General features: G+C 38.2%; 1 protein-coding gene across 2 annotated transcripts; it reads right to left on the bottom strand.

Annotated features, from left to right (window-relative positions):
* Positions 1-7,733: 7,733 nt before the first annotated feature.
* Positions 7,734-53,136, bottom strand: LOC149247943 (protein LATERAL BRANCHING OXIDOREDUCTASE 1-like). Of its 2 annotated transcripts, XM_089458310.1 has the most exons (5): positions 53,016-53,136; positions 52,559-52,843; positions 52,015-52,259; positions 8,431-8,758; positions 7,734-8,320 (listed from the first exon to the last, which is right to left on the bottom strand). In XM_089458310.1, the coding sequence occupies exons 2-5, from the start codon at positions 52,817-52,819 to the stop codon at positions 8,060-8,062; spliced, it is 1,095 nt and encodes a 364-aa protein (XP_089314436.1). In that variant the 5' UTR covers positions 52,820-52,843; positions 53,016-53,136; the 3' UTR covers positions 7,734-8,059. The 2 variants fall into 2 exon arrangements, with proteins under 2 accessions (XP_089314436.1, XP_089314435.1); XM_089458309.1 differs by lacking the exon at positions 53,016-53,136 and having other exon boundaries at positions 52,559-52,955.
* Between the last annotated feature and the right edge of the window lie 14,321 nt (positions 53,137-67,457).

Below are 67,457 nucleotides of genomic sequence, written 5' to 3'. Positions count from 1 at the left end.
TGTGCTTGTGAACAAGACAAGTGGCTGAGTTGTATGAGCAGGCGGGCTTGAAGAATAATCTTGGTCACAGAAGTTAACTGTGTAACCTTTGAAATGCATGACACAATGTTTATAAAGAGAAAAATGGAGTGGGAGGGTGGCGTCAAATGTTTGAAAGTTCATTAATTATCCAACGGGTTAATTAACAGACATTTGGTTATAAATGTGTGGAAGCGGAAATGAATGGGCAACGAATAGGCGAGAGATGATTGGACGGGAGATATGAAGTGAAATGTGATGTGGAGGTGACGTGGGGCGGCGGTAAACGACTATGAAGGATACCATGTATGGGGGTAAGATGGAGTGGTTTGTGGTTTTTGGATTTTTAGTCCTAAAATACTAAAAGGTACTTTTTGTGGTTTATGTAGGCGGTATTAAAGACTTCCCATTTCGGGCCCACCCTCCTCCCTGCCGATAAACTTCGGACATCGAATGAGGGCCGAAAGGAAGTGTGGGCCGTATGATTTCGAAGGAGTGTGCAGGATGAGAGGTGAGGTGGAGAGAGTTTAACGTGTGAGTGGGGAATGAATAGTGGGGTCATGATATGATAGGCAGACGCAACGGCTGTGGGTCTGGGTGTTTTAATGAATGGAGTGATAGCATATGAATGAAATAAAATAAAGTCAAAGCTTTGGTTATTCGATCTCCTGTCATCAATATGTTTCCTAATGTTTTGATCTTTAGGAAATAACCATTTCAACATCTCAAACTTTCACATTTCTACCTACCCTTCTATTCCTAACATTTTTACTCATCCTTTCAGAGTGCATTTTAACTAGCAACCCAATATTTTCTTTTTATGAACAATCTATCTCTATACCTTATTCCCTCTATTGGCTCAGATCAAACTGTTGAGCCAATTTATTTTCTACCTATGAGAATTAATTTATAACAAATCCAATTATGATGCAACTGTATAATTGGATAAAATAACATAGTGTGGCATCTAAACAAACTGCACACAACTTATTATTTTTCAAATTGAATTTAGAACAAAGTAGTGGCATTTAGATTTGCAACACTTTCAGAGTTGATTTATTTTTCTTTTCTGTCTAACCTAACATTTTATTTTGCCTTCATTTTTTTAGGGCATCTGCCCTAACATTTTCTTTGATATGGACATATTTATCAAAATATGTTCCTAACATTTTTTATTCAATATTTTTTTGGTCCACATCCTATCTTAACATTTTTTAAATATATTTTCATTTTTTTGTCTAATTTTTTCTAGCTTATCAAAACCAAAAAATGCTACAACAAAGGGAATATTGAAACATTCAACAAAGTGAATATATTGGTTTTAAAAAGCTAGAAAAATAAAATTAAAAACAAACAATAGAGGGATTTAGACCATACCTCTTCAACTCTCTAATGGTGGTTGAATAGCCTTCAATTCCCTTCCAAGCTCTCTAAAATGGTAGCCCTCAACCTCCCTTCCATGCTCTAATGAATCTACTCCTCAATAACTAACAAAATACCCGCTAAAAACCATAACAAAGATGAATTAAATGAGAAATAGAATGAGTGTAAAAGGAGTGAGTGGGTGTTTTAATCCATGAAGTAATCATATCCATGCTTAATTCAAGCTTTTGGAACCTTTTCTTGGGTTCCACAAGCAAAAAAGGAGGTCAAATTTTCCCTCTTAAACGTGTTGAGGGAGCATTTTTAAGCTCCCAATAGTGTTGTGGGAGATCTCAAGGAGAAACTCTCCTTTATTACTCTCTAGACACTCCCTAAACAAGTAGGAAAGGCTTTTTAATGGGAATGAACAGGCTCCCTATGGGAGCACACTTTAGGAGAAAAGCATTGTTTGGGGAGCAAGGGATGGGTGGAGGGAAGCACCCCTTACAACTTGTCTTCCAACCACCATAAAATATAAAAGTAATAGACCATTAAAATTTGTATTTTACGTAAGCTAATTCTCCATTGCATAACTTTAGCAATCTTAAGCCTGGGGATACCCTTCTTGTATCGAAGGATAGCAAACCTAAAGTGAGAAGAGGAGTTGTTGTGGTTATAGATGGTAGCCCTCTTAAGTTATCTTCAAGGTTGCACCCGTTATTATGACTTTGTAGATGAATTGCAACTTTGAGCGATAACAAACTCAACAACCATGGATGGATGAAGCCTCCCACTTTATCCAATGGTTCATGTGTTGGTTATATTTTTCTTGTGTATAACTTTACTTAGGTATAGATGTATGAGTGTGATTTCACCATTTTCAATGTCTTGTACATGAGTGAGGTGATTCCCTTATTAGCCCCTCCATCTAGGATCATTATTTTCCTACGCTAGGATTTTTTGGGCTTTCACTTAGGCATTCTCTTTCTAGTTGGATCAACCTCAACATTTGTTCTTAAATGTGATCCTTTGGTCAATTAGAGATGCCTTTTGAAGGTCCCTAATAGCGTTGGATTCATTTCATAGTGTACAGAAAATCTTACTTGATCAAATTTGATATCCCACTTTTCCTCCTTGGTCATTGCCTCTAATGCATGGGATCATTAGTACGAGCCCCGATAGCCTCATTTTTTTCGCATGTAGATTTCATTGTTAGCCATAATTGTAGTAGATTTTCTAGATATTGGTTGTGTTGGAGTTGTTAAACTCCAACACAATTCATATCTAGAAGGTTTACCAACCCCATTTTTGGTAAAAAAAATCATGAATTCTTTGTAAAACTCATGCTTCTTTAGTCAAGGATGCAAATAAGTGCCTATGAATTGAGAATCATTCCCAATGGTTATCCTATTATTTCCTTCACACCCCTATGTCATTCACTTTCCTATAAATACCCTTGATTTCATCATCCTATAGCTCTCTCTTCAACTCCTCTAAAGCACTAAAACCCCATCAAATTTACATCACAAAGAAACGTAATCTCCTTTTTAAGCTATTGGGCTTCTTTGGTCAATTGTATCCTCCAACTCACCACCAAAAAGAGGCTTCCCCTCATAGGTATACATTCTACTTTTTCTTGGCTTCCAAGTATTGTTGGGTTAGTTGTCTCTAATCTTAGATTTTTTTATTTTGTCCCAATTGTTTCCTCCGGTCATCCTCAATCACACATCAAGGGAGGTCACCAAGAAAACAATTACAAGGATGCCTAATAACTAAGGACAACCTTCATCATTTGTACCTTATAATATTTGGTATTTTATTTGTTTGGTTGATTGAGTAGAGTAGGCATTGGATTTGGTTTGTAGATGGTTTCCAAGTGTTTTTATAGGGAAGCTCTAACACTTTGAAGTATTGTGGGAGGTTTAATGCTTCTTGGATCTTCATACAAGTACTTAGTGCATCTTCTTACTCTAGGGTTGCTTTTAATTTCATTTTGATAGCTAGAACACATAGTTTAATGAGGTGGAAAACTAGATTTACTTTCTAGAACTCCATGTCTTTTCTAGCTATTGAAAGGCATAAGAAAAACTCACCAAAATTACCCTAAAATCAACCTGCACCTACATGGTAACTAAAATCATATTTAAAACTTAGTGGCTCCCTTTTCCCTCTTTCCTATTCGTCTCATATATTCTCCATTGTCCTCAATAATAGAGTGGTGACTCACTCCTTCCATCCCTCTTTTGGTGGTAGTTTTTCCTTGAATTACTAGTAACCTAATGTTGAAGCATAATATTTGGAAGAAGCCCATTACACATAGAAAACTTATTTCTAGTACCTAACCACCTAGTCCCTAGGAAACCCGTTTCATTTCCTTTGAACCCTACTTGGTTATTTATTAAAATGTTGACATTTCTTGAGAACATAAGTCATGTCACATAAACAATACCAATGAAAAGCTAAAAGAACAATTATGAAATAGAAAAACATTACTATAAGTTTGTAACCGTAAACCTAAGTGCTAAGATAGTTTTATAAAACCATGAAGACATCATTGTCATTACAAAATTTGAACATAAGTCATGTCACATAAAAAATACCAATGAAAAGCTAAAAGAACAATTATGAAAAAGAAAAACATTACTATAAGTTTGTAACCCTAAACCTGAGCGCTAAAATAATTTTATAAAACCATGAAGACATCATTGTCATTACAAAATTTGTGAAAGCATACAAGAATTTTGCATTGAAATTTGAGAGAATCTGCAAATTCATGAGTGTGACCATGCTAATTGTTTATTCTAGTTTTTTCAATTTCAGATTTCTATTTTTTCGTCATATTTCTATTTTCTCCTCTATTATGCTCTAGTTATCTTTTATCAATATTCTTGAATTTTAATGCCTTGACCTTTTTTTATTACTTCTTTAAAAAACTTAATTAGATTTCTAAATTAATCATAATGTTAAAAAAATATCGATCTTCTAAATTACTTTTCATAAACTTAATTTCTCAAATACTCAATACTATGAACACTCTACACTCTTCTGTCTATTATAAGAGGCACATGCAAATATCTATTATTAAACTGTGAAGATAATATAAAACAATAAAAAATGTCATAAACGTAGTTATTCAAATAATCAATACTGTGAACACTCTTCTTTCCATTGTAGAAATCACATGCAAATGTCCCATATTAAACATATTATAAAGGGAAAAAAAGTTATTTCATTTTTTCATAGATAAGTACTTTCAAGTTTTTTTGGCATATAATTAAAAAAAAACCAGAATTATTACTTATACTAAGCCTCACAGTTTTTCAATCCTCGTACTATATGCATTTTGCGTTCTCAATTTTGGTAACATAGGTTTGTCTATTGTGGCAGTATCATGGTGCTTCACTCTAACCACTGCGCTATAGTTGGACTCCTATGCATTACAACTGAATGTTTAAAAATCTCTGTTTGATGTCTTTTGCTCACCCACCTACTATCTGTTTGATGTCTTTTCCTCCCCTACCTACCTAGTGGATCTTTTGTCACTGATACCAGACAGAAAATCTATACTCCTGACAGATCAACAAGCTTATGTAGATGTCAGTAATATGTAGTTTCTTTTGGCTCTACAGTTTTCTTCAAATATATTAAGTTGGTCAAGATCTAGGGGCCGATAAAAAGGTTAGAAGCTGGTGAGATTCTATGACCACCAGGTGATCTCGGTATGGGCATCCCGGAATCTGGCGGATAGCAGTGGGGTCATAGCAGTGGGGTCAACCAATAAGTCGCAATTGATCTGGGTGATATTGAATTATGAGATATTTTCAAAATCTGCAATTAAATTAAGTTCACTTCTGTTGAATTATAAGATATTTTAAAAAACTGTCATGGAAATAAATTCAGCATCTCGAGACAGGTTCTATTTGAGGATGAGTAGTATTGTAATGTTCTGTATTTATACTGCTTCAGCCTCTTCTATCCCCCACGACCAAAATGAATGCTTTTGATGGTTTCCAGTATTATATGCATGTATATGGGATTTCATAAAAAGTAAGCAACAACAGGATATATGATCAATGGGGAATAATGAGGATGGGAGAACAAAAATGTTTTAAATAATTGGCACAGATGTAATCTTATTGTGTATGTGCTTCGGGATATGCTGCTGGATATGTTAGGATGAATTAATTCAATATTAATTACTTTAAGGTAGAAGAGGCAGAGTGTTTTAGGTTGGTAAATTTATAATTTCAAGAATGTGATCTAATAGCTGGGTGGGTAGGTTTAGTTTTTATAGGTTTTATGGTCTGATTCTTGGTCGGAGTATGTATGCTTGAGAACTGGCCGGACTATGTATACTTGAGAACTGTTCCAGATATGATTTCCTAAATGGGAAAAAATGCTCTGGGCATAATTTCCTCGGCTAATTTCCTCGGCTAGGAAAAAATAAAAAATGCTAGTGCCCTTCACACGAGAATGTGTTTGAATTTTCTCTCCGAAATGTCCGTTTCAACGTGGGCATAATTTCCTCAGCTAGAAAAAAATAAAATTTGCTAGTGGCCTTCATACGAGAATGTGTTTGAATTTTCTCTCTGAAATGTCCGTTTCAACGTGTTTGTACAGATTCAAGATTATGAACTCTCTAATCTATTCTTGAGGTTTTATCTATGATCTTCCTGTGTAAGTTTTCCAGTAAAATGTCAAATAGTTGACAGTAGGGTAACCAAAAGTTACACCTTCAATTTGTGTGACAAGTGCCTTGATTATGGTAAATCTGACGAGCGCCTTCAATATGGCAAATCTGAGACCATCTTGCACCTTTTTTTGGGAATGCTCCTTCTCCCGATAGTGTTAAAAACGAGTTCAACACAAAATTCTCCCTTTTGCTTCAAGGAAATATTTACTGCCAGGCAGTCTTACTCGGAGATTGTAAGTCCTTCGTAAGTCATTACACTGGCCTTTGGCATTGCATTTGCAGTTGGGTGCTTTATTCTATGGAGATTGCACCCTAAGAAAGTTAGTTGTAAGTTCTGTTGATTCTTTTTCAAAAATTGGCCTTTGATGAAGTGTCCAAGACAAAGCCAAGGGATTTTATTCATCCATGATGCTGAGAATGCATGTTAATTTGCATATTCAGCCCTTCTTGCAGCATCGATTGCATTAACCTAGCCAACATTTTACTTCGTAATTTTATGATTTCCTCTACAATATTTGATTATTGATGTTTCTTCCAGGAAAAAATTCCTTCTGGTAGGTATGGACATTTTTCTTCCTCGGAGAATATAAGGTTACATTGTTTGCAGTTGGGTTGACTATAGGTTGGCATTGCTAATGTTGTTAATTTCAGTTGGTAACATTAAAGTTCTATCAAATTTTGGTTATCTAACCAGAGTGGAAGCTTGCACCTTTTTCCTACCAAAAGGGTTGTCAAACCAAAAAGGTTGTCGAAGCAGCCCGACTGAATCTAGCTGGATTTCAAGAAACTTAAGTGCATTGAGCTGAAAGCCTTGGCGAATATGGACAGAGACAATAAATCATGGTTATTGATATTTCTGGAGCTATAGCTCTATTAATATAGTGGGGTAATATATGTTAATTCTTGGACTTAAGCAAGTACAAAATCTAGAGGTTGGCATATACTGTCCCAGTGCACTAATAAAACTATAAATCCAAAAATATTAGTTGCTATAAATTACCACCCACACATTGAATGAACCTAATTATTGTTTCCCAATAAAAACATGAATAATTAATCTGAACACTATAAAATAAACATAAAATGAACCGAAATTATGCTCCCATTGAAATATGAACGATTGATCTGAATTATTATAATGAATGGACCTAAACATCATGCTCCCAGACCGTTTGGTTTTTGCCCAAGTAACATTGCACACACCCAAAATCATGGTGAGGTACACCATGACTAAATAAAATATTCTGAATAACCTTCTTAAGAGTGGTGTGAGATAAATTCTCTTTAGCTTTACGATAGAAGATGTTAAAATTAACTTAATTATAGGTTTAGAAATCTTTTGGAAGTTTAATGGACAAGATATACTAGAGCTAAGTAAAACAGTTGATTTTGGTACCATTCATCACATCTCCAAATATTTTGAAATCTACAATGCAGTAAGCAGAGCCAATAAAAATAAATAAACATATCGCCCAAGTAAAAAAATTATTTTCTGGGTAAGAGATAACCAGGAGAAATATGCTTGAATATGTATGATGAGAGGCCATGGGTAAATTCTCGCTCTCCTCCCGGGAAGTAAATTTCTCTAACTCTACAACCTAAGAATGCATTTATTTAATATGAAATGTATGTGAAATACAAACCAAGTTTAAAATATGAATAAATATAAATGTCAACTTATTGTTGTTATTTTATTCGTAGTTGCTTGCCATGTATGGAAGATAAAATCCAAATGTCAAGCTCCATATAGCAGAGATAAAAATTCATACGGCAGAGAACTCTGAAACGCTAGGTATGCACAAGAGCAAGCTGTATGAACATGGCATGATAGCAACATGACTAAGGTACCTATTGGCTATGGTGATGCTTATTGGTTATTCAAGTTCATATAAACGAAAAAGAAAACACAGCACAAGCATTTGACACTTTTGCACGCTTTGTCATCTGCCTTTGGGCACACATTAAGGACATGCCATCCTTAGCGGCTTAAGTTGAAGTGGAGTCAAGTTTAACAAAGTCCAGCACACTCTTCTCACGAAGTTTGTCGACTAGAAGATGACGTAGAAACTGTGCATGGCTTATTGTTTTATATAACGGAGGATGTTGTGACTGGTCCACGAGTTCTTGTGCAGGACCAATTTCTGCAGAATATGATGGACTGTAAAAGGCAGCAATGGATAGTCGTTCCCTCTCAGCGTTTGTTATTACCCTGTGCATAACACTTTTGTATTTTCCATTGCTCATGATCTGCACATACATTCCAATAAGAAGACATATAGTACTAAACAAAACTTTGATATGATAAATTTTTAGGAATGCACGGAAATCATGTCCAATAAAAAAATAACCATAGTTACCTCCACTATGTCTCCAATGTTGACGATAAATGCATTGGGTATTGGCTTTACAGAAATCCATGAGTCTTCCTTCTTGATGTTTAAACCTTCTGTATCATAATCTTGCACTAGCAAGGTGATTCCTCCAGCATCGGAATGGGGATGGAGACCAAGAACAAGTTCAGGCTGCGGACAGGGCGGGTAATAGTTCATCCGCAAAGACAGTGTAATGTCTTCGCCAAAATTTTCATTGAAGTAGTGGGGCTTTAGATTCAAGTTTTGGGCTATTAATGTGAGTAGTCTAGTGGCAACTTTCTTGATCTCCAATGAGTAGGCATCGGCCATTTCCCTGCTTGAACAAACACAATATGTAAATTTGTTAGTCAGCATTATTGGAATTAAATGCTCCCATCATGATCTGAAATATAAATGCATGGATCATCTTTATAAACAAATTTTCTCTGTTCGGCAGGATTAGAGTACCAGCGAAATTTTCAATTCCTATTTCAAAGTTTTCAACGAGTTTACCATTTGCAACTAATATCACAAAGATAATTTTTTCTGGTTAAACAAAACAATTATCACCTTTCAGCCTAAACCTTGAAACCATTCAACCTGAAAGGAAGTTAAAAAAGTCTTGACAAACATAATTTCTGCATGTAGCATTTGTAACACCAACTATTTTGTTAGGGTTCAAGAGAAATAAATATAACAATCAAAAAATACACATTCAAAACCATGTACATCATGATTATCTGGAAAACCCCAATTGGGGAAAAACCAACCAACAATATATATATTATTGTCCTTGGCTAAAACACAGCCAAGCCGGCCAACAATCTGAGCTTTCACCCCTCAACCATGGCTACCTACAATGGAGAATACACACGCCTTTTAAGGGCTTCAACTACATGTAATACCATGGGCTCAATACCATGAGTCACCAATACTAGGTGCCCAAAACCACAGCTCTAACCATAAGTGTTGACATAACCTCAATTTATTTAACAATGCCCCCTTTAAACTTGACTTTGGGTTTTCCTTGGTCAAATCTAGCGAAATCTGCCAAGTGAGCGAGTGACCACTCACCTCCAGGCCTTACCCAATCAATGTTAGGGTATTTGATAATCTCACAAGCTGTCCTAGTTCAGAATGCTTCATCATACCACCACATGCATCCCCATATCACCCAAGCGGATATTCAGACTTACCAGTGATTTATTTACCAGGTCTTACAGTCGTATACCTATTTATATGAAAATTTCCATTTTATTTTTATTTTGTTGCTATCTTGACCCACACACAACTTGAACTGCTGCAAGTTTAACCATGCATTTCACCCTGTAAAACTCCTATCTCACTATTTAACCCTTCTCTTATAACTGAATTTTTATTTAAAATTTCTGTTACTATTTTAGAATAAAATTTTTTTCTTTTACCATAAAAGCCCTTCAACGAATTTTTTTGGAGAAAAAAAAGAATTACACTTTCTTGATTTTCTGAAAACAATGCTCTGCTCATGCAACACTTCATGCAGAACAGATAGCCCCTCACACACAAGCGTACTCCTCTTCAAATGCAAAAGGACGCAGATGGCCTGCCTCTTCCTCAAACGCATAGAGTGTTGTCTCACTCTGTCACGTTATAATTTTCTTTTACACAAGCAGATTCACACTCAGATAATGAGTTCTCTCCCTCACGCAAGTCTGCCAGCGTAGAACTCGCTGGGCACTTTCCTTCACACAGAGACACCTTCACGCTGAGAATGCAGCCTTCATGGTGAACGCAGAGACACATAGCCTTTACGCTGAGAATGCAGGGTTTGGCACAGTTTTCTCGACTTCCTCCCTTTCATGCAACCTCTCGAGAGCACTCCTGGGCTCCAAACTTAATTCACTGGATTTGATTTAAACTTTCAAAATTTAATTTAAATTTCCAAAAAGTATTCTCAGGGCTTGGCAAAGGCAAACTTCATTTTTTTCTTGCTCCTCATCGAACCATCACTCAACGGACATTGCTGGTTTGTGCAACGAGCTATTGTTTCAACCAACGCCACCACTATCTCGACGGGAACATTTCGTCGATGAGAACATTTTGAACAACTATCCAAGGCCCTTGCCAACCAGAGCTCTGATACCATTTGTTAGGGTTCAAGAGAAATAAATATAACAATCAAAAAATACACATTCAAAACCATGTACACCATGATTATCTGGAAAACCCCAATTGGGGAAAAGCCAACCAACAATAGATTTATTATTTTCCTTGGCTAAAACACAGCCAAGCCGGCCAACAACCTGAAATTTCACCGCTCAACCATGGCTACCTACAATGGAGAATACATAAGCCTTTTAAGCGCTTCAACTACATGTAATACCATGGGCTCAATACCATGAGTCACCAATACTAGGTGCCCAAAACCACAACTGTTAACCATAACTATTGACATAACCTCAACTCCACCATTAGGTCAAGTTTATGTAACATATTTGAGATTTCTAGTCAGCTTCACCAACCTTGGGGGATTGAGGCCGTTTAAGCAGGAATTGGCTTTGCTTGTGTAAAGACAAATTCAGTTTTTTCTTTCTGTAAAGATGTTGAATTTCTATCTATTGGGTCACAGACTCATATGTTAACGTTTCTGGCTTTTTTAGGACATGAATTTCCTGGTAACCTTGCTGTTAGGTTGATGTAACTCTTTCTTGCATGATTTAATCTATATTTCATTTTTGAAAAGAGAAATAGCATTGTCATCAATGGATAGAAAAATACATCGGTACAGCCATAACAGGAAATATCATAGGATTTTAAATCTCAAGCCTTGCTAAGAGTACACAAGTATCTGCAACATATAAAATATGCAGAAGACATTGTCATGTTAAAAAGTAAGGATTCAGCTTTCTCTATCATAACCAAATAAAATAGATAAAAGAATAATTTAACACTACATAAAAGCCGTTAACAACTTGACTCTATGTGATCTCTAGATTTTCATCCTCTTCTTGTCTCATTTACCACTGGTCCATTTTTCCTTATGGGTCCATTATTTTGTAGCAATTTTTACATTTCCATAGAGATATTTCCTTCATTTATTTCTATGTTCCAATGGACTCTCGTTCAAACCCCATAAACCACATCGCTGCAAGACCTTTAATGTGGATGAAAATAAGTTTCTCTTCCATCAAAAGCCATATCCACAACACAACTTCAATTTAAACAAGAATGCCTTGCATACTCATGCATTTTTTCAATAAACAGCAATAGAACATCTGGAAGGCTTGTTATGATTTTTTTTCCCGTACATCATCATGAATGAGTAGCACAGTAGGGAAGGAAATAGGATCATCGCTGGTATGTCTATTCATAGTGATTGATATGATTGATTCTATTCATAGTTAATTGTTCAATGCTCTTGAAGAAAATATCTTTGTTCTTCGCAAGTAAGAATGGGGAGGGTAACACCATACACCATTTTTTCCACCCTATTGGTGCAAACAGCTCAGATCTGCGGTCAGACACACGTTGTTTCCAGCTTAATCTATCAAATGGCAGCAACTAAGACACTTTTTTATCAGGAAATACAACCCAGCAGTATAGACACTACCTCTATCATACAAAGAACCTTTGATCTCTCTATTGAAAGCAAACTAAATCATTACATCACGAGGGCAACTATTGGCACGCTGGCAAAAAGAAAAGGTGTCAAGCCTGTCATCTATGCCCTCTTGCGTGCAAACACTCTGACGAGTCTATTCTGTTGGTGAAATAGAAGAAAAATAGGAAAGAATTACACACATTCAGTTATATATTGACCAAGAAAATACCATAACTAACTGGAAACCAAACACACACATAGACATAGGATTTACGTGGAAAAACCTTGATAGGGTGTCAAGGAAACATCCACGGGGCAAGGGATTGGAATTTATTATTCAACAATGATTCTCCTCACTTACATTTCATGGGCATTCACTAGTTTTATATCATCGACCTTCGTTACATAACTGACAATTCGGTATAACACTGACTAATTACTTTTTACCCAAAACTACTAATTCGTTGTCAAACTAACAAACTCCACCTTGACAACAATTTTCCTAATCCCTTGCCCATGCCCATTCATCATCTTTTCTGCAAGCCAAGAGAATCTAAACACCACCGCAACTTCTCTATTGTAACTGGCTTTGTGAACATGTCTGCACAATTCTCTCGCGTATGGACCTTTTGAAGAGCTACTTTTCCGCCATCGATCACATGTCTCAGAAAATGATACCTTACATCAATATGCTTGGTTCTGTTGTGATAAGGAGGATTTGTAGCAAGTGAATAGCGCTTTGACTGTCACAAAGTACATTCACTTTCTCCTGCGTCCTCCCAATCTCATCGAGCAGACCCTTTAACCAGATTGCTTCTTTACTGCCATCTAAAGTAGCTATATATTCAGCTTCGGTACTGGACAACGCAACTGTTTCTTGAAGCTTTGACATCCAACTAATTGCTCCACCTGCAAGAGTAAAGACATAACCTGTAGTAGATCTTCTTTTGTCCAAATCACCTGCATAGTCAGCATCTACATATCCGCAGACTGATCCTTCACTACCATTAAATACGATGCAATGGTCACTTGTGCCTCTTAGATATCGAAGCACCCATTTCACTGCTTGCCAATGTTCTTTACCTGGATTTTCCATGAACCTGCTGACAACCCCAACTACATGTGAAATGTCAGGTCTTGTAGATACCATCGCATACATTAAGTTGCCTACAACATTTGCATATGGTACATGACATGAGACATATACTGCTTTTCTTCATCAGCTCTAGGACTCAAAACCGAAGAAAGCTTAAAATGGGAAGCTAGTGGAACATTAACAGGTTTCACATTATTCATAGAGAACTTTTCAAGTACTTTCTCCACATACTTCTGCTGTGATAACCAAAGCTTACCATTTTTCTTGTCTCTGTGTATCTCCATGCCCTAGATATGTTTTGCTGCTCCAAGATCCTTCATATCAAATGTCCTAGAGAGTTGAGCCTTTAACCTGTTGATCTCTTCCATGCTTTTGCTTGCAATAAGCATATCGTCAACATACAAAACTAGGATAATGAATATGCCATTGAAACTTTTGAAGTACACACAATGATCATACTCACTTCTTATAAAGTTCTGGCTCACCATGAAGGAATCAAACTTCTTGTACCATTGTCTGGGAGACTACCTCAGACCATATAATGATTTCCTGAGCTTGCAAACTAATCTTCTGCTGCAACCTCGTACAAAACCTTCTAGTTGTTCCATATATATCTCTTCGTTCAAATCACCATGTAGAAAAGTTGTTTTAACATCTAACTGTTCTAACTCAAGATTAAGCAACGCAGTTAGTGCCAGCACAGTACGTATAGAAACAAGTTTTACAACTGGAGAAAAAATCTTATGAAATTCTATACCTTCAACCTGAGAATACCCTTTTGCTACCAGTCTCGCCTTATACCTTTCGATACTTCCATCAACTTTCCGTTTCAGCTTGAAGACCCATTTGCATCCAAAAACACTTCTCCCTTCAGGAAGCTCTACAAGATCCCAGGTATTGTTCTTGGCTAAGGAGTCCATTTCTTCTTCCATAGCCATTTTCCATTTCTCGCTATCTGTATCATCTACTGCTTCCTGATAACAAGAAGGTTCCCCATCTTCAGTAATCAAAGAAAAAGATGAAGCAGAATCTTCATACCTTTTGGGAGTTTTCCTTTCCCTTGTAGACCTTCTTAGAGCGACTGGTTGCTGAACTGGTTCAGAAACTTGCACTGGTTCAGAAGCTTTAACGGCTTCCTTTGTGTCGCTAACACCTTTTTCTCCAGAAGTCTCTCCTTCCTTTCGACTGTCACCGAAAGGTCTAGCCTCCAACTGAACTCGTTGATTCGGCGATACCTGTTCCTGTTCAATTCTTTCAACATTTGATTTTAACAGAGAGGATTCATCAAATGTTACATCTCTACTAATGACTATCTTCCGCAATGTAGGATCCCACAACCTATATCCTTTCACTGCATAGTCATACCCAACAAAGACATAACATTTCGACTTTGGATCTAATTTTGAACGCTGATTTTTCGGAATGAGAGAATAAGCATCACAACCAAATATCCTCAAATGTGAATAGTCACAAGACTGACCTGTCCAAACTTCTTCAAGAATTTTACAATCAATTGCTACTGAAGGTGATCTGTTAACTAAATAACAAGCAGTAGATACTGCTTCTGCCCACAACTCCTTTTGCAAGTTAGCATTGTTGATCATGCTTGTGGCTCTTTCCATAAGAGTCCAATTCATACGCTCAACAACACCATTTTGCTGAGAAGTATAAACAATAGTTTTGTGTCTAAAAATTCCCTCATCCTTACAGTATTGTTCAAATTCAACTGAAGTGAACTCACCACCATTGTCAGTTCTTAGACATTTAATAGATTTGCCATTTCTTTTCTCTACCATTACTTTAAATTGTTTAAAGACATTTAATACATCAGCTTTCCTTTTTAGCATATAGACCCAAAATTTACAGGAGTAATCATCAATAAACGTTAAAAAATACAATGCACCTCCATATGACACAACAGGGGATGGTCCCCACAGATCAGAATGAATATAGTCTAAAACATATTTACTATTATGATTTCCAACTTTAAATCTTTGTTTACACTGTTTTCCATACACACAATGTTTACAGAAATCTAACTTCAAGGATTTCAAACTGGGAAGAGATTTACATTTCATCAGTATCTAAAGACCTTTCTCGCTCATATGACCCAATCGCTGATGCCATAAACAAGTACCTACTTCTTCCTTTTTTGACGCTACCGCTGCTTCACTGACCTGAGTACTTCCTTTTAACCTGTAAAGATTTCTGACTTTTTCTGCCTTCATAACCACAAGGGCTGCCTTAAAGACTTTCAAGACGCCATCCTGACCTGTAAACTTATATCCATCTGAATCCATCACTCCCAAAGAGATTAAAATTTCCTTCAAATCAGGTACATGTCTAACACTAGTTAATGTTCTAACTGTATTATCATACAACTTAATCCTGATATCTCCCATCCCAACAGTATGACATGACACATTGTTACCCATAAACACAGAACTACCATTTACATTTTTATACGAAGTAAACCAATTTCTACGTGGGCACATGTGATGCGAAGCACCAGAGTCTAACAACCAGCTATCTAAACCCTAAGAGACATTACATTCAGGTGAAGTTTCATCTATCATACATAATTCTTCAGCAGATAAAACTTCGTTTATCATACCTGAATCGACATGATTTTCTTCCTTCTTCAGGTTTTCAGATTCCTTTCGTTTCCAACAGTCCTTCTTCAAGTGTCCAATTTTACCGCAGTTCCAACATTTTGCCTTACACTGCTTTCCCTTCGATTTCGATCTGGAAGACCCCCTTGGTTTTTCTCCTCTTTCCTTTGAGCGTCCTCTAGCTACCATGGCTTCTGATGCAGCGGTTTCAGTGCTGGATTTCCTTCGTACTTCTTCAGACAGGAGAGCTCCCACAACTGATTCAAAATTCAAAGAATCAGCAGTGCTCAAGCTGATTGAAGTTACGAAGTGATCCCATGATTCAGGCAGAGAACGCAGTAAGGTTATGGCTTTATCTTCTTCCTGTGTTTTGACTACCATATCTGTTAATTAACATATTAGTGTATTAAAAACATTCAAATGTTCTGCAACGTTTGAACCTTCTTTCATTCGAAGACTGTATAACTGTCTTTTCTGTTGAGATTGCAACAAGATGATGGAGCTTAGTGAAAAGAGTCGTCTTCACTAAGTGGGCCTGCAGGCTATTTTTGGCGCAAGTCTATTTTTAGACTATGTCTATTTTTAGACATATGGATCATGTCTATGGATTGCAGATTGCTGTTTATGGATGATTGATCAAGTTGGGAAAAAATAGATGGACTTCTATTTTTGATGAAAGTGTGAGTGATCACAGTGTGAGTGATCAAAGTCAAAAATAGAAAAGTCAAATATTATTATCTCACAATAATATTTGGACTATAAACTTAATCTTATTCTCTTGGAGCACTTCAGTTTGAGCTACAGAAGTGGCACATGCAGCTGTCAGAAAGAAATACGCTTTTCTTATGAGTCAGTTGAGTTGTTGCATGCATGACTTCAGTTAGAACTCAATCAGTTGAGTTTGGTGGAGTTGATTGTGGAGTTGATGGAGTTGTGTTCAGTTTAGCTTTGTTAAACTGGTTGTATTTAGTCTAACTGGCAAATAGACTAGAGATGAGTTGGGTGAATTAGTTATTAATTAATTCACAAGTTATTAACTCATAATACAACTAATGAATACATCAATTAACTCAGTTGCATGTCAGTGCATGTTCAGTTCAACAGGGACAGGTGGTAGAGAATCAGATTGCTATCAGTTGTGACTATAGTTGTGCACTAGATCTTGCACAATCAAGGGATTGAGTATGCCAATGAGTTTGCCCACGTATTTGCCCACATTATAGCTTGTGCTCACGTCCAACAAAGTGTGAGTGACTATTTTGCAGGTGAAAAACGAGTTTGGTAAGCCATTCTCATCAGTTCTTGAGCAGGTATTGAGTAGTGGAGGCAGGCAAGCAGTGGAAGAGATTTGGAGATCAGATCTGAGCTGTATTGTGTGTAACAGAGGTGGAGATACTTGTGAGAAGTATTATGTTGTGTAATGTTACATGACTCAATCATTAATATACAGATAGTTGGGGTTTTTAGCGAGATGCTTTCCCCGGGATACATACTGTGTTAATGTGTGAATGCTCTTGATGTTTTATTGTTATTGATGCTGCTATATTGATGATCAACGTAGAGGAGCTTATGTATTGTGTATGTTTTCCGCAATAGTACATGATCAGGATAATCTCCATTGAATATGTGTTAAATTATCAAAATTTCTACATGGTATCGGAGCGAGCTAGATAATTGTAGAAAAAGTTTCTACATGGTATCGGAGCTGCTTGATTTGTAGAAGAGATTTTTACAAGATATCAAGCGAGGATTGATCATCAGATCTACTATTCAGGAAGTGTTTACATTCTGTTTCTTTAGGCAGAGTCTGTAATCGGGCCAGGTAGCCTCTGGATTCATCCTTCCTTTGGAAGGTGAGATATCCAGTGAATGCCCATACAGTCAATCTCTGTACGAGAAATATTGTGTTCTCACGAATTCTAGATCGGAAGCGGTTGAGTTGGAGCTGGTGGAATTCGAATTTGTAGCAGTGTTGTTGAAATGTCTTTCAACGGATTACGAATGTTATTCCAAAGCAAGAGCAACCTGGCGCTCAAGGATAAACTCAGTAACAATAAGTATGAGAATGGATCTTCATCAAATGTATCTGATGAAGAGAATCGTGCTTTGGCTGCCAAAGCAAAGAAGGGGAAGAACAAGAAAGCTTCTCATTCCGGTGCGAAAGGCAAGAAGCAGAATATGTCCAAGGTGAAGTGTTTTCACTGTCACCAGCACGGACACTATGCCACAAATTGTCCGCAGAAGAAGAAGAACAAGCAAGCTGCTGGATCTACAGGGGAGAGGCCTTAGCTTCTCAATTTGAGCTTGATTTTTCATTGATCGCATGCTTGGTTTAAAGTGTGATGGGATCAGTGTGGTTCTTGGACAGTGTTGCGTCTTTTCACATGACGGGAGATAGAGATTTGTTCTCTGATCTGGAGGACAAGGATCTTAGAGTGCACATCAAGATGGGCGATGATGGTAGATACAGTGCGACCGGTATCGGTACCATTTCCTTTGAGAGGGAGTCTGGTAAACCCTTTGTATTGAAGGAAGTCATGCATGTTCCAGGATTGAAGAAGAATCTCATCTCAGTGGCGATGTTAGAAGACAAGGGGTATGATGTTGTTTTCAGCGAGGGAAAGGCCTTCCTGCGCAGCAAGACAACTGGTGAGACCCGGAAGATAGGGGTTCGAGTGAGGAACCTTTATCAGTTGCATGTAGATGGATGCGCAGCAATGGCAGGCAAGGCAGAAGGATTGGTGAGCCGGGATGATGGCGAGTTGTGGCACAGGAGATTGGGTCACCTTCACCATGGAGCCTTGAAGATACTGCAGCAGATCACTACAGAGCTTCCTAAAGGCACACTTGCGCAGTCAGATCAGTGCAAGGGGTGTACTTTGGGGAAGTTTGTGAAAGCCACCTTTCACGAGAAGGATAGTCGCGCCACGACGATCCTTGAGAGAATTCACACAGATGTGTGTGGACCTTTCTCAGTTGCTTCGACAGCAAAACACAGGTATTATGTGATTTTTGTTGATGATTTCTCTCGTAAGTGCTGGATCTTCTTCATGCAGAAGAAGAGCGAGACATATTCAAAGTTTTGTGAATTCAAAGCACTGGTCGAGAAGGAGTCGGGGAAGAAGGTGAAGGCTCTTAGGAGCGATAATGGTAGTGAATACATCTCGGACGAGTTCAAGGATTTCTGCAAGACAGAAGGGATTCGTAGAAAGCTCATAGCTCCCCATAACCCACAGCAGAACGGGGTAGCTGAGCGGAAGAACAGAACGATTGTGGGTGTTGCACGGGCAATGTTGCATGATCAAGGCCTACCCCTTCACTTGTGGTCGGAAGCATGCAATACGACAGTTTATGTGCAAAACCGTTGTCCTCATAGGATACTTGGCATGAGTACACCCGAGGAGGCTTATTCTGGTAAGAAGCCCGATCTTTCTCATTTGAGGATTTTTGGTGCTAACGTTTACATGCATGTGACGAAGGATGCCAGAAAGAAGTTGGAGCCGACCGCAGAGGTTGGGATATTTGTGGGGTACACTGATACGCCCCACAACTATCGTGTGTATTTGCCAGACAGTGGTAAAACTGTTGTGCGACGGGATATAAAATTTCAGGAGGAGAAAGCCATGAAGTGTTCGCTTGAGAGGGAGCTACACTTGCATGCAGATGAGGAGCTATTAGTTCCTAAGGATGAGCTTCAGGATGTGGATCAGCCACAGGATGAGGTTCATGGAGTGGACGAGTCCACTCATGCAGCGCCAACCATCAGAGGGCGAAAGCGCTTGACAGAAGCTGAGCGACTGGCTCAAGATGCAGACAAAGTTGTAGGACCACCTATAGCCCAATGCAGGCAGAGACAGTCACCTGATCAGTACACTGGATACATGGCTCTTATGAGAAAGTGTGTTGTGACTGAGCCATCCTCTTTCGAGGAAGCTGTGGAGGATCCCGCATGGGTAGACGCCATGGTGGAAGAGTATGATTCTATTGTCAGAAACAATGCATGGGAGATTGTTCCTAGACCGGAAGGGAAATCAGTGGTGGGTTCGAGATGGATCTACAAAGTTAAGCAGGCAGCTGACGGGAGTGTAGAGAAGTACAAGGCAAGATTTGTTGCCCGAGGCTTTTCACAGATTGAGGGGATCGATTATGAGGAGACCTTTGCACCTGTCGCAAGGTATTCTTCCATACGGACGATTCTTGCTCTCTCAGCACAGATGGGATGGCACATTCATCATATGGATGTGAAGACTGCGTTCCTCAACGGAGTCATTGAGGAGGAGGTGTACATTGAGCAACCCGAAGGCTTTGAAGTCTTCAACAGCGAGTCGCATGTGTGTAGGCTCAAGAGAGCGCTGTATGGGTTGAAGCAAGCACCACGTGCTTGGTACACACGGATAGACAACTATTTCACAGGACTTGGATTCTCCAAGAGCGAGGCGGATCTGAACCTATACCAGATTGTGGTGGAGGGTAAGTTGCTTATCATTGTACTGTATGTTGATGATTTGATTCTAACAGGTGATGAGCTGTTGATACTGTCAGCAAGAAGGATCTTGCTACAGAGTTTGAGATGAAGGACTTGGGCCTCCTTCACTATTTCCTGGGATTGGAAATATGGCAGCACAGTGGTGAACTGTTTGTTTCTCAGGGCAAGTATGCTTGGGAGATACTGGAGAAGTTCAACATGCATGGCTGCAAGCCTGTTGATACTCCTCTTCCTGGAGGTTGGAGGAAGGAGGATGCCACTTCGGGAGAAGAAGTGGATGCCATTGTTTATCGACAGTTGGTGGGGTCGCTGATGTATTTGGTCAATACATGACCTGATATATGCTATGCAGTTAACCAGCTTTCACAAGCTATGGTTAAGCCTACCAAGCTCTTTTGGAAGGCGGGCAAGCATGTATTGCGCTACTTGAGAGGCACATCGGGATATGGTTTGTGGTACAGACAGGAGGATGAGGTGAAGCTATGTGGCTTCACGGATGCAGATTGGGCAGGGAGCCCAACGGACAGAAAGAGCACATCAGGAGGGGTCTTCAGTATCGGATCGATAGCAGTTTCTTGGTACAGCAGGAAACAGAGATCCGTGGCACTCAGTTCAGCGGAGGCCGAGTATATGGCAGCAAGTTTGGCTGCATGCGAGGCTATATGGATGAGGAAGATCCTGGTTGGTTTGTTCGGTTCTCATTTGGATCCTACTGTGATTCACTGTGATAACCAGAGTTGCATTAAACTCTCGGCTAATCCTGTATTTCATGATAGATCTAAACATATTGACATCAGGTACCATCATATCAGAGATTGTGTGCAGCGGAGGATCATGTTACTTTCGTACATTCCAACGGAGGATCAGGATGCTGATATTCTGACGAAGGCTCTCACCAGGAGCAAATTCGAGTACCACCGAGGCAGGATAGGGGTTGCTGATAATCCATATCTTGTCGAGAGGGAGTGTTGAGATTGCAGCAAGATGATGGAGATTAGTGAAAAGAGTCGCCTTCACTAAGTGGGCCCGCAGGCTATTTTTGGCGCAAGTCTATTTTTAGACTATGTTTATTTTTAGACATATGGATCATGTCTATGGATTGCAGGTTGTTGTTTATGGATGATTGATCAAGTTGGGAAAAAATAGATGGACTTCTATTTTTGATGAAAGTGTGAGTGATCACAGTGTGAGTGATCAAAGTCAAAAATAGAAAAGTCAAATATTATTATCTCACAATAATATTTGGACTATAAACTTAATCTTATTCTCTTGGAGCACTTCAGTTTGAGCTACAGAAGTGGCACATGCAGCTGTCAGAAGGAAATACACTTTTCTTATGAGTCAGTTGAGTTGTTGCATGCATGACTTCAGTTAGAACTCAATCAGTTGAGTTTGGTGGAGTTGATTGTGGAGTTGATGGAGTTGTGTTCAGTTTAGCTTGTTAAACTGGTTGTATTTAGTCTAACTGGCAAATAGACTAGAGATGAGTTGGGTGAATTAGTTATTAATTAATTCACAAGTTATTAATTCATAATACAACTAATGAATACATCAGTTAACTCAGTTGCATGTCAGTGCATGTTCAGTTCAACAGGGACAGGTGGTAGAGAATCAGATTGCTATCAGTTGTGACTATAGTTGTGCACTAGATCTTGCACAATCAAGGGATTGAGTATGCCAATGAGTTTGCCCACGTATTTGCCCACATTATAGCTTGTGCTCACGTCCAACAAAGTGTGAGTGACTATTTTGCAGGTGAAAAATGAGTTTGGTAAGTCATTCTCATCAGTTCTTGAGTAGGTATTGAGCAGTGGAGGCAAGAAAGCAATGGAAGAGATTTGGAGATCAGATCTGAGCTGTATTGTGTGTAATAGAGGTAGAGATACTTGTGAGAAGTATTATGCTGTGTAATGTTACATGACTCAATCATTAATATACAGATAGTTGGGGTTTTCAGCGAGATGTTTTCCCCGGGATACATACTGTGTTAATGTGTGAATGCTCTTGATGTTTTATTGTTATTGATGCTGCTATATTGATGATAAACGTAGAGGAGCTTATGTATTGTGTATGTTTTCTGCAATAGTACATGATCAAGATAATCTCCATTGAATATGTGTTAAATTATTCAAAATTTCTACATTTTCAGATAAATTCTGTTGGTTAATGACTTTGTCATATAGAGGTTTTCAAGTTTTTCCCACAATCCTGAAGCTGTAGTCTCTTCAACAATATTGAAGAGAACTTCATCCACTAAGCATAACCGGATGGTACTGAGAACTCAGGCATCAAAGTCCTCCCAGTCTGAAGTAGTCATGGTTGCAGGTTTCTTAGTTGCCCCATCCAATGCCTTGTGCAACCCTTGTGCAACCCTTGTTGCACAAGCAGATCCCTAACCTTCAGTTTCCAAAGAGAAAAAATTCTCTTTCTGGTGAATTTCTCCACCTCGAATTTTGCATTCGACATCTTGGCCATTTTTCCTCCTTCCTAGGGTTTCAGTCTTTCTAGGAATTATATATATAATTTTGTTTGTCTTTCTCAAGGAAAAGCTAAAAAAAAAAAAATTCCCAATTCAACAGATTTTTAATTTCAAATCCTTTGTTTCCTTTCACGCTTTGTTTTTCTTCAATTCACCCTTTATTTTTAGAATCTAAAAAACTGTATTGTCACAGCTTTCTGAAAAAAAATTTCTGAGACAAAATTTCTTTCAAAAAAAAATACCCGGATTCAACAGGCAACTGCAGCAGCTTGATCTTCACGCGGCTCTCACAGGCAGATCACTCCTGCACGCGCAGATTTGGCAGCAGCTTTGCGCAAATTTGATAGCAGATTCTTCAGCCACACAGACTTCCTCTTCATGCTCTGCTCAGATGGGCAATATTTGCAGCACGCTGGACAGAGCAGCGGCCTCTCTTCTCATGCAGGTTCTGGATAAAAAATGGCAGCACTTCACGCAGAAAAATCCACACGCAGAGCTTCTGCTCTCCACGCAGCTCTGACAGCGTTTGTAGAGGGTTTGGCGGCTGAGACAACCAGCACCTTCACGCAGAGACAATCCTCCACGCATCGCCTTCACGGTTTCCCTCAGAAAACACACGCAGAGACTACACGCCAACGTGCTCTGGGTCACAGCCTTCCTTTGTCTCTTACGCGCAGTCCTTCTCAAAGAATACCGCAGAGAACAGCTTCACACTTCTGTCTTTATCACGCAGCCGCACTCACACGCAAATGACACCCAACAACTTCATGCCTTTCCCTCTTACGCAGAGGCTTAACAGCAGGTCTGTCTTTTTTTTACGCAGGGCAGGTTGCTCGCTCAGCCACACATTCAGCCACGCTCAGCTACACACTCAGCCACGCATTGATCGCTGAAATTTTTTTTTTTCCTCAGGCAGATTCACGCTCACGCTCTGATACCAATTGTTAGTGAAATAGAAGAAAAATAGGAAAGAATTACACACATTCAGTTATATATTGACCAAGAAAACGCCATAACTAACTGGAAACCAAACACACACAGACACAAGATTTACGTGGTAAAACCTCGACAGGGTGTAAGGAAACATCCACGGGGCAAGGTATTGGAATTGATTATTCAACAATGATTCTCCTCACTTATATTTCATGGACATTCACTAGTTTTATATCATCGACCTCTGTGACATAACTGACAATTCGGTATAAAACTGACTAATTACTTTTTACCCAAAATTACTAATTCGTTGTCAAACTAATTCTCTATACATGATATCTGACCCTTTTATACAAATATGGCCTTCCATTCCACTGGATGCTATGCTCAACATCATATTGCCACTTGGATTACATTGGAGTAAACACATTCCAGCGTTGAAATACATTTGGAATGTTCCAGTTCAGCATTACATGACTCCTACCCATCTTCAATTTCTATTTATCAACATGGTCTTGCGTCATACTCATCTTCTTTGAAAGGTTGAAAATCCGCATTCCATCCATCTTCAATATCTATTCAATTTCTATTTATCAACATGGTCCTGCGTCATACTCCTCTTCTTTGAAAGGTTGAAAATCCGTATTCCATCCATCTTCCATTTCTATTTATCAACATGGTCCTGCGTCATACTCCTCCTCTTTGAAAGGTTGAAAGTCCGCATTCAGTGGCAAAGTGACCTCCTCTACCTTCATCAATATAGAAATCTGCTTCACCACTTCAGATTTCCACATCCAGTCCTTCCATCTTGCACCATGTTTCCATTGCTATAGCAAGCCACTTGGAGCACACTGTTCAAGTTCGGCAATCCCAAATTCGGTGCCGTTGCCAACATTCCTATGAATTTTTCTCAACTCTATACATCCATTCTCGCAACTTTTATCCAACGGATTATTAAAATTGGCAAGAAAAAGCAATTAAAACTCACCCCCTTATCACGAACTCTCACCACATCGTTGCTGTCCTCTGCTTCCGCAGTTTTTGGAAAATCACCAATGTTTTCCTCTGCTGCAATATAATTTTGAATAATTTTATTACCATCCGCTGATTCTAGTTCCAACTGGTGAACAACACCTGTCAAGGGCTAAATCCGCATAATGTTCGTATCCTCTCATTTTCTTTCTCCGCTTATTCCTCATGCAATAACATAGGCGTTATCTTTACTCCACCTGATCCTAAAGAGCATTCTACTACAGGCCTTGTTAACACCTCGGATCCTGTTATGAGAAACCTCCACACTAATCTCGAGAGCGACGACTTTGAGGATTTAAAAGATAAGAGGAGAGCCTAGAGTTTGCTCGCGAGGTTGAGACTGGGATTGTGATGGGATTGTGATTTATTGTAAGTTTTTTTCCAGTTCAGTATGATAGAGATGTTGTAGTGTAATGCTCTGTAAATATTTTGACTTAGTTGAAATAAAATAGATCCATCTTAATTTTGGATCTACCAAGTCTTAGGAGATCAAATCTCTTTTCACTCTAAAAAAAATTACATATCAAGAAATTTGATCCTGCTCACACTGAGTAAAGCCAGAATTGAAATCTGCCCAAGTACATCAGTAAAGCCAGAATTGAAATCTGCCCAATACATCAAACTGTGGGCGTTTTTTGAACATGAAGCATGACATCAGTTCCCAACATCAACCGCATCATTATCCATCTTACAGCCCGTTAGGCTATCAGTAAACCGAATTCAAAACTTAGAGATGTGAAGAAAAACATTGTAAATCGGCAAGCAATAATGCCACCCAAAGAAGCAACTATGTTTCGTTAAGTTTGTGATTGGACAGAACAAAGATTGGGAATGTTCTCCATCTTGAACACAGGACTGGTGTTTTAACATCACCTCAGGCCAACAAAGACAAAGAAATAAAGTTGCAGGTGTTATGATTTCATGCAAGCAGCAGGTAGATGCTAATCCCAAGGCACTCTAGACAGGACAAGGGCACTTCCCAACATAATACAGCAAGAACCTTGCAAGGTGCATTAAAGTAACAACCACCATACTACTCTGGGAACTGTTTCCTGACAGCAATAGTTGCTAATGGAGGGTGTGGCATTGACAGTTATATTTTCCAGCTTTAGTAGCAATAAATGCGCACCACTTTTGACATAAATGTAGCAGCAAAAGGGGCACACTCCTCTCTTTGTTTTTGAACTTTTTTTTGGCAGCCGAGAGGGAGTTTTACTCAACCTTACAGCTGTCATTTATCAGTATTGAACGCACATTTAAAGGAACAGTTACAGTGTGTCTTCAGCTAGTACGAAGTTGCACTTGGCAGTTACACACCATTCTTAGCATCAGTCAAGGCACATTGATGATAAGTTACACTAACAAGCATGAAGGGGCAAGAGAGAGGTTGTTACACTATCTATTCAAAGGAGGACGCACTATCTCCGGGAGAAAATCTATTTATGGAAGTAAGAAGGATGGGTGATTTGTTAAGAGCACGTGTATAGCTTCTATGTTCCACCAACATGGATCTCTGCGGAATTACTCAATAGTGTCAACGACTTCATATCCTTTTTCTTCTTCTATGAGAACCAAATAGTTGTTAAAGGCATTTTCATAATCTTGAAAGGGAGGACCAATGATGGGAGAAAAGCTCAAAGAAGAAAACAACGGAAGTGATGCTTTTTCACCTGTACAACACTTAACCCAATCTTTTTCTCTTTCACCAAAGAAGATACAAAAAAGTATAATTAACATGTCCTCATGTTTTATGTTGATTTCTAAAGTATATCTTCAAAAACATACAATACGTGGAATAACCAATGAAACAAGGTTACTTGGGAGTAGGAGCGACCCTTTCAGAAGCTCCCAGTTCAGGAGCGAATTTTCATATAATATATATTTTTATATATTTTGATGCATATATGTCAACAAATCATGTAGAATGATGGATTAGATATAAAAAACATAAAAACATAGATTGAACCATATAACATCAATCATCTAGAAGTTATAATCTTCATCAACCGCGTCCCCAAGTTAGAAACATACAACATAGTGAGTCTCATGATTCATCAATCTTAAAGTTCCAAGCTTTCAAAATTCAATATATAACATTTATCATCATTGATCACCAAAGTTGTACTTGTAAGCTAAGTGTAACCATTACAAAAGAGAATATCTAACATGAAATGAAATAAAATGAAATGAAATGAAACAACTTTCAACTTTCACAAAGCATCAAATTCATAATTCATTACCAATGAGTTATAATTGCCAACATCAATCTTAAATTGTCATACACTGTTTACAAAAAATATCATAATAAATATGAAAGAGTCAACAATTATAAAAACTACTAAAAACTAGAAAAGACAAGTAAATCTATTATCTATTGCTAATGCTTGGGCCTCATGGCGCCATGAGAAATGTCTAATTTTTTAGTCTTGTTGGAAATCATGATCTTTGTCATTAATATCACTCTCTAAGCATTAACATGAGATAGAAAAGACATAACATGTCAAGTCAAGATTTTGTTTGAGTGATGGGTGCATTTTTAGTAGGGTCATGATAAAGGAGTTCAACAACCAATGCTACTAACATCAAGGTACATAGAGGGATTGGTGCTCTTGATTAAATATGAGTTCCATACCCTAATACATGACAAAATCCAATGGAAACATTGCAATCCCCCAATCCTGAAATCCTGAAAAAATGATAAGTCTGCTAGATTTTGAATGAGATCTAAAATTCTACTTCCTCCATATTAAACCCAATGAGGTTGAAACCACTCTCAAACATCCTGAGTCATTTCATGGTAATGTTACAAATTTAAGTAAAAGTGGCATTCTCCTTGATCTTCATTTTCATCCTTTTACTTTAAGAATTTAACATTACCATGAATCACATATCAAAACAAGGGCCATAGGCTTGATCATTAGGTTGACCCTCTCAAAAATTATTTCTTTCTTTGAAAAAAAATTACATTTGGAATGTTATTGCAAAATAAAAATTGCAAAAAAGGCTAGGGAACAAATTCTCTCTCGGGGTTGCTCCCAAAATTTGATCCTAGCAGGAGCTATTCCGGGAGTGCGCTCACGGGATTGCTCCCGAAGGGAGCGGGTTTGGAAGGGTGGCGATCGCCCAAAACTCTACAATGAAGGATCATTATTACATTTTGGAAGGGCTTCCAACCACTTTGGAGAGAAATAATTTGGGTATCCGTGAATTCCTGTAAGGTCAATAGTAAAAAATTGCTCATGAAACTCCCAAAGTTCCATTTTCACATATTTAACCAAAAGTGGAGTCACTTAGATGAATAATGAAATTCCAACAAATGAATTGATCTTCTTTCCTTCAATGGATTTGTCAAGTAAGTTAAGTTGTGAAAATGTTCAAATTCCACTCACTAAATTTGTTATTAAATCCAAACCTCAGATGACCATGGAATGGACTTTATCCCCAACAACAAAACTAAAAGTATTATCTCTCAAACTCTACCCTAAGAGGAAAAATCCTACTTCAAATAGGGAAGCCTAGAGGAACAACAAGCAAATTTCCTATTACCACAAAATCTAGCAAGCCTAGTGTAAAGCTTCACTAGGAAACCTAGGTCTTATTGCAATAAAGAGAACATCCACCATCGTCACCTCAATAGCCTCTTTCTAGCTATTTAGCGATGGATGTTATCCCCACAAGGGAGGCTTCCCTAATCACCCAAGAAGATCTTGAACAAACAAGGGCTCAAGGGAAACATAAGGTCCTATGGTTATGGAGGAAGGTACTGACACAAACTTAATGATCGTAATAAGAGTTACAAACAATCAAGCTCATTTCCTCGAACCCCAATGAATAGAAGAGGGATGCTATATATTAGGGTTTTATTGATATGAGAGTTTATACTAGGAAAAGACATATAAAAACTAAGAAATAACCTCTAAGAGATAGATTCAACAAGGGGTAAGTCAATGAAAAAGAAAATTTTGGATTTTTTAATGGTTTAAGATGCATAAAATAACAAAATAAGCATATACATCAATCCTAATTTGAGGATTAAGATGCAATAAATACTTGATTTCTCCTTTTTAACTTATTCAGTGCAATCATTATTAATACAATAATAACATATTGTAATGTCTGCAACCGCTTAAGAGATAGAAGATAGGATTCTGGTGGCCTAATAAAGTTCTCATAGGTTAAGGTGGGGGGAGGTGGGGATTTTAATAAGGGAACATAATTCTCCTAAAAAAAAATTCTAACCACCTAAGGGGTGAAAAGAGAGGCATATCCAAGGCTAATGAAAAGTCACTTTCGTTTTATAAAGTGAAAATTTCCTAAAGTGACTTAATAACATTAAAAAGGTAAAATGGTGGCAAAAGTAGTCACTTAATTATAAAAGGAGAAAAGTGAGGAGACTCTCTTCATTCTATCACTTGTATTTTGAGAAAAAGAGCTCTTAGGGTTTGAGAATACCTCGCCGCCATTTCTAACTTCAGTGTTGAAAATATACACCCTAGTTGGTTTGGAGAGTGAAGTCACATATATTTCACTATTGCGCTATTAAAAAGAAGAAGATTAGCAGAAGAGGATGGAGGTACAAGGTTTTATCAATTTATTTTATCTTCTTATTTTATATTTTCTATATATCATCTTATAGATGAGGGTTCCAATTTCGAGTCAATACCACTACTGAAAAAAGGTCGAGTTCCCTTCTCATATTGTTGGATGTTTTCACAATTGTAAAAGTTGAGCATTGTGGAAAAAAAGATGGCCAAGTTTTGTGCATCGAGCTCCTCATTGTAGCAAGAGTTTTCTCTTATAGAGGAGTTTAGCTATTTATCTTTGCGGTGCATTGAATCTATTGTCTTACTGATCCGTGGTACTCTTACCAGTGAGCCAAGTTTCTCTCTGATACATTAGTTCGAAGTGTTGGCATGAAGGAAGTGTAACATGTATGTGTTTACAGGGAGTTTTGGTTGAGTTCTCCATTGTTGAAAGGAGTTTGTACAATGAGCTAAATCACCAATCTTGTCGGATGTGTGCTTCATTTTTGAGCCTCATTGCGTAAGGCTATGGTCTGGCATCTAAAGGACAATGAACAGAACTCCATAAAGGCTATTTACCTCTACTAGAAGAGCCAAAAAATTCCTCATCCTTGCCTGGATATGTGATGTGTTTACCTGTACTTTCTATGGCTAAACATATATTTATATTTTTTACACTCTCAAGGGTTATTTGTATTGTTGGTATAATTTTTATATTATAATATTTATCTAAAGTTATTGTCCATGTCATTGTTTACTAGTAGTTTCTATCTCAATCCCTTGTCATTACTTGAACATGTGTTACCAGTGGTATGCATGTCTCTCATTTCAATGCAAAAATGGGTATCAGATATTCATAAGATTCTCTTTCATACATGCTTGCCATTGTTAGTATTATTTCCATTATAACTTTTCAAAATGTCATCTACAACACATGTTCCTCAAATTGTTTGTAAAAACACCACAGTGAGCTAAACCATACAAACTCAGAAAAAATTATGGTTTTTCCTAAGATATTCATGGCAAGTATCTTACATTGGTATTAGAGCATGTTCTTGGACAACTACAGGGTCTAAGGATAGATTATTCATGAATTAATGTGTGTTGAAGGCCACCCTTACGTCACATACGAAAGGAAATACAAAGTCAGAGAGCCTACTCTCGTTTCTAAGGAGGAAAAGTCTCTTGAAAAGAGAAGAGGGGAAGAAGAAACCCTTAGAAAGGGAAAGGGGATAGACGAGACACTAGAAAGAGAAGGGCCAGACACGGGGGATAAGGGATCCAAGTATTCAAAAACTTTCTCAGTGTACTGAATGATTTGGCTAAGGGCCAAAAAGATATGGTGGATCTGATGAGTAGGATAGTAAACAAAGAGACTTCCACCAAGAAGGAACATGTTAATGAATAAGGGTCTAATAGTGCAAAGGGTAGCCATGCATGTACTACAATGTAGAGCTTCTCACGCTTATATAGTCGAGGACCTAGACCCAACATGCCTCAGTTCATACATGATATGTCAGAAGACCAAAAGGAGCAGATGAGTCAGGGGATCCATTATGCTGATTATTTGGAGGAGTATAGATCATTGGGACATGAGTTCTAGGTTGTTATGAGTTTCACTGAATTCTTCCATGCCCAATTAAAAAGCAAGCCCGAGGTAGCTCAAAGGGCTTTGAGGCAAAATCAAGAGCTAAAGAAGACATTGTAAAAAGTGACCATTCCTTGTTTTGATGGATCATTGAAGTGCTTAGCTAGATCATGGGTCCAAAAGCTGGACACCTATCTTCAATTATATTTAATGATCGAGGTCGAAGCCATTAAGTTGGTGACATTACCTCTGCACGGGGATTCCCATGATTGGTGGTATCATGGGTTGGTGACCATGGCTCATGGCAGCATCTCCTCATACACTGAGTTTACTCAAAGGTTCATATAGCATTTTGACTAGAAAGATCCAGAAATTCATTTTAGAGAGCTAGCACAACTTAGATAGATTAGCAATGTAGAGACATACAAATCAGAGTTTCTAAGATTACTAGTTATGGTCACAGACATATCAGAGGCTCAGTTGGTGATGTTATTTGTGCAGGGGCTATCTGAGCCTCTATGTGGTTGGGTTAAGGGATATCAACCAGCCACACTACGAGGTGCAGTTAATAAAGCTATGTACATGCAGGATATTGTTCCTAAGAGAATATTCACTCCTAATACTTCCTTTCCCCGAAGGAGATAAGATGTCAAACCTTTTCTAGAACGAGTGGACCGAGAAACTGAAGTTGGACGAGAAGGCCCAAAAGGAGTTGAGAAAGAAGAAGCTCTGTTTCAGTTGTCAAGAGGCTTGGGTACCAGGACACAAATGTGTAGAAAAGGACAAGGTGGGCGAGGCCCACTATATTGAGGTGTACTCTAAGAGTGACAACAATGATGGAGATGAGGAGTCGATGTAGGATCATGTACAAGAACGAATACATCAAACAATAGGGGGTGAGACTTCAAAGGCTAGAGGCAAAGCCCCTATTATTGCACCTGTGTCAAGGTTCCCCATGTATCACACGTTCAAAAGGAGTTCTTGCAGGTCATGAGATGATGGTGCTAATTGATGGTGGGGCTTCCCATAAATTCATGGATGCATCCATGGTTGATCGGAGAGAAATTTTGACAAAGGAGTTTGATGGTTTTTGTAGTAACCAGTTCTCTTTCGAAGAAAGTTTAACAACTAATATAAGTTATTGTGATCAACAAATAAAAGATGAATGACATAATTGCCTTCTCTACTCACAATTTATGAATTCCTTTAAAATCTCGAAAGGTGTTTAGTTATAGAATCATTTTTATTGTTGTTTGTTTTAATTTGATGTAATCAAAAGGACTCTCAATTATATACCAATGGAATATATGGAACTATATGTTTATCTTAAGAGATTTTAAAGCACTATTTTACACTCTTAAATAGAAAGATATAGGTTATTTCAATGTGAATATGATTCATGGTTTTTTGCTCATAATATGTGAAAATTGTTTTTCAAAATAAAAAAATAGAAATTAATAAGTAATTGTTGTTCTTATTGAAGACAATTTGTTTACCAAGTTAGGACATAGACATTGAGTGGTTTGTTGAATGTCAGTGGGAATTTTGAGCCATGTGTTAGTGCACTATAATTAAGGCATATATGAACCACTTATCTCCCTTCTTACATGGCAATGATATTGGTGTTGCACACAGACCTATACTTTCTCTAATGAATCCTTATCCAAAATCTTTTTTATTTTTTTTGCATTTCCTCATTCTATCATCAGTTTAATATGTAGGTCACTTCATTAGGAACCTTTGAATTTGGTATTAAGTCTATGTGATGAATGATTCCCCTCATCGATGGTAAACCATCTAATAATTCTTTTGGCGTAAAACCTGCAATGTCTTCCAACAACTTTTTCACTTCTATTACAACATGTTTTCCAACCACTTTTTCTTCTTTTCGAAGCAAGAGGTAGAATGTTCCCCTATCTTTCATTACTGGTTGAAATAATTTTCATCCTAAGAGTAGACTAAGGAAAAACTTTTTCACTTATCAGAACATGTTTACCAACCACTTTTTCTTCTTTTGGAAGCAAGAGGTAGCATATGTTGGTTTTAATAGCATAAAAAAACACTCATACAAATCGACATGAAGAATAAGAATCAAGAAACAAAAGGAAAAATAAAACCCCGTAGGGGAAATTCGTTATATCATACCATTCCAATGTTACATTTAATGTACAACTCCTCTTATATAACTATAGGTGATCATAACAACTATGTCAAACTCAATTATTCCATTTTACCCAACCACACAATGGTTCATCCATATGGTTCATTTATAACTAACTTCATTTTTCAGATCACAAGTAAGTGTTATTCCAAATAGCTCCCCCTTGATGAGTGCTTATGATCTTAATACAAATTCTTCATATTTGTCTTGCAATTGTTGGTTGTAACACCCTGATACAAAAACACTACAAATAGACATGAAGAATAAAGATCAAGAAACACAAGGAGCAATGAACCTTGAAACGGGAAATTATATTAAATTATACCATCCCTATGTTAAAATTAAGGTACAACTCACCTCTTATATAACTATAGTCGATCATAACTATTACGCTAAGCATAGTTATTCCATTTTAACCAACCACACAACAATTCATCCCTATGGTTCATTTCTAACTAACTTCATTTATGTTGAATGTTAGTTTTGTTGTGCTAATTTCAACTTCATAATTAAAAACACTTGCTTATCAATTACTTCATGTGCATAGGTTTCCTTATGGTGTTTGTGAATGAAAACAAGTAAATTTTTCAAGTTTTATGTTAAGTTCATGAGAAAAATAGCATAAAAGTAAAGTGTTGAACAACAACAATCAAATGTACATCAAACCATCAAAATGAACACTTAACACAATGTTTTGATGAAGGAGTTCACCCCTCCTGGGCTACATCTCCTTGGTCCAACTTCCATGGCTTGGGCCTCTGTATTAGCTCAATAATGGGAAAAAATGTTGTTTACAATGCTCTACTGCTCCTGAAACCTATTTCAATGTTCTCAGAACATCCAAATCAGCTAGGAAAACCTTTTATTGATCCCAATTTGGTCAAATTTTGCCAAAGTTATGGTAAAAAAAGTTTCTCCTAGTAAACCTCCACTAAAACTAGAGGAACTCCAGTTAACTCCACTAACACTGGAGTTACCGCCGAAATAGGAGGGACCGCCAAAAACTCCGTCGAACTAAAATGGGGGTTATTAAGGATAAGGGTAGTTTAATTAAGCACTAATCGTGCTTAGCGCTAATACTGGGTGGTTCCGTAACCGTTGACTTGGCGGTTTAATGGTAGTGGTTACATAGGCGGATTACCCAGCACAGTTAATGCAAACAATTACACTTTATGCTGGCTGCCAGATATATCGTGTCGTCACATGTTGCAATAATCGAGAACGGTTATGGTTTCCTAGCTGCTGGATGGATTAGCCGTTAGTTGTTACTGTCGGAGTTACGTTGTTGTGTTCACATGAGAGGGAGTTGGCTCCCTCCTAACCCCCAACTGACAAAACATAACATAACAAATACGTATTAACTACATTCACTGTTAAGAACTAACAGTGTGGTGTATCGGTAAGTCACAAGGTTTGTACGGGCAAGGTCGCGGGTTTGACTCCACCGACCTGCCCAGAATTTTACATTGAGCCAATACTACCATTCCTTTGGGGAGGGACACATGGTGGCCTCTGGGCTTACCACTTGTCTCCTCCTCATTGGTCCATTCCTGAACCAATAAAATTGAGCCACGTTACCACTCCTGCAAACCAATAAAACATGAAACTTGGCGAAACAAAATTGGATGTTGACTATCCCATTGACCTGTCGAGTTACTTGCTATGTCAGCAGTATGGACTGCTAACTGTGCAGTGACTGTACATTTTTTTGCAAAATTCCACTGTTTGGCAAAGCAGATAGAACGTGATATCTTCCTCATACGAACTTGGTTTTGAGTGAAACGAGTTGCGTTGGGATCATTTCGCTGATATGGACGCGGTCGTTCAAGTTTCAAGTGATTACGAGAACTATGATTTTTGAGCTAAATATTGAGCACCTAATCATTCCTCCCAACTGGAAGCCTTTTGGACCCCAAAAGATACTATCAATTTTTTAGTAGGTGAGGGTATAACTCCCTCACCTTCTCGATCTGCAACCATTTGGCCTTAGAAGGCTTTTGTCCCTTGAATCCCACTCTAAGGTATTTGACATTCCCTCTCTTTGAAATTTTGGTTCTTCTATCAAGTATGAGACCTTGTTGAAGTTCATCAAGATATTTTGGCGAGAAATAATCTATTGATGGTAGCTGAACATCCTCTCCTTGATCATCAATCAAAGGAGGTTCAAACAATCTCATATTCTGAACATTAACAATAGAGTATATTTGCATATAAGGAGGCAAATCTAGCTTAAATGCATTGTTACCAATCTTTTCTAGAATTTTAAAAGGACCATAATGGATTGGCTTAAGCTTTTTACCTTCCCCTTGAAGTCTATCTTTGTTAATATATAACAAAACTTTGTCACCAACTTGAAATTTATGATCGACACGATGTTTGTCATGCCTTTCCTTGTAGGTCCTTTGACTTCTTTCAAGTTGTTCCTGCATTGTGTGATGTATCAACTGAATTTTCTCAATGAACTTTCTTGCCTTATTGATGTCGCTATGACCATCGATGGCGACATCTTTCTCAAAGATGAATTCCAATGGCGATCTTGGAAAGTACCCAAAACATGCCTCAAAAGGCAATGTATTTATAGAAGAATGCTTTGCCCTGTTGTATGCATGTTGTATGAAATGCAACTGTTCATCCCACAACTTGGGATATTTGCTGCAATATCCTCTAAGAAGATGAATGACTGTTCCGTTGACCACCTCGGTTTGTCCATCTGTTTGAAGATGAAAGGCTGTACTCTTCTTCAACTTAGTGTCCATTATGCCCCGCAAATTTGATCAAAAAATCCCAACAAATCGAGAATCTCAATCACTTACAATGGAAGTAGGAATACCAAAATGAACCCAAATATTTTGGAAGAAAAGATGAGTTGTTTGTTCAACTGTAATTTTCTTTTTACATGGTGTTAGAATAAACATCTTGCTAAACATGTCTACAAATACATACAAGTAATCATGACCTTTCCTTGACAATGGAAGACCTCCTACAAAATCCACTGAGATACTCTCCCATGGACGTGAAGGAACAGAAAGTGGAGTGTAGAATCCTAGTTTCCTATTGCTAGGCTTACTTGTTGCAGACAAAGAAAATCCTCTAATGAAATGAGATACATTATCAAACATGCGTGGCCAATAACAATACCTTTGGAGATTCTCTACTGTCTTGCCTACACCAAAGTGTCCAGTAATCAATGAAGTGTGCGCCTCTCTTATGATATTGTTTATTTCTCCCTGTGGTATACATAACTTGCCCAAGTGATACAAAAACCGATTATGTACATGGTAATATAACTCTTCAATTTGGTTTCCTTGCCTCAAGCTTGCATACACATCTCGAAAGTCATTATCATATGCATATTTCTCAATGTAACTTTCACGTAAAACAAAATTGTGCCTGAGTAAAATAGATGAATCTACAATAGGCCTAGAAAACATATCAGCTACCTTATTGTAGATTCCCTTTTTGTCCTTGATAACCAAATGAAACAATTGTAGAAAACTCATCCATCTGAAAATGTTGTGATTGCCGCAACTTTTACTATGACTGTAAGTATTGCAATGGTATATGGTCGATATGAATAATGGTGTCCTTCCCCATCAAGTAGTGTTTCCATTTTTTGACACTTTGTATCAATGCATAAATTTCTTTGTCATAAGTGGGATAGTTAGTCACAGCACCATTAAAAATTTCAGAATGAAATGAAATAGGCTTACCATGCTGCATGAATTCTCCCATGGCGTAATCATTAGCATCCGTTTGAATCTCAAATGGCTGTCGAAGATCCAGAAGAGTCGGTACTAGTGTTGAACTGATATTTTTCTTTAAAGCATCAAATGCTTTTTGCTGTACATCTCCCAAATGGAATACTTTCTTGACACTAGTCAATTCATGTAATGGAGCTGCAATGGAAGAAAAATTAGCAATAAATTTCCTCCAATATTGTGCTGCCCCTAGAAATCCTCTTACCTTTGTAACTGTATTGGGCTTGGGCCAATTTAGAATGACCTCAAACTTAGAGGGGTCTATCTTCAGCTCACCTCCTCCAACAATGTGTCCCAAATACACTAAATAAGTCTTGCCAAATTCACACTTTGACATCTTTAAAAACAACTGTTCTTTTCTCAAGACATCAAGTACTTTGTTCACATGCATGACATGTTCATCTCTAGATTTGTTGAATATGAAAATATCATCTAAGTAAACAATGACAAAGCCATCTAGAAATGGTCTCAAAACATCATTCATAACTCTCATGAAAGTAGCTGGAGCATTTGTAATACCAAAAGGAATAACAAGCCAATCAAACAATCCTTGTTTAGTTTTAAATGTGCCTTTCCAAATGTCCTGTTTAGTTATTCCAACTTGATGATAACCACTTCGTAAGTCTAACTTAGTGAAATACTTTGCATACCTCAATTAATCAAGAAAATCATCAATTCTTGGGAGTGGATAACGATTCTTTACTGTTATTTTGTTCAGTGCACGGGAATCCACACACATGCGCCAAGTCTCATTCTTCTTTGGCACCAAGACAATGGGTGAACCACATGGCAAAGTAGATGGGCGTATAATACCTTTGTTCAATAATTATTGAATTTTCTTCTTGATTTCCATGCTCTCCATAATCGACATGTGATACATGCCAATTTTTGGAAGTGGAACATCCTACTGCAGTTGTATCTCATGCTGAATTTCCCTCTTGGGAGGTTAGCCCTTTGGTTCCTAAAACATCTTGCCATGCTTGCTTACCACATCAAACAAATCAGATTTTAATTTGTCATCACAACCTCCAAAAGATTCATAATCAATATCGTTCTTTTTCTTGATCATGAGAAGCACAAAATTTTTACTTGCATTTACTAGTCTCTTCATCTGCCTTGCATTAACCAAAGAAACGTTTAACTTTTTGCGATGGGCTCTAATAATATACTCCACCCCATCCTTGAGAAATAAGTATTTGTTTTCATGGTGATAAAATATTGCTTTCCTATCATACAAATAAGGACTTCCCAAAAATATTCTTGATATGTCAAGTGGAACTACATCTAACTCAACTTCATCAATGAAATTTTCAGTAATGGCAAACCGGAATAAGCATTTCCTTGTAACTTGTAAATTTGCATTATTGACTATCCAACCCAAGGGATATGGCTTATGATGAGGTATAGTTTCCACGTAAGCTTTTTGACCAAGTCTTCTGAAATTAAGTTTGATTGTGACCCACTATCAAATAATGCATCAATCTTTGTATGATTTGAAATTACCCTTACATGGAACAATTTTATCCTTGATTCTTCATTTGGATTGTTGTTGTGACTATGTGAGGAAACATCGCTTGCAACAACTTCTTTTCCTTTTGTGACCATGGCTGAAATCTTGGTCTCATCACCAGAATCTGATCCAAGATCGTGTTGTTTGGTAGTGGTCGTCTTTTGTTTTCCCTTATTGTTTGGTTTCTTAGGCCTTAGTTCGGGATGTAATTTCCAACAATGGATTTCATCATGCCCAGCTTTGGAACAATGTTGGCATATAGTTTTCTCCCCTTCTTTCTTCACACTTCATTCTTCTTTCCCTTTCATTTCCCACCTTTCTTTTTCTCCTTACCCTTGAATGACTTCTTCTTACTACCCTCTTCCTGAATGTTCTTTCCTTTTGCTTCAAGGTGTGTGGCTTGCATACATCCTTCATCCAAATTGCTTGGATTGAACATTAGGATAGTATTTTTTAATTAGGAATGTAAACCCCTAATATATTTCAACATTGTATCTTGGGAATTCAAGTTTACTCCTAACAACAAAGTCCTCTTTCTAAACTCCTCGGTATAGTCTTGAACTGTTTGGCCCTTGAGTTACCTAAAAATTTGCCAACACATAATGGATTTTTTCATATAGGCTAAAGGATAAAACCGTCTTTTAATTCAAGAAACAAATTCAACCCAAGAAATGGATATCTTACCATGAATTCGCATTTCCTCTTGAGTCTTTGCTTCCCACCAGACTAATGTTGCTCCTTCTAGCCTCAATGAAGCCAACTAGATCTTTATGTCATCTTCTTGAAGGTTCTGAATTCTGCAATAAACCTCGAATTATCGAATCCAATTGTCTAACTTTTCTACATTCACCTCACCATTGTACATGGTAAGTTCAAACTTAATGTCCAATTTGAGTAAGGGAGTTTTTTCCTTTGGGGTTTTTGAATGAGTATGAACAGTTTTTGTGGTGGAAGTGGAAGATGATGTTGTTTGAGATGTTGAGGATAATGAAGATGGTGAGGAAGATGATGTTGTTTGAGATGTTGAGGATAATGAAGATGGTGAGGAAGATGATGAATATGTTGGAGATGGAGGAGGCTTTCCTCTATTACCCTTTGAATCCTTCTTTTCATCTTTCTTATCTCCTGAGCTTCCCTCTCCATGTGGAGGCTTAGAAATCTCTCCAACCATTCTAGAATTCCTCTCTTAATAGAGGACTCTAACCATGTCAGTTAAGTCATATAAACATTTCTTGAATGCTTCCTCTTTCGAAAGAGCTTCAATCTCTCTTGCTCCAGACATGATGGCTTTGGATTCAAGCTCAGCTTCTGGTACTACTTGTACCTCCTCAATCTCAACTGGAGGTAAAACTTGAGGTGTTTCAAGTGCAACAGGGAATGAAACTTTGGGTGGAGATTGTGGCCTTGTGGCTCTCCTTCTTCTGGGAATTACCTTAGGAGTTGCAACCAATAGTTTCCCTTCTCCTCTCTGCAACTTTAACCTTGTAAGCATCACCAATTTACAACCATTAAAACCCTACTTGCAAAAAAATCAAGCAATCAAGCAAATAACCTTTGCTCTGATACCAACTTGATCTGTTTTTTAACGTTAGTTTTGTTGTGCTAGTTTCAACTTCAGAATTAAAGCACTTTCCTATCAATTGCTTCACGTGCATAGGTTTCCTTATGGTGTTTATGAATGAAAACAGGTAAATTTTTCAATTTTTATGTTAAGTTCATGAGAAAAATAGCATAAAAGTAAAGTGTTGAACAATAACAATCAAATGTATAGCAAATAATCAAAATGAACAATTAGCACAGTGTTTTGATGAAGGAGTTCACCCCTTTCGGGCTACATCTCCTTGGTCCAGCTTCCATGGCATGGGCCTCTGTATTAGCTCAATAATGGAAAAAGTGTTATTTACAATGCTCTACTACTTGTGAAACCTGCTTCAATGTGCTCAGAACATCCAAATCAAATAGGAACACCTTTTCCTGATCCCAATTTGGTCGAATTTTTCCAAATTTATGGTCAAAACAGTTTCTCCTAGTAAACCTCCACTAAAATTAGAGGAACTCCAGTTAACTCCACTAAAACTGGAGATATCGCCGAAATAGGAGGGACCGCCAAAAACTCTGCCGAACTAAACTAGAGGTTAATTAAGGATAAGGGCGGTTTAATTAAGCACTACTTGTTCTTAGCACTAATACCATGCGGTTTCGTAATTTTTGACTCAGCGGTTTAATGGTAATGGTTACATAGGCAGATTACTCGGCGTGGTTAATGCAGACAGTTACACTTTATGCTGGCCGTCGGATGTATTGTATGGACACATGTTGCAATAACCGTGAACAGTTATGGTTTGCTCGCTGCTGGATGGATTAACAGTTAGTCGTTACCGCCGGAGTTACGTTCTGTTCACATGGGAGGGGGCTGGCTCCCTCCTAAACCTCGACTGAAAAAACATAACATAACAAATACGTATTAACTCAATTGATTGTTAAGAACTAACAGTGCGATGTAACGGTAAGTCACGAGGTTTATACGGGTGAGGTCGCGGGTTCGACTCTGCCAACCTGCCATAATTTTTACACTACGCCAATGCTGCCGGTCCTTTGGGGAGGGATATGTGGCAGCCTCCAGGCTTGCCACTTGTCCCCTCCTCATTGGTCCATTCCTGAACCAATAAAATCGAGCCATGTCACCACTCCTGCAAACCAATAAAGACATGACACTTGGCAAAACACAATTGGACGTTGAACATCCCGTTGACCTGCCTAGTCACCTGCCACGTCAACAGTATGCATTGCTGACTATGCAGTGATTGTACTTCTTTTTGCAAAATTCCACTGTTTGGGAAAGAGGACATAACGCGATATCTTCCTCATACGAATTCGGTTTTAAGTGAAACGAGTTGTGTTGGGATCATTTCACTGAGACAAACGCATTCATTTAGGTTTTGAGCGATTCTGAGAACTTTGATTTTTGAGCTAAACATTGAGCACATGATCATGTCACAAGTAGGAGATACTTCAACATACTCCCCCTATTGAGATTGGTAGCTTGGGAGCTACTCAAAACCATAGCCTACATTGTTATTGAGGAATGAGCGTCATAAGGTCACATGTGGCTAAGAACCCAACCATGGTAGTTTTGCACCCAAATAAGTTGTACCAAAACCAAGATGAAATTTAATGATTGGACCCTTGGAGATGGAAGAGCACCCTCAGAGGAACAAGGGGAAACTTCAAGCACCAAGAGAGGAGGTCTAGAAGTTGAGATAATAATTTTTATATGTTCAACTGGGTTAATTGTCCTAGAAAAGTAAGTTGGATTCACTTGCAGAGACCCTTTGGAGGGGTGTGAAATTAACCTAAGAGAAGATATAAATAGGAGTGAGGAGATACCTCATTCCTCACATCCAAAGTGAAATTACATCACAACTATTAACTTTGAGAAAATCGTGGACCACTGGAGCACTAGCTGAAGTTGAGGAATATAAGTGTTTTGGGTCTTTCTCATGATAGGTTGGAGGCCGAGTTTGGTAGGGGCAGGCCGATCTTGAATGATGCAGATTTTTGACATAATTTGTGGTGAGTTTCTCTGTTTGATAGGGCTGAGAATTCTTGTAGAGTTTCAAGTGGGTGACTCTTTGTTTAGGAGGGTCAATAGGGCCTAAAAGGAGTCTCCTTTATGATTCATTCACCCACAACATCAGCGCAAGGATTGGTCACCTAAAAAGAGGATAATTGTAGGTCTGGTTAGGCCTAGTTTGAGAAAATAAGCCAACAAAGAGGAGGAGCATTTCTATGCTAAGTCAGAGGCCATTTTTCTCAAGAAAGAGGTTTCTTTTTCTATGTATGCCCTAGTTGTAGGTTGAGCCCTGTAGGTGGTCTTTTGGAGGTTGAAAAGGCCAGCAATGGGTAGGTAGAAGGGCTAAAGGGAAAGTGATTTAGACAGTCTTGTAGGTGGAGCTATACCACAACATTTGAGGAGCATTTCAGCTAAGGTTGAGGGGTTGTGACTGTAGTTATATTCAACATTAATTAGAGGGACAAAGTGGTATAAGCAAGCACAAAATCCAATGACAAGTAGGGAATAAGGAATATGCATAAAATGGTAAGTTAGCCTTCTTGTTGTCATGTGTTGCAAGTGGACATAGTCTAGTTTGGACATGAATTGAAGGTCATCCTAAGGTTGTAAGAAGGGAAGCAAGTGGATGATCTTGGGAGCCCTAAGTGTAGGACAAAGAAGGGCATTTGGAATGCTAGGAGAGGTAGAATTGAAGGAAGCCTGGTGACTGATCTTTGAAGGAATAAAGAAGGATGTCAAGGGGAGTTGTTTGAAAATCCCTAGATTGCTGGTTAGAGAAGGACATCTACAACAAAAGTGGGCAACCCTCTGTGCCCTAAGTTTTTCTTCATGGGAAACATAGGAAGGAAATAATGGGAAGAAGTCCCTAAGATTTGTGTCATTGAAGGAATAAGGAGTAGCTAGTGGACAAGAAGTCCCAAAGGTGTTCACTTCTTGAAGGAAAAAAGAGTAGCAAGTGGGCAGATGTGAAGACCCGAGGTGTTGAGTCATTGACGGGTGAATGATCAGTGAGAGGGAAGATTGAAGATGTGTTCAGTCACTTAAAGGACTTGAATCACTGATAGAGGCAGAGTTATGTTGTTGCATATCAAGAGCTAAAGGAACGAGCATTTGTGTTTAACGTACAACCAATAGGAGCTAAGAGAGCACACTACATCAACCAGATGATCATTGTATCTTGTTTAGGGTAGATTGGTTGTCGAAGTAACCAACACCAAACCCTAGTTGTATTCTTGTATCAGTGGATGTATGAGGGTCATTATTCCTGGTACTGGAGCCCAGTAGGTGATTTACTGCTATTTGTTCCAATGTGTAAAGTAGTTTGTTGTGGTATTTGGATTGGTAGTTTCAGAGATTCTAAGGACCTAACCTAGATTTTCCATTACCGTGGAAAAAAGACACCCCCTTAACGAGTACTTGTGATCTTAATCATCTTTGTCTTCCATGCTCAACGTTATTTGTCTTTATGTACATGCAAAGGCATAAGAAATTTCACTACTCTTACATCATGAACAATCATCATGATGGGTTTTCTGTAGTTGACATGTAACCATTACGCTTGTGACTTTTGAATCAGCTTACCCTCGCCCATTACAAGTGTTTTATAGTTACCATTAACAACACTTCACATTGTGTTGTTTACGTTGACTATAGACATTAGTGGTTTTAGCCATGAACTTACTTTACAAAGAGGTTTTATAAAGTGGTTTTAAGAGTAGCACAAGCTTTTCAACATAATAGAATATGGGAGTATAGAAGCCTTATTAGGCTTACATTAACATTGACCTAGGTACATTCAATTCAAATTAAGTAAAATTGTTAAACGCTTTAGGGATGTTTTATTTTCATCTATGTTTGTTTCTTAGAGATGTTTTCATGTGCATCTATATGTTGTTTTGATCTACATCTACGTTCATTTGCGTCTACATTTGCATTATAACAGTATTATTTTTCCCTACTTCTTTTGTTTCTTTGTCCCTTGCATGGTTTCCATCTTTGTTCCTTGTATGTTTTCCATCTTTCTTTTCTCTTTGTATGTTCATGTTATTATTCTTTCCTTACTTCTTTTGTTTCTTTGTCCCTTGCATGTTTTCCATTTTTGTTCCTTGCATGTTTTCCATCTTTCTTTTCTCTTTGTGTCTTCATCTTTCACATTCATTTTCCCATGGCGGTGCATCATTATCTTTCTTTGTTGTTGTATCATTCTCTTCTTCGTCATCTTCTTTCGTCAATCTTTGTTCTTTGATACTACATATTCATCATTGTTATCGAATTCTTTCGTCATTTTGTTTTTTGCTACACTTCTTTGCTCTTTGCTTTTGCAACCTTATTTTGCCATGGAGTCACCATTCTTCCTACAAATAATTCAATATTGATGTCCATTTAAACAGGAATCCTTCCACCAAGATACATGAGTACTAATTGTACTCACTAGTTCTTTAGAAATCCCTTTTAGCTACATGATTCATTAACTTAAACTCTCTCTTCATTATAACTTAGCCCTCACCTTCTTAGATTATCCCAACTTATGATATTAATCCCCCTCAGTTTACCCCATTAATCGAAGACCGTACTTCTTCGATCTCACATCAAGATAACACCTGTCACCCTCGTACCTACCCTAGTGGTTAATTCCATAACTTCATCTCACATCGTCTCTCTGCATAAGAGGGCACACACTACATGATTGCTACATGTGCGACCTAACCTTACAGAGCTTGCAAAACACCAGGGGAAAAACAACTTATCTATGCTTCTACTTTTACGCAACCATAACTTTTTGAAGTATCAGGTACAAATAAACATCCACCCATTTACAACAAGCATGAAAAATGATTCTCTAACTAACAATGTGACGATTACTCCATAAGACTACTCAAAAATTTACAAAATCATTACATATGCTCATTTACATCTTATGACCATACAAAGCATTTTTCTTTAACTCTTTAGTTGGTTTAACTCTTCAAATGAAGTCTTCCTTCTTACATGTGAAGTGAATCATTTGAACTTTGATAAATCCTTAATTCATGTAAATTAAGTATGCAAAATGAATTCACTTGCCTTGGAAGTTTACCATCACTTTTAACTCAAGGCTTAATTGATTTCAGAGTAAACCAATACTCTATATGAAGATGAAAGAAAATAGTGACCACCCATGTAATACTTTTTTTTCCACCAATAAAACATTATCTCAACTTTGAACCTAACTTTCCATATCAAATTTTTAACATAAATCTTAATTTTCATACTTATATCAAATTAAGTTAAGAACACACCAAATGGTTCTACCAACTTGCCACCAATTGTATTTCTCCTCCTATTGAGTTTTCAATTTGCACATGATTTTAAACTCCCTTTGACTTTATCTTCTATACTTTTCATATTTATGGAATATCTTGGTTGCATGACACCTCACTTGTTTTTTTAACAAACATTTATCTTAACATCTAAAATATGCTTTAGTCACATATAAAGAGTCTCACTTCTTGTTTTTTTAACACATTTTATTTTAGCATCCAAAATATACTTTAGTCATACATAAAAAACTAATTTATCATAATAATAATAATAATAATAAATAAATAAATAATAATAAAACACCACTGCTAAATTTTAATCCCTTCCCTTATTAGCTTTAAGTTTAATTTGAGAAAAACCCTCCCATTAATTAAAAGAAATAATTTAAAAAAATAAATAATAATAAAACACCATTGCTCAATTGTAAACCCTTCCCTTATTAGCTTTAAATTTAATTTGATAAAACCCCTCCCATTAATTTAAATAAAAAATCTCTTACACGATGGCAGGAGTAGTCTAGCTAGGCGGAGGAATGGCCCGGTTTCTGTCGCCGCCCGGAAAAACCTCCGGCTCCAGTCGTCGGCAATTCCTCCGCCCCGCGCCGCAAGCTCAGCCCAGCGCCGCCTAGCTCTGCCCAGCGCGATTCTGTGAACTTCCAAAGACTAATAAACAGGGATCCGTGGTGCAATGGTAGCGCGTCTGACTCCAGATCAGAAGGTTGCGTGTTCGATTCATGTCGGGTTCAATGTTGCCAGTTCGTTTATTCTTCGCCCAGATGTTCTTTGTCGGCTGCGTCCTAGTCCGGAAGTCCTTTTGGCACTTCGCCTTTCCACTGAAAGATCTCTGACAACGCGCCTTCCTCCCCTTTCGTGCAGTGGCAACTTTTTGATCTAGCTGAGCAGGGAATTTGTAACAGTTGAGGTTAATTCTATTGTGATCACACTGATCACTTTATGTTTTCCTGGGTCTACGAGACTAAAGTACAACTATAGTGGGTTTGGAATCGATCTCATCCAGATCATATCACACTGTACACTGCATTCACACATGATATTGACAGGCATGGATGTACTTCAAAAGCTGCAGGCATGTTGATGCTATGTTAAATTTTCTTTATGCAATAATTGCATGGATTAGCACAAAAAATCAAGCATCTAGTTTGGCGGATCACGCGATTCTTTGCAGTGGTTCTAGCAATAGTCATACTTACGCTGTTATAAGCTTACTGTATTGTGCCTTCATTTTATCAATCCACCCATAGTATTAGTGTTGCAGTTCTAGATCGCTAGCACGTTGTAGGTGTTTCGTCTGAGGGATTACAAGGGTGTTGCATCAGAGGGTCTGAAAATTTGGACCCGCTTTGTAAGTAGAATTTTTTCTCAGTTTTATGTTGCAGGTTTTCTTAATGCAAAATTTCAAATCGTGTATTTCCTATTGAAACATGATCAGACTCGGGCAGGAAAGCATTCTCATGCTAAAACTTTCAATATTTTAAAATTGTAACCCTGATAGGGTGATTTTATTCTCTTTGCAGTTTGTTCATTACCAGTTTCATTAATATGTCTGATATTAGGACGATTGAGGTTTCAGAGATACCATTTATACCTAATGAGCACTTTTTGGTAGATTTTCTAGAGACTGATGTACCTTGTTCCTTTGTCGCAGGTAGGGGAGGTAGGCGAGCTTTCAGAGATCTCTCAGTGAAAAGGCGAAGTGCCAAAAGGACTTCCGGACTGGGATGCAGCCGACAAAGAACCTCTGGGCGAAGGGATCTTTCAGTGGAAAGGCGAAGTGCCAAAAGGACTTCCGGACTGGGACGCAGCCGACAAAGAACATCTGGGCGAAGAATAAACGAACTAGCAACATTGAACCCGACGTGAATCGAACATGCAACCTTCTGATCTAGAGTCAGACGCGCTACCATTGCGCCACGAATCCCTATTTATTAGTCTTTAGAAGTTCACGGAATCGAGCTGGGCAGAGCTCGCGGAGGGTGGCGGAGCTGGGCGGAGGAATTGCCGGCGACCGGAGCCAGAAGTTTTTTTGGGCAGCGATGGAAACCGAGCCATTCCTCCGCCTAAGTAAACTACTCCCACGATGGCATACTTGTGCGAATAACATTCTACATATTTTTTTTTTGAAATTCTCACCCTTTGGTACGTGCTCCGTTTCTTTGCATCTGTCTTACTCGACCGTCCAACCGGCTGGAGCGGTGTTTGTTCTGCTTTTTTCTAATATACGCTTTGCACCTCTTCTCAAATTCACATCAGTTAAAGACGTTCTGGCCTTCTTAGAACACGCATATGAAGGTTGCATTAAACAATCTTTGACCAACCCGGTGTCGGTGGCCTCCTTCTCAATCCTATGTTTACCCAAATTCTTGTTTCCAGGTTTACTAAATTATCTTAAAATTTTAGTCATAAAAGTCAGCTGGTTGATTCATTTTTTGATTTTAGGATTTTAGAATATTCTCAAAATCCTAGAAAATTTTGAAAAAATCTAATAGAAAATTTAAAAAATGATTCTAGAATACTCCTAAAATCTGTTAGAACACAATTTTGTTAGTAAAAAAATTTGGCAGGATTTTGAAAAAATCTGATAAATGTTTTTCAAAATCTAGGTTACAACTTTCAAGCTCCTGTATTTTGGTTACCCCAAAAGAAATTCTTAATAACGCTTAATCCATTTCCACCATAAACAAAAATTCAAACATAACCAGGATTAAATTTCTTAATATTTTTCCACAACTTAAGTGAAAATTTCACCATCAAGGCCAAATAATTTTGCCTTGCAGGGAAACGCCTTTATTTACCAGATTTTTCTATAATATTGAATTCAACCTTACAATTTTTCCTCCTCTGTTCGTAAGTGAAAATTTCACCATCAAGGCCAAATAATTTTGCCTTGCAGGGAAACGCCTTTATTTACCAGATTTTTCTATAATATTGAATTCAACCTTACAATTTTTTCTCCTCTGTTCATTCATACATCATACACAGGGCTGGGCTGCTGCTTGGTAGTCTGAAACATTCGGCATCTCCGTACTCCATTACAAATTATGTTACAACATTTTACACAGGCTACCTGCTGGTAGGTTTCTTATCTTGTTGCTGGAATAAGTGTTCTCCACGGCAGTATAGCAGCAACTCTCTACAGGGCTACACAGTTTCTCCTTCAACACAGCCAGTTACTGAGAGCTGCCAAAAGAGTTTGCGCTGAGAGCAACGAGTCGGGTGCCGGCAGCCGTCAATTGTTGATGAGGTGAGATGCTGTCTAAGGTAAGTCGATATGCGTTAAAGGAGAAGCAGCGATGTTGGACTTCCCGTGTTGAAAGAGAGGATGCAATGAGAGCAGTCCCTCTCTTATCTGCCCTTCATCTTTTGTCACTACTGCATTTTCCCCCTCCAATGCCTACTGAAAAGCCTCGTGTACTGAATGTAACTTCACCATTACCAACTCATGTTAGATCTTAAATTGCAACCCAATCAAGCTACTTAGCCGCAGGTTGCTCCTCATCTTCAGGCATGTCTATTTGTATTATGACTTTTATTTTGTACAAACAAATCCATTTCCTTTAAATTTTGCAAACATTTTTTTTTAATGATAGTCCAATGTTAGAAGTTTTGAGGGTTAGTTACCAACTCATATTAGATCTTAAATTGCAACCCAATCAAGCTACTTAGCCGCAGGTTGCTCCTCATCTTCAGGCATGTCTATTTGTATTATGACTTTTATTTGGTACAAACAAATCCATTTCCTTTAAATTTTGCAAACATTTTTTTAATGATAGTCCAATGTTAGAGGTTTTGAGGGTTAGTTTAACGGGTTAGTATGGCTAAAACATTTTGCAATAGGGACGTCATGAGTAAATTTTTCTCTTTAAATTTTGCAAATATTATTAGATGATAGTCCACTGTTAAAAGCCTCGAATATACTTTGAGTATTAGCTTAACTGGTTGAGTTCTTTTTGATAAAGTACTTTGCATGTAAGAAGTCACTCAGTCAATTCTCCCCAATATAATAATAAATACTTTTGCAAGCAACAATAAATGGCATCTTCTCCAAGCTTCATTTACTCGTGTTGCAAGCACCAATAAATGCTTGAGCATCTTCTCCGAGCTCCCCAACACAGCAATAAATAATTAGCATCTTCTCCCCAAAACAGCAAAAAATACTTGAGCGGCTGAGCCTCTTCTCCCAGCTTCATTTACTCCTTTTGCAAGCAGCAATAAATGGCATTTCTCCGAGCTTCATTTACCCTTTTTGAAAGTAGCAATAAATGCTTGAGCATCTTCTTCGAGCTTCATTTACTCCTTTTGCAAGCAGCAATAAATGCTTGAGCATCTTTTCCGAGCTTCATTTACTGCTTTTGCAAGTGATCCCGCCATAGAGTCGCATGGTTTTTCATCTTTGTCACCCTGTGTTTACTCTCCTTAGGTCATCTTCAACAATTATTGTACAAATCAAACTGCTTTTCAAGGTCATAAATCCAATCCACCAGCACATCCAGACTTTTCCGAACTTGGATAAATCAAACTTTGTTTTAGTTCCTTGCTTCAGTTTCCATAATTATCTACAAGGGGTCAAGTTCTCTACAACTGGAAACACTAGTTCCCTCTTCATCTTCAGATACATTAAACCTTAACCTCCTCTGTTCTGCTGCTAACCTAATAAAATATTAAATCTTTAAATATTGTCCAAGTTCCTTCCACCTCTAGCCAACCTTCTTCTTCCTCTTCCCCAACCAAAAGCAACTCCTGTGTGTCATATGTTAGCACTAACACCAAGTAATGCAGCAAAGTCATGAGCTTCTGCAGCTATGGAACCTATGACTACCTGGTCAATCACAACCAGCCAGAGGAACAAAGCATCCAAGGAAAGCTTAAGAAGGATTATAAAATTTTACCTTGTCAATTATGATGTTGGAAAGAGGGATAGATTAAAACAGACTTTTATTATAGGAAAAAAGCATCCAAGGAAAGCTTAAGAAGGATTATAAAATTTTACCTTGTCAATTATGATGTTGGAAAGAGGGATAGATTAAAACAGACTTTTATTATACTGTCGGCAGGACTGTAGGCTGAATGGGGCAGGATAGTGGTTCAATTTGCGTGATATTTATATTGAACACTAGAGAACAGCTAGTTGGAAACAAGAAAAGCAAAGCACATAACCACCAGCCATTACATCAAATGACAGAAAACATAAATAAAATCAAGGAGCAAACCGTGGTAGCCAGTACCAGGTTTCATTGCAAAAATTCTATATAATCAAAGATGCATTGTAGGTGTAGAAAACATAAACGAAAACAAGAAGGAAACTCTGATGGCCAGCACCAAGTTTCAATGCAACAATATATATAATTAAGGATGCATGGAAAGCACCAGGTTTCAATGCAAGAATATTTTACAATGAGGGATCCATGGTAGGTGTTGATTGGCTAGCTAGACTCTTTTCCAACAACCCTTTTTTTCCCGGATCTGTCTCTTACCAACCTTGCAATGACCCATCCTTAGTGCCTTGCAATGACCCATCCTTAGTCTAGACTCTAAACATACTCTTCCAAAATAAGAATTTCTTTCTATTTTCTAAATATCCATGCACATGTAATTTTTTAATGGAGAGATCAACAATTTCTATCTTCTACTCCTGGATTTTCTCCACTAAAGCTCTTCTGCAGTTATAACCTATAAAATCTAAGAATGGGTGATTGAATATTACTGAAAATAAATATTGTGTTCCTCCAGCAGGAACGGTTACATATTTAGAAACATGGGCAACCTACTATTGCCTGCATGCAAAATTCCGATAATATGCAAGTCTGCTGCATAGATCTGGGCCCGTGAATAAGTTACCTTGGGGTGGAATTTCTTCTACATTATGACTCTATCATGTTGAAGATGTTTGATCTTGATCAAATATGAGACTAAACAACAAGAAAATGGGTTTTAGAATTATGAAATGGCGTTTCTTGTGGACAGCGGAACTGAAACTACTATTGAAAGTCCCTGATCTAAGGAAAACGTTTCTATTGCTAGAGACTGCATAAGGAAAGATGTTTCTGGAAATCGGTTGTGAAAAGGGAAAAAATACCGCCATCTAATTGCAACAATGAGTTGTGTTGGTGAGAAGTTGAATCCATTGCAATATTAGTCAGAAATTGCACATAATAGTCAAATTAAAATGAAAAAATAAGTATTCTTATGACACTGGACAAATGTTCTTCTGCTCGAAGGAAAACTGTAATTGATTTCGAAGGGGTTGTCCACAAAAGGGTCAAATTTGCTAGGAATTTTAAAGTTAGATAGTTGTAACTAAGATTTATAAAAATTTTTATCAAATTTTATCAAAATCTTACTGAAAATTCCATAATTTTTAGACAAATTTGAATACTGGTTAGAATACGGCAAATTAATATACGTGGTCATTGTCCCCTCTTGTCCCGAGTGGCTAGGGATGGCCAGGGATGGCCGTTCATAGCCTCCCCGCCCGGGTTCGACTCAGGGTGTATGTAGCAGCTGCTCTGCAGCCCGTATATCTGTTCGCTTGGGCAATATGTGTTGTATCTACTCGCTTTCAGCGAATATGTGTAATATGATGCTTCTTCAGTGGGGATGCACTTCCCCCTGGAAAAAAAGGGATGCACTTCCCCCTGAAAAAAAAAATACTTACTTCGGCAATATGTGTTGTATCTGCTCCCTTTTAGCGAATATGTATAATATGATGCTTCTTCAGTGGGGATGCACTTCCCCTGAAAAAAAAAAAGAATACGGCAATTTCACATGCAGCTTAGCAGAACGTTTTAAAAGCTGTTATTCTCCGACAATAAAGAAAATTCCTAATAAATTGTGCTCCAACATTTGTCTACTGTTACAAATTTGTACTGGTTACTTCCCAAGAAAAACCAAAAAGCAGCCAAACTCGTGATCTGCAAGCAGCTGGAAACAATAGGACAAACCTGAAATTCTCGGGCTTTGTTGGCCAATAGTTCATGTCTCTCTGGCTCACAGGCATAGCGCTAATGAACAACATATCTCCCCAGTCCAATTTGTGACCACCTACCGCATACTGCTGGCCATAGCCTTGAACGCCGTTGGGTTGTAAAGCATACTTCTGCTTTTCCTCTAACGGAAGCTTGAAAAACTCATGGCTTAATCCTTTAATTCCCTCGATCAGTTGATGAGGAACTCCGTGGTTTATGAGCTGCACATAAACACAATGCCACATATTATCATCTATTAACAGTTGGGAGAATGAATATATTATCTATTAACAGTTGTGAAATGAATCACATTAGATGGTTACAAATACAGTCCAGAAAAATCACAAATACAGTCCAGAAAAATCTCTAAAGATGAATTTCAAACTAATTCTTATCAATAAACCAACAAGCCACAATCTCTAAAGATGAATTTCAAACTAATTCTAATCAATAAACCAACGAGCCGCCACAATTTCAATTATTGGGGATTGATCCAAACGTATTGAGATAACCCACAAACCTGAAAAAATCCCCATTCTTCACAAGCCATGTGAAGTTTGAGCATCTCTTCTTCCACATGATTGTTATCCAAGAGATTTTTCATATCAATAACCGGAATACTATTGTCAGGAGTTGGGCTTTTCACAGTAGGTCTGTCTTCCACCGACCTGACGTACTCCTCTGGCACTGTCTCCAGTTGTTTCCTACTGAGTTCCTGCACATTTGGGACTGTTACAAATTTGCTCATCCCTGGTTTGGAGACTTCTGATACGGGGCTCATTTTTCTCTGGTATGAATCGATAATCTGCAATTTTTCACACAGACCTTCTCATCAACTTATAATGCGGCTACGGTGACCAACTCCTGCTGTAATTTCAACGTAATGTATACTTATTAAGTGTGAAACCCAAGCATATACATGATGTAATTTCAACGTACTGTATACTTATTAAGTGTGAAACCCAACATATACATACCTTCTCATGAACTCATAAGACGCCCCGATGACCAACGCCTGCTCTAATTTCAACTTGATGTATACCTTTTCAATGTGAAACCCAACAATACACATCAACTCATATGACACCACCATGACCAACTGGTGCTGTAATATCAGTGTGATGTAGGGGAGAGATTCCTAATGTTGTGTAGGGACAATGATTGATATAGTACTAGTCTCACCAAACCATCAGAAATTGAGACTTTACAACTAATATTTAAACAAAGATAAATATTAGCGATTGTCCCAAAAGGTACAAAGAGAGGCCCATAGGATTATTAAATTGGAATTGTTGAATTTTTCTAGAAAATTTAATTGTTTTGTGAAAAACCTTGTTTTCTTGCACTGGATCATTGTGCAATTACTTTTCTTTAAATGTTTTGTTTATATCTATATTACAAGGAACACATTGAATGTCTTCTTTCATTTTAGAGTAAATTAATTACCCAAAATCAAGAGGTTAAGTTAATTACCCAAAATCAAGAAACCTCTATAGATGGCCAAGCATATACAAAACTTGCTAGTGACCAGGACAATAACCACCATGACTATCCCCTACCAATATATTTCATTGAAAACCATAATTGTATATTACATTTAGAAAGTCAAAACGTAATATTAGAAAACATGTTGATATATTGCTATTAAAAAGTTAATTCCATTAGAAACCATGATATTATTATTATATTTTATAAAGAATAATATAGGTATATAGACTGATACTACATTGAAAACCATAATTGTATATTGCAATTAGAAAGTCAAAATATAATATTCGAAACCATGCTAAATATGACATTACAAACCTTAAATGTCAAAGGGAGAACTTAGAAATTGGAAATTAAATGACCACAACCATTTCGAAGACCATGTCTATAGAGACGTTAAAAAACCATGGTCAATGCCAAATTAGGAGGCCAGAAGGCAAAAACAAAAATAAGAAAATACCAAATCGTTGCTAACATTGCATGTAGTCCAGTAAGAAGGGAAAAAATTAAGCTTTTGTTTTATTGAAATGTGAAAACAAAATTAATATTTTATTCTATATCAATGCGAAAATATTAGTGATTTATTGTGAATATTTTTTGGTAGATTTTTTTATTTTATTTTGGTTATTTTTTATTGATTTTTTTGGAAGTTGTGAATTTATTTTGGTATCTTTCTAGTCATATAATTTTGCCTGACATTTAGTCAGAAATGTTTAGTCTAATTAGATTGTTTTTTGCCCTAAAAATTATTGATATTCACGTAAGATTTTGATAAACTCTCTAGGATTTTTGTAAATCCAAGTTATAGCTATCAAACTTCAAGGTTTTGGGCATCCTAGAGGTTTTTGATGGTGTTGAATCCATTTCCACCATCAAAAACATGATTCAAACACTACTGGTGCAAGATATTTTGTTTTTTTTTTTTGCCTTGATTGTCACCACTTTTGGCCGTCTGGGGAATTCCTCTGCCTCCGTAGACACTTCTCTTAGAAATTAGGAAAATTGTAATTTAAAGTTGAGTTGGGTAATCTATGTATTGTCTAAATTTTGAAAGCAATTGAATCTTTTATGCATTCAAAAGCACAATTTAAAATAAGAAAACTGTAATTTGAAGTTATGATTTGTGCTATTTATAGGCAGTCTAAATTTTGTAAGCAATTGAATCATTTATGTATTCAAAAAGGCAATTTAAAATAATAGAATATTACAATGTAAAAATAAGTCATTTCACAAATTCCAACTTCAAAAAAGTCCAATTTTAAAAACAGTTGAATCCTTTATGCAATCAAAAACACAATTTAAAATAAGAAAATTGTAATTTGAAGTTACGAACTGTACAATCTATATACTCTCTAAATTTTAAAAATAGTTGAATTATTTATACATTCAAAAACATAATTTAAAATAATAAAACATTACACTATCCCCGTAAATCATAAACCTAATTTAAAATGATAAAACATTAGGCAATCACCATAAATCATCAATCATGTCACAGACTCCAACATTAAAAAAGACCCACTGCTTTAACTACTCCCTGAATTAGAAATGGCGACTCCTATTTCAGACCCTATAGAAATATTAATGCGGTCTGACATAGGGCCGATATAACACGATACAACATGCCGCTATTTTTTTTTTCTCTCTCATCACCGTGCGGCGTGTTGTATAGTGTTATATCGGCCCCATGTCAGGCCGCATTAATATTGCTATAGGGTTTGAAATAAGAGCTACCATTAGAAATGGGATGGCAAGTCCTTCATAATGTCACCAACTCAAAAACAGAAGCGAAAAAGACAGATATCTCCATAGAAAATTACAAAATTAGTTATACAATCATCTCATAAATGCAGAGCATATCACGTTCTGAAATTTGATTTTTAAATATGTATCATGTTTGTGCTTGAAAACTAACCACATTCATGCATGAAACTCTCTCAGAACCAGAATTTTTATGAAAGGAGAAACACCCATATCTCTACATGAGCGAAGGAAAATCGGCCTGAGATCTGTGAATAGATGCCAACATAATTATGCACAATGCACAATATTGCTTGTCTGGTAAGAAACAATAATAATAAAATAATAGCAATAATAATAAGAGTGATTCAATTCATGTTGGAAGGGAAATGACAATGGCGCAAACAAAGTCAAAGGGAAATGAATTGTAAGTGCAACTTGGCTCTCACGGCATTGTGAGAATATCGAGGTCCACTTATGATGATACGATGCTTTATTATTGTGGTGGGAATGCAAGGAGGCAAGAGCTAACCAGTCTGCCATAGGGCATTAAATGCCTCTACGGTGGTTGGTTACATGCATACTCTTTAATCCAATTTGACGTAAAGGAAATGGCATGCCCATACTTCCATAGCGCATGGTATTTTGATCAAATAAAGAGTATGCATGTAACCAATGACCGTAAGATCATTTAATGCCCTATGGCAAAAATGGCATGCCCATACTTCCATAGCGCATGGTATTGCGATCAAATAAAGAGTATGCATGTAACTAGTCACTATAGAGGCACTTAATGCCCTATGGCAGACTGGTGAGCTCTTGCCATGCAAGGAATGGAATGAAACAAACAGCCCAACAGTTATTGGAGGATTCCTCACATTTTTTTAAATGCCCCATCGCTAAAATCTCCCATAAAATAGTATTTTTAAAGTAATGAGTCGCCTGCCTGTTAATGGTTCAGCTAATTTTGGTCCCCAACTATCAGTAAAGTTCGGGTCTCATGCCATCATCTTAAAAACTCGCCTTGCCGCATCAGAAAGAGCTATTACTTCAAGATGCACCAGATCACGGCTTTGGGGGTTTGGGGATTAAGTCTGCAGAGATATAGTTAAAGAGTTGGTCACGGGTAGTTTTAATTGATGTATGGGGTATATAATTTAATACTAATCAGTGTTTTCCAAAAGCCAGGGAAGAAGAACAGTACTTGCCAAAAGCCAGGGAAGAAGAACAGCAACAACAACCGGCAGACCAAAGAAAAAGCAGTAAAAATATCTTGCCATGCCAAGAAGGCAACTCAACCTATATTTGGAAAAAGTAGCCACATTTCAAATCAACAGTTGAAAGTGTCTCCCCTAATTGAACGAAGCAGGGTAAAAGTGTTGACGAATGTTGATGCATAGAAAGTCCTATCGGCCTAAACATTAAATATAAATAAGTATTCATTTACCTCCAAAATTTCCCATACATTCACTGGGCCCACAACTGTTCATAAATAATATCTTAATACTTAAGAGTGCAAACCATATTGACCCAGCTGGAAAACAGATAAAACCATAAATGCTTCCAAAATGGTCTATTCCAAAAGTACAAAGTAGTAGTCACCTCAACCCCCACTCATCAGAACTGAAGCTTTGTATCCCAAATAAATATCCATACCTGCACATAATAAAAGGAAATGTATGCCGGCCATAACTGCTGTGTTGTTCAACAACTAAACCCCTTATGTTCAATAAATGACACCCAACCCAATAACATTTAGACCCACTTTGTTCAATAAATGACACCCAAACCCAATAACTGCAATAAATGACACCCAACTCACTCTATTTCTCATTAAAACAAATCAAAGCATATGGATCAACAAATAGAAAATTCCCAACCATTAGATCACATCAAATTAAATCCATACCACACATTCAAAATGAAGCCATTGCAAGTCATGTCCATCCATGTCCACCAATTAAATTCAAGTGCCAAAAACTATAAAAGAAGTTCAACCACTGTTGAAGTTGCATCTTATGCTTTCAAACTATTCAACAAACTTGAAGACAGAACATCACAAAACACAGTTCTATTTCACAATTCACCTTTTTACAGATTCAGTTTCACTTTCATGAAAATAAACACACAGCCTACAGTGCTATTTCACAATTCACCTATTTCTATTTCTATGTTCAGACTTATAGACGTATTGATGTGCCCTGCAAGATTTTATTGAAAAGCATAATCAAATGACTACTACTTAAGAAGAGGTGACATATAACCAGGAGGATCAGATGAAAACAGACTGTAAGGAAAACACTGTTAAGGAGCATCGCGATATAACCACAAGGATATGACAAAAATGGACAGTAACGAAAACACTGTTAAGGGGAACCGAGTTATAAGATGAAAACATACAGTAAGGAAAATATTGTTGTTCATTTAGATGAAAGCATACAGTAAGGAAAATATTGTTGTTCATTTAGATGAAAACATACAGTAAGGAAAATAGAGTACTTAGATTTCATAAAAAAACATTAAAGACTTTGCAATAGGTCAATTTCTCCATGGAGAATTTATCTTTTCCTCTCTATACTCCTTTACTTCTCTTGGTTTGATGATCAACATATGCATGACCACATTTTATTAACTCCACCACCAGATCATAAAGCTCTTGAAAATAGTTACTGTTGTAGGTTATCTTAAAAGTTCCCCAACCCATCCAATGTATATTTCTTGAACACATTCTATATATTCGTTTTCTCAATTTATTTATTTATTTTTTTTTTTTTTTTTTTTTTTTTTTTTTTTTTGTGATTTCTATAATTGAAGGCGTTATTTGCTTAATCCAAGGATGTCAAAAACATTCTTATAGGACAAGATTTTACTTTAATCTTGATCTATCACCTGGAAACCAATGTTATGTGTGTCATGCAAATTATGGGTGCTGACTATCATTTTGTTTTTGTGCTACATGGATCAAGTTTGTCTAGCTTTGGATATTTTTGCTTTTTGGTCACAAGCCTTCCTCTTTTCCTTGGATTTTTGTCCTGCTTATTCCTAGCTTTTTGCCCATCTTCTGAGGAAAAAAAAAGTTGTAATTTGTAATGAGAGACTAAGAAGTAATGCAATTCGATTTTTTGGAAGTCATATATATGAGATATTAGAATTGAGAATATTTCTTGGAAACATGATCCAACTTTTCCTTTATTTTAGTTACCCCATTATCGAGCATTTCTTTCTCTACATGATGAAAGCATGGATTCAAGGCTTTTTATGCACATAACTACTGATAACCAAAACGTCACAAGTTGTGATCAAGAGAGCCACTGAATGTGAAGGAACTTCTTCCTTGGCCATAGCCATGGTTCTAATGATGCTAGCATGTGCAATATCACTAGAAAATGATACGAGACAGAGTGAAACAAAATGTATGTGCACATTTCTCTTGCTTATGCCTTAGCTAAAACACTGTGTAAATAGGTGAACAATGGTTAATGGAGAGACTCAGAATGTAATAATCAAAATTGACTAAGCTAGAAACTCAAGATAATTTGGCTTTTGGTTGCCTATCCTCCAAATGACCTATAGGGAAAGAAAAATTTTGGTTGGGTCATTTTGAGCTACAACAATTGATATGAGAAGTTGTGTGTTTATGCTCTCTTATTTGATAGAAATGGATTGTGAATATAGTTTCTCACTTTCTTCAAAGGATTAGGAATGTTTGCTAGATGGACTACAACTCCTCTTATATAGTTATGAGTACTTAAATGTTGTTACTAAAAATCTAAGTTTTCTTCCATTTCCATCCAGTTACATCACTACAATGGAAACGTAGGATGTGGTCAAAGGACAGGTTTGGAGAAAGGGATGATGAGGCAAGAACCCTATTTGTAATCTTCGACTTCTGTAATAATACATATTCCAATGTCAGCCAATCACTTACAAAAAACAACAAAACAACAAAACAATATTTTAAGTAGTCAAACCGAACAAGAGCTCTGTTGGGAAATGCATAACAAAACCAATCAATACAATCATGGTATTTTAAGTGTAAAGACAAGTTATCAAAACAACAATCACTGATAATTTTGAAGATATACAACAAAATGATTCTGTATATTTGATTTTTCAAGGATACTAACATACATGTTGATAATTTCTTGTAATAAAGAAAAAGTATTTTTGCCTTGTATGAAAGCATAATTTACAAATATTCTAATGTCTAAATGAATGAATAATTTTATAGGTTGTTGCATCTATGGCAAAATGGAAGTTATGTTGCTCGTACAAGGAGAAGTGGCAGGAGAGTGACAAGGGGTGCGCAGCTGCGATGCACATCGTCTGATGAGGACAGGATAGTTGATGTCAATGTCAACAATGCCCCAGGGAACATTGTTGAGGATGACCATGTGACGGCAGTTGATGTTAACACACCATCAGCCATAGAACCACCGTCAACAATAGTCCAAGGGGCAAGTTTAACTAAAAAGATCAGTGCTATAAGAAAATGGACAAAAGAACAAATGTTAGTTGCAATTGACGACATAGAGTTTAATGGATACTCAGTTCGGACATCTACAAAAAAACATGGTATTCCTCCCTCATCAATACGTTATTGGATAAATGGACTGACTCATACAAAATGTAGAGGGCCTCTTACAATTATGACTGAGGACGAGGAGACCGAGGTGGTTGAGTGGTGTAAAGAGATGGCCCAATTGGGACATGGGCTAGAGTTGATACAACTCAAATCCATAGTTGCTCAAATCTGTCAAGGGAGGCCAAACCCATTCAAAGATGGGTTTCCTGGTAAATCATGGTGGTTTGGGTTTAAAAAAAGGCATCCAGAACTTGTATTGTGTACTGCTGAGGGCCTTCACAGAGATAGAACATTAAATTTTCACCCTGCAGTTGTGCAAAAGTTCTATGACACATTTTCTAGTGCTTACGATAAACATTCTTATGGAGCAGACCATATATGGAACTGTGATGAAACAGGTTTACAGGCAGGGAGGAATTGTGGCATGCAGGGAATTTCCAAGAGAGGGAGTCGAAATGTGCCAAAGATTTTGCATAAGAGTAGGTAGTGGATAACTATTTTATGTTGTGTCAATGCAATTGGTACTTCAATCCTAGGATTTTATCTATTCAAAGGTAAAAATCAACTGAAAAACTATATATAGAACTGTGAACCAGGTGCATGCATGGCTGCACATCCCCATGCATGGATGACTAAAGAACTGTTTCTAAGTTGGCTTTTTCACTTTGCTGCATCAGTACCAGGTGGCGGCTCGCCTAATAATAGACACCTATTGATATTAGATGGCCATGGGAGCCACGTGGTTGTACAAACAATTGAGGAAGAAAACAATTTAGGCATCAACCTGCTGACATTGCCCGCTCATACCACTCACAGACTGCAACCCCTTGATGTTAGTGTGTTTGGACCTTTCAAGAACTATTTCAGGTTGGAGCGCGTTGCATGGATGGAAAAGAATCCAGGGGTTGAGGTGAAAAGGTTCGAGCTAGCAGATCTTGCAAGTAAAGCTTTTAAAAGGGCTTTGACACCCTCAAATATCAAGGCTGGCTTTAGGAGGATAGGAATCTAGCCACTGAACTATGATGCACTTATGCATGATACTGGTTGTAGCCAAGCGTTTCATGTGGATGGTCAGGAAGAAGGGAATGCCTAAATAGGTGTTGAAGTGCAAGAATTAGATGATGCAGCTAGTAATATGATTTCCCTATCTCAAGGACACTTATATACTGAAGATGATGAAACTGTATGTGAAACACAATATAACCGTGAACAAATTCGCAGTAACATGGAGATCGTTCCACCAACTCAAGAACATGAAAATCTTGTTGCTGATATTGTTAATGACATTGTTGAACATGCAGTTGACAACGACCAATTGACATTTCCAAGCCAAGTAACCCCACCTTCATGGCTAGTAGAAGCAATGATTAATATGAATGCACATAGTGTCTCAGCAACGAATGAAGAAAGCATGAACATGCCCTCATAACCAGCAGAATTAAATAGTGAAATTATTCATTTTTTTGTGGACAATAGATCAATGGAAGAAGATGAAGCACATAATGTGGCACCAAATGAAGATAATGATATAGTTCAATCAGTTCCATCAGATACTGAAAGGGAAGTACCAAGTAATGACATGCAGGTGGGAGGTGTTAACACCCAGGTTGTTCCCTATGACTCCCAAGGGAATACGGCCGGGGTAACCACTAACCAATCTTTGGATCACTGTTTCTAGCCAAACTGTGATCAGAGAGGGCTCTCTCTTTATGATTTGTAACTGTTTATGATAGGGTTTTAGGCTAGCTATTATGCACTGGTTTTGTTTATGTTTTGGTTGATGAAACTCCTTTTAGATTCTAGTGATGTAGTTTTTAGAGAGGTTGAGTACCATTGGGCAATGGAGTCTGTGGCTATATGTGTTTGAAATTTTGAGATGAAAGATGGAACTTACAGGGCCATTTGAGTGTTTAATAGAACAGATTTTTGATTAAATGACTGGAAACAGGTAACACAAACAGTGAAAGCATTTAAGAATTTTCACTTATTGTCTATATATTTCCAACAGACAACTTTAAGAGGAGAAAGACGGAGGTCTCAGGGGCAAAAATTGAATCCCTGAGAATGCCTGTCACAGTAAAAGACACAGTTTTGAAATGCAGCAATTAAGAATTACAATTCTGTCACTGTATCTGAGGAAAACATGTATAATAGCTCAGTTTGAGTCCAGGGTAAACATGGTTAAATCCTGGAACTATCCTTTCACCTTGCTATCAAGTGTAAAACATTTGAACAACAAAAGAGAACAAAAGACTCGAAAACATATAACAAAGAGATTTGAGAATACTTATTGTTTTATGCAACACCCTGGAATCCTGTAACATTCATCTTTCACCACAATACATCAAAGAACACCAAGCCTTGGAAATTCCATTATTCCTTTGTATTACTTCTCTGCAAATATTACAACGAGCGAGAGCTCTTCAAAAGAAAATTGCAACAACCCCTTCAACTGCTGTGAAGGGTGAATATATACTTGCGGTGATTTACAAAATATCTGAGTTCTGAGTTATCCCAGATTTTACATTCTTACCAACTACTTAAGATATTATGATCAAAATTTAATGCAGCATTGATTACAGAGTACAGGCATTTTAATGCTCTGTCAGAAGATATTTTAGCCTTTGGAGACAGCTAAGTTGGTCGAGATATTCTGAATAAATGCTGGAAGATCTGTCTTTAAGGCTTTGTACGCTGTATCCTGGACTTGTCACCTGTGATTGTGACTGTTGCTTGTGGTGAGTCAATGGTCCTGCTGAGTTGGCTCAGCCTCTGCCTCTTCTCTGTAGATATCTTTCTTCAAAATTGTGCCTGCGCATGTATGCTCATTTGCCTGGAGAATTGGCGCTACTGATTCTGGCCTGACAAAATTGTCTGTGTCAAATTTCTCCAGGCATCCTGTGTGGGCAGTTGGTGTGCTAAGATTGCCCCTAGAGTTTCATCTGCTTCTGTGAATTTGAAGAAGTTAGGTGGTGTATCAAACAGATGGTCAACTTCATTCATGAGGAAAAACAGGTTCTCCACTCTGTCATACATACTCTGCCCGGTGGCTGGCCCTGGTTCTGCTGAAGTGCTGGGCGGTTGTGCAATCTCTGCTACTGCCTGGGCATCAATTCTCTTATTGTAATTGTCCAGGGTGAGCAGTCTTCCTACACTGCTTAAAATGCTGGGGAGGCCTCTGTTTTGTAGTGCCACGAACTTTTCCAGGAATCTGTTGATTTCAGTTTGCATATCCTGTGTCCTCCTCTCCAGTGTTCCAACCAGGTTCCTCAATGTTATGACTCTCTTGGCTACAGCAATTGTTTCTGTCCTGTTGGTGATTCCCATGACAGCTAATTGAGAGCTAGTCTTATAGTTCAGAGTATTGATTATCCTAGTAGCAGCTTCTGGCATGTGTCCAAGGCTTGCCCTGGCCCTCTGTATTTCTCTGTTTGCTTTAGTGATGAGCACCATTTGCTCATCCATGGTCTCAATATATTGCCACTGGTTGGCGATGGACCGCCCAATGTTGCTCCATAGCACTGCTTTCATTTCAGCTGTCACCTTTTCTAGTGCAAGCTCTTTCTCTAGTTCAGCAATTCTCCTCTTAAGAGCTTTTACCTCTCTCTCCTTGGCTGCTTCATTCTGTTTGCTCTTGTCAAACTTTTCATTTACCTTGGTCAAGGTTTTCTTAAGTTCATCCAGCTCTTTCATTTGAGATTCCATAGCTTGGATCTCAGCTTGCAGCTTTTGCATGTCTAAACTAGTAGCCTGTTCTGATGTTGTAGATGTTGTTGCTGTGGATGGCGCTGTAGTTGGTGCTGTAGCTTCTGTTTGCTGAGGAGGAGGAGTGGTCTTTGGAGGGATTTCCTCAAGATTTATTATCACAGGAGGAGGCTGGGAGGGTTGGCCCCCTTCTCTTTGCTTCAGTGTTTCTTGTAGTGCTGCCTTTGCAGCTTCAGTTTGTCCTAGCTGGTCTTGAGTCCTAACCAGCTCTTTGTATAGGGATACCAGCAGATCTGTAGCATCCTTCTCTTGCCTTTGCTGGGCAACTTCATCTGTTTGTGGATGGATGGTGGCCGGGAGTTTGATTTTCTTTCTTAGGGCTGCCATGTCTGCATCCCTTATCTTCAGAAGTTCTTGGATGCCTTTGACATCTTTAGGATCATGCCCTATCTCTATAATTACCTCTTCCAAGGACTTGATCCTATTGTCCTTGGCTTGTGATGATGCTCTTTCTAACTCCAGCTGAGAAGCTGTGTTATCCAGGCTGCTCTTTAGTTTATAATTCTCCAATGTCTCATCTGCCAGGGAGGCATACACCATTTCACCAGTTTGTTTATGTAATTCAATCTTGTCCATAGGGTGTATGTCTTTGGCAAGAACCTCCATGTTGGTTCTTAGATAGTCCGAGGTGGACTGAGGTTGCAAAGTTGTGGGCATGAAGTGGCTCATTACCATTTTGCCTTCGCTCACATCGAAAGCAGACATGAGTCTCTGCTGGTTGCTAGGAGCTAGGTTTAACAAGTGATCATACAGCTGCACTTTTATGGGATCACTCCTCCTTTTGATGTCAATGAATTGCTGCTTTATACTTGACTGCCCCTTTCTATGTTGACCGGAGGAGCTGACCTCTCCACCCATAGTCATGTCATGTCCACGCTGAGATGAGCTGGCCGAAAGTTCTCCACTGGGTGGGCCCATGCCCATGGCTTGCCTTACTGCTATGTCCTCCTCTTGGGAGTCATTCAGTCTTTGTCTCTTCTCTCCTCTGATGAAGGATGAGGTGTGGGGGGTCTCTCTCTCCCTTTTCCTAGTCACATCCTCCTTCTGTGGTGTTTGGAGGACTGAGGTGTCTACATTGGTGTCTGTGCTGGGAGGCACCTTTGTTTGGGGCTGCTGCTCAGTGTTACTAGGTTGATCTGTCCCCTTTTCCTGCTGCAAGGGCTGCTGTTCACTGGACTGTGCTTTTTCTTGTTGCTGCCCCAGTTCTTGCTGTTCCATTTCTTCTTGCTGCTGTAGCAAGGTGTCAACTTGTTCCTCTGTCAATACAGGTGGCTGTTCCACCTGTTTTCCTTTGTCTTTGCTTGCTGCCTGGGGTGTCTTCTCAGTAGTTTGCTGCTGTGCTGCTGAAGATTTAGCAGCTGTTCCAGTTTGCTTTCTGTAGGAGAGGGGCACCTGTCCACAAGTTTCCAAGTCAGCTTCTTTTTGTACATTCCTAGCTTCTTTCTCAAGTAATTCTACCTCAGTGAGTTGTTCTACTAGTGTACCCTCTTCCCAATCTAGTGCATTGGCATACTTTTCAATTTCAAGTTGTCTTTTATGCGCATAGTTGCCCAGTCTGTATCTAATTCTCCTGAGGGAGATAGTATGATTGGGGTCATAAGGAATCCACTCAAAACTGGTCTGCAATCTGAGGCCTTCCAGGATGCTGTGTGCCTCTTTCCACCCTTCCTCTTTCTTGTTATACAGGAAGGAACCTAGCTGGCTTCTTACCTTCAATTGTGACTTCTTGTTTCTACTCTGAAAGTGAAGGTAATCTGAGTTCCCAAACTGCCTGAAATACTCTAAGGCAAAAAGCCTCATGGGGACATACCTTGGCAATCTAAATGGGTTCAATTCACAGCCATATATCCTAATGACTGTGTGGTTCTGGTAGAAGTACCAGTTGCCAATATTGTAAGATTTGTTCAAATGTAGAATCCTCTTCATTTCATCGGTTAATCTAGGAGGAGGAGTACCTTGCAGAGCTGTTAGGGCCGGATGAACAAATAAATCAATAAACTCACAGTATGTATAGGGTGATACTGAGGTAAAATGAAAAACAGAGGTCCAGAAAACAACTGATCTTGGGCTTCCTTGGGCATTGAGTGGCCTCAAAGGAACAGAGAAGGTAGCTGGCTGATAGAAAAGGAATAAATGATATATATAGGAGGAGTACCTGAACAGTCTCTCCCTTTTCAAATTCATGAACTGATCATGGATTTTCTCTGCTATGTAAGTTGCATAATCATACTGCACAGCTGGAGGCTTACCAGGGGCAAATATGGACAGCATTGCCATTATGCTTTCATCTACATCTTCCAGCCCCCTGAATCCTAGGACATAGCCAATTAGATCCACCAACATTCTGCCCAACTCATTCAGACAATGGTACCCAATAGGAGGGGTTCTGACTGTTTCAGAGCCTGGTGTGACAAACAGTTGGTTGATTTTGACAATCTGGTCACTGGACAGCTTGATCCCTGTGTTAATCAGATTCTGCATGGACAGAGGGGTCAATTTCTTGGCTGTATTGAAGCACAGCATCTGGTTTATGCTCTCTGGGGTGATCTGGAACAGGACTAGGCCTGTGGGGCTCATGACTGCTCTTTGGCTGGGGTCATAGCATTCCTGGCAGCTATAAATAAGCTCTGGCATTGGATTGACTTGGGGAAGGTTGTATATGGGCAAATTTGACTCCCAAATCCCCAAGATATCTGCCCCACTGAGGTGCTGGGCTCTTAATTCATTCAACATTAGCACATTGTACTTGGTTCCCATGGGGAACCAATCCAGCATTTGGTAGTCCATGTCCCCCAGGGCTTTCCATGCTAATTCCTGGTGAGGGGCATTGATGGGCTTAATATTCAGTGCAATAGGGGTCTCCATAGCTCTTCAAGTTGCAATAATTGTAGGTAGACAGGTGGAATGGTAAAACACAGTCTGGAGGCAGTTTTCTATGGAAACAGTTGAGGTTTTGAGTATTCAAGGGGAATTCTCTCAATAGCATTTGAAATACTACTGGAGTCTAGTGACAGAACTTCTCTGTGGCCTAACTGAACTCTCCAATCGGGTGAATTATGTCTATTAGGAGCTCTGCCGGGAAAACGCAGAATTACAGAAGTTTTATGAGGATTGCAGGTTTCTAAAGCTCTGCAGGTACTTCTTGGCCCTCACAATGACAATGGTGGATGAACAAATGGAAATGAACGGTGCAAATATCGTTTTTATGGTTCTATTATCCCTCTGAGCAATTTTAAGCTTAATGAAGGTCGTATGGAGGGCGAGACGGTCTAAATACCTGTAATTCGACGAGCAGAGGTTGAAACACAGGTGCACAGTTGCTGTTTGAGGAGGTCGCCCGGGCTAATTGACTGGTTGGCGAAAATTTGAGTTCAAACGGTCATGCAGAGCATTCAGCAGAAATCACAGTGAAAATGGTAAAAACACGGGAAAATTGGTAAATATGGGTTATTTTACCAATTTGGCGCTTTTTTCTGCTGACGTCAGCATGACGTCATTGGTGGGTCATGGTGAGGTGACGTCAGTTGACGTCATCGGGCGACGTGGCAGTGGGTGACTGGTCAAGGGGCGGCGAGGTGGCAGTCCAGTCAGCAGTGAGGTGGACCCATACGAGAGGCAGGTACGAGCAGGCAATGACGTGGCGGCGAGTCAGCGGCGGGTAGGTGGCGGTCAAACTGCAGCGGTCACGGTTAAGGCCTTAACCGCCGCGGTTTCTCGGGGCGGTTTAGGTACGGCGCAGAGGCTGTCAGAGCGGGCTCCGAGATGGTCCATCGGTTGACGCGTGGAGGAGGCGTGACAAGGCGCAACGTCACTTTCCCGGAGGTTAACGTGCCGCCACAGG

The sequence above is a fragment of the Pinus tabuliformis genome, chromosome 7 (assembly GCF_031772625.1).
Source record: "Pinus tabuliformis cultivar Carrire ecotype Pingquan chromosome 7, CPIR1, whole genome shotgun sequence".
NCBI lineage: Eukaryota > Viridiplantae > Streptophyta > Pinopsida > Pinales > Pinaceae > Pinus > Pinus tabuliformis.
Note: the sequence above shows the minus strand (reverse complement) of the source record. Positions and strands in the feature narration are given on the sequence as shown.

Coding starts and splice junctions, on each gene's coding strand:
- LOC149247943 (XM_089458310.1), bottom strand. CDS start 52,819: ATGAGCCCCGTATCAGAAGTCTCCAAACCAGGGATGAGCAAATTTGTA. Junction 8,759..52,014: donor ACAAAGCCCGAGAATTTCAG/GTTTGTCCTATT, acceptor TTGTTCAAGCAG/GGAAATGGCCGATGCCTACT. Junction 8,321..8,430: donor ACATTGGAGACATAGTGGAG/GTAACTATGGTT, acceptor ATGTATGTGCAG/ATCATGAGCAATGGAAAATA.